We start from the raw sequence: 72,089 nt of genomic DNA on the forward strand, positions 1-72,089 counted from the left end.
AACGGTCTCTAAAATGTGCAAATATGGAGGATTTCTTACGACCCACTAAGGATGGAAGCCCAAGATATTTGCTGGTATCCAAAGAGTTATTAACCCCAACAATTTGCGACATAGCTGAAGCCAAAAGTGGATTCACATTATTACTGCACATGATTCCGAACTTAGAGAAATTGACATCTTGGCCTGATGCTTTTTCATAAATGGTTTGAATATGCTTCATCTCTCTAGCTTCAACAATCGACGCCCTAAAGAACAAGAAAGCATTATCTGCAAAAAGAAAGTGAGAGACCGGGGGAGCTCCATTCACTACTCGATTGCCATGAAGCCTTCCTTCAGATTCGACATGGTTCAATAAAGCAGATATCCCTTCACCTCAGATTAGGAAGAGGTAGGGGGACAATGGATCGCCTTGTCTAATTCCCCGCTCCGGAACAAAAGGTCCAACCACTTTATCATTAACTTTTATTGAATACCGAACTGAAGTAACATAAAGCATAATTAAGTTCACCTAGGACTCAGTGAAACCCAATTTTAGCATAATAGACCTGAGGAAATTTCAATCCACCCTGTCATATGATTTGCTTATGTCAATTTTAAGAGCCACATCACCTTGTTTCTTAGCCACATTACATCGCATACTATGTATGGTTTCAAAGGCAATCATAATGTTGTCAAGAATGGATCGACCTTTGAGAAAGGCCGACTAGTTTTCGAACATAATATCAGACAATACTACTTTCAATCTGTTAGCAAGCACCTTTGAAACAAATTTATAAAGCACATTGCACAGTGCGATAGGGCGGAGATCCTCCATGGTGGTAGGCGCATCATATTTGGGGATGGGAGCTACAATTGAATCATTAAGATTAGGGGGAAATGTACCTTGATCAAGCCAATGGCAACCAGCATTAAATATGTCTGGACCAAGAATGCTCCAAAACTTCTGGTAAAAGCGAGGGTTAAATCCTTCAGGACCCGGAGCTTTGTTGGGAACCAAGCCAATGGTCTCCTAAACTTTTATAGTGCTTTATTAGCCCCTTGAACTTATTTAAAATAACTTATTAGCTATCTAAATTTGTTTAAAATAATTGATAACATCCTGATATTATCTACGGGACTAAAAGGGAAATTGACCAAACGACCGCGTATCACGATGATCGAGAAAAACTATGGCGTATCATGCAAGTCATCAGGATGGCGGATCACATAGATTCCTCCATACGATATCCGTAGTCAAACACTCGGGAGACCCGCCATCATGATAGGGGTCAAAACCCTATCTTTGGGTACGGTTTTAGGACGGTTTTTAGCGTTATTTTATGAATAAGCGAGCAATTTTCGCATTTATATGCTTTTGTGTGAGTTAGTTAGAAATTGTATATGTTCTATTTACTTTTCGTTGTTTAGGCTCGTTTTCTTATTATTTTAGGCAAATATGACCAAATTAGCATGTATGTTAAATTTCCATTACCTTTTATAGCTAATTGATCCGCCAAAAGTCGCACCAAATGGAGCGATTGGCGGGTCAATTTAGCCTCGGAACTAATGTTATTTGGAGTTTATGTGCATGTGCAGGTTAAAACAGGAACGAGTTCGGGTGAAAGTTGCGTTTCGGGACATCCAGCAGTCGCGCAAGGCGTTCTGGGCATTCCCGCTCGTCGAAATGGCCTTTTGGGGGCCAGATCGGTGAGTTGGCACTGCCAGCCCATCGAGCAGGCCCTCAAGGGCCAGCTCGGGCGAGCTCGAGGCCAGCTCGCCGAGCTGGCTCGCCAAGCTCGGCAAGCTGCCCTGCGGGAATCAGTCAAAAGACTGATTCCCGATCCCACGATGCCACGGTCGACCCCACGTCTTCCCACGTACAAAAGGATACGAATTAGGTCAGAAAGAGGGCCCGAACCGTGTCTATAAATAGGATTTTCCAATTGTAAAATATATATCTTTCATTCTTGTAATTATTTTAGCTTTCACCCTTGAAGAAGCCTCTCCACCTCCTCTGTCTCCTTCAACCTCCATTGAAGCACCTTCGAAGCTCCATTCACCGAGGATTATTCAAGGTCCATCCTTAAGTTCTAGAAAGCCGGCTGTAGGGTAGACAGGTTCCCTGAAAGGGATTTTCTTATCTTCTTTCATCTAATTATGTTTTTATCCCTTGATACAGTCTATGAATCCTATGCTAATTATATCCCGTGACAATGTTCTTCATCTTTAATAATATTTTAGCTCTTATTTTGTTCAATGATTTATTTATTTAATCTTTGTCTTACGCTTTATTCAATTGCTTTAACTCATTCAAAAGCCCTAAAATCTAGTTGGCACATATTGTGAGCTGAATCTGACCTAGTTAGAGCCTAGGAGATTGACGACCTCTTAGTTGATTAAGCCCAAATTGTTGAGCCTTAGACCTAGTTTCGGCCTTACAAGGGAATCACGCACTAGGGACTTCAGGAGGGTAAGTAGGGTTAATCGCCTTGAATACAAGTGACTTAGATTAGATTTTTAATCAATTGACCTAATAACATATCTTCATTATTATCGTTCATACCATGTTCCTTCAGGTAATTTCATTAGTGAAAGATCACCTAGGAGTAGTTTAACTTAATTAGGAGTAGAATAACTTATAATTAGGCGTAGAATAACTTATCTAGGAGTAGAGTAATTCAACTAGGAGTAGATTAACTTAATTAAAACCAACTCAAAACCCCCCAAAGCCTAGATAACACCTGAGACTCAGTAGCTCGATACTTGCAGGAATAAATCATGTGGATTCGATACCTGGACTTGTCCAGATTATTACTTGATAACGATGGGGTACACTTATCCCTTAGTAAGCCTTGTGGTACCGTACGCCGTGAGGCACATCAAGTTTTTGGCGCCGTTGTCGGGGATTTATTTCTTCTGCAATATCGAACCAAAGGTCGATTTGTTAGTTTAGGCATTCGTTTGTGAATATCCTTTGTCTATATCGTTTATACTTGTTTATATATATAATTCTCTATACTTGTTTGTATATTATCGTTTACTTGTTCATATGTTGAATAAATTAGGTTATACATTTTTAGTTTTTGTATATATGTCATACGAATATGGCATGTTGTCGTGTAAAAATTTGTATTACTTGTTTCGCCAAGAACAAATTAAAATATTCATGTAGAACTATGTAATACTGTATGATAAACTTGTATATTAGATAGTTATACTTTCCTTCTTTAAGGAAAACATTTTTATTTTTATTTATCTTTTCTTTTCAGCATATGCATACTCGATCAGCGGAAATACTGTGTGTCCCTCTTAACCTTGAACTTGAACGCACTCTTCGCAGGAGCAAGCAAAACAGTACTATCAAGCCAGAAGAAATCACTAAGCCTATCAAGATGGCTGAGACCAACCCTCCCAACGATAAGAGGAACAATGAGACGCTGAAACAAGAGTTGACACTCACTCGATGAGCGAAATCTTAGCACCACACCGACACCAGCACCTGTCTGGGATCGCTGCCCTAAACATTTCAGCTAACACCTATGAAATCAAATCGGGCATAATTCACTTGATTCAACAAACGGGACTGTTTGGAGGAGAAGCACATGAGAGCCCGAATGATCATCTGGATCGCTTTCTGATGTGCGCAGACACTGCGAGAAAAAATGGGGTTCCCCAAGATACTGCCAGGCTGAAGCTATTTCCATTTTCACTAACTGGGCAAGCTCTGGAATGGCTGAGAACACTAGAGCCCGGGTCAATCACCATATGGGCAGGATTGGAGAAAGAGTTCTTATCCTACTACTTTCCTCCCTCGAAGACAGTGATGCTGATGGGTGAAATCAATTCATTCCACCAACCCGAGCACGAAGCGCTCCACACATCTTGGACCCGTTTCAGGAAAATGCTATGCATGTGCCCTCATCATGATATACCTAAACATCAGTTGGTGAGCATCTTCTATCATGGTTTGACGCCCACTAACCGAGCTACTGTGGACTCCGCCGCTGGTGGAGATTTGTTTAGAAAGACCGCAACAGAAGCGTATGACATGATCAATAAGCTGGCAAGGAAGAGTGTGCAGTGGTAAGAGGAGAAACTCGCTGGCACCACAAGGGAGCGGGTATTTACTGTGGAAGATCAGGAATAGAGCCCATCTGTTGCGGAGCTGAGTAGGAAGATGGATGTCCTATTGGCTAGGTTCAGCCAACCTCCCACCTGTGTGCATTGTGGCAGCGACCACCATTGAAAGGATTGTCAAGCAGGTAGCCCTTTCGCTAGACATGGGGTGGAGATGGTCAATTACGTTGGGGGACAACCGAGGTAAAACCAGAACTATAACAACTACAACCCCAACAACAACTACAACTCCTACAACAATAACAACAACTACAGGAGGCCTCAGCACCCGAACTTATCCTACGGGAACTCAAATCAGAATGTGTTTAGACCTCCCAATGGCTTTGTTCAAGAGCACAGAGAGCAGGGGCTTGGCATGCCCCCATATCAGCAGCAGAACCAAGGGCCTATGCCACCTTCCAAGGAATCTGACGAAGTGGTGACTCTCCTAAAAGAGATTTCAGCTAGGCTTGCTAATAATGAAGCCTTCTGCAAGGATCTGAGCAATCAGGTAGCTCAGATCAATAGGGATAGACAGGAAAGGCCACAGGGTTCTCTCCCAAGCACAACGTAGAAGAATCCAAAGATCCTGAGAAAGGATTGAGTAAGGGGGAAAAATCGGATTTTCCCCGGTTTAAATTCAAAAGTTGAACAATCATTTAAGTTTTCAGTTTTTCTTTCTCTTTTTATGAATTTTGTTGATTGTTTTCATCTTTTCCATTTTTGTTCTTTTAGATTGTCAATTTTTGAACCCCCGTATATGCTTCCCGTTTCCTTACTGTTCTATAAAAAAAAGGCAAAATTTCACCCCGGGAGGCCCAGCTCACCGAGCTGCTCGGTCGAGCTGGCCAGCTCGGTCGAGACGAGCAGCTGTTCGGGATTTTTAAATCCAGAACGAATTAAAATATATATATATATATATATATATATATATATATATATATATATATATATATATATATATATATATATATAAGGGGGATGAACATTCATCCCCCTTCTTCATCTTCTTCCTTTCCTTCTTTCCCTTTTCTCTTTTTTTTCCTTTTCACAACCCTAACCCCCAAATCTTCATTTCTAACCCGAAATCAACAAACAAGGTATGGATTCTTACCTATTTTTTATTTCATGCATGATTCTAAGGTTAAATTTCAGTTTAGAACATTGATTTTTGATTATTAGGTAAACCTAGGTTTTGGGATTTTTACCTCCTTTTCAAATTTTCACTTGTTTGCTTGTTTCTCTTGGTTTTCTTGCAAATTTATGACTTCATTATGATCAATATGTGCTTTGGGTATGATTTGAGTTCTTAATTTGTGATTTTTGGAGAAATTGCTCAAATTGGGTAAAATCTCCATTTTAACTTGAAATTCAACTATGCAGTTTATAGCTGAAAACTTGTCAATAGGACCCATTTTCACATTCTTAACACATTTTGGTCACTGGGCCTCGTTAATTTTGCACGGATTGAGAGTTACGAGTCAATTACTCTATTTTAGGGACCGAAACCTTACATTTTGGTCCCTAAGTTTCTAATCTTGTCTTTAATCATGTTTATGGGTTTATTATTTGGGTGGTTTGGTATAATTATGTATATAGCCGTGTTCTGACTAGTCCGTTTTGGTTTTCCTTCTGATTCTCAAGAGCTATGGGCAGAAAAAGGCAAGGCTAAGGTTGTCGTAGAAAATGAGGCCGATTCTGGCGTCAAATTCATTGACGCCTTACAAGATAAGTATGGTTCTCATTTCGGGTTGATTAGTGAGGAAGAGGGGGAAAAATATGATTGTTTTTCCAAGAAAGAACATTACCCCCAAATTGTCATTGACCAAAATTACTTGGCATCTATAGGGTTGGACAAGGATTTCAAAGAAATCCTAAAGTTCTAAGGCTGGTACCAGTTAGCCACAAAAAAGACTGTCGCTTACGACAACTATATCGTAGAGTTTCTAAGTACCCTGAAGAAAGAACTACTCATAGGTATTGATAAATACTCCTTCCAATTGAACGGTAAACCTTATCACCTCGGTGAGGCACAGATAGCGGCTTGCATGGGGGTTTATAGCCCAAGTGATGCAGTCTCGGGTTTTAAAAAACCCATGACTACGAAAGATGCCTGGTACGAATTGACCGGAACGTCAGATTATGATCCCAGCACTGCTAGCCTAAGATCTCTGCAAGACCCGCTCTTAAATCTTGCCCACAAATTTATAGCACATAACCTATTAGGCAAGCACGAGAGTAACAAGGTCTCTAGCACCGAAGTGCTTATATTATGGTGTGTGGCAAATAATAAACATGCTGAAGATTGTCTAATGCCCCGAACCACAAGCAAAATTAGGACCCGTTCCGAGCATGTTGTTGCTATTATTACGCCTTACAAGATAAGTGTGGTTCTCATTTTGGGTAGATCAAGATCAGACATGCTAGTCCGATGCCCCGAACCATAAGAAAAATTAGGACCCGTTCCGAGCATGTTGTTGCTATTAATACTCATAGTTCCTAGTCCCACATTATTTTTCGTTGCTGAATTAGCATAATATCCGGATTGGGGACTGCCAAAATTCGATCCTAGTAGTTGATTCTGTTGCTGATACACATGTAAAAAAACCATCAATCAATAGACGAATAACGGACTAAATAAACACTTAAATTCTCATGAAATGATAAACTTAAATGAAACGTGTGCACATAATTTCACCTGAGTAGGAGTTGTAGATTTGGTAGAGCCAAAGACTAGACCATCAAGATCAGACATGCTAGTCTGATGCCCCGAACCATAAGCAAAATTAGGACCTGTTCCGAGCATGCTGTTGCTATTAATACTCATAGTTCCTAGTCCCACATTATTTGTCGTTGCTGAATTAGCATAATATCCGGATTGGGGACTGCCAAAATTCGATCCCAGTAGTTGCTTCTGTTGCTGATACACATGTAAAAAAACCCATCAATCAATAGACAAATAACGGACTAAATAAACACTTAAATTCTCATGAAATGATAAACTTAAATGAAACGTGTACACATAATTTCACCTGAGTAGGAGTTGTAGATTTAGTAGAGCCAAAGCCTAGACCATCAAGATCAGACATGCTAGTCCGATGCCCCGAACCATAAGCAAAATTAGGACCCGTTCCGAGCATGCTGTTGCTATTAGTACTCATAGTTCCTAGTCCCACAATGTTTACCGTTGCTCAATTAGCATAATATCCGGATTGGGGACTGCCAAAATTCGATCCCAGTAGTTGCTTCTGTTGCTGATACACATGTAAAAAAACCATCAATCAATAGACGAATAACGGACTAAATAAACACTTAAATTCTCATGAAATGATAAACTTAAATGAAACGTGTACACATAATTTCACCTGAGTAGGAGTTGTAGATTTAGTAGAGCCAAAGCCTAGACCATCAAGATCAGACATGCTAGTCCGATGCCCCGAACCATAAGCAAAATTAGGACCCGTTCCGAGCATGATGTTGCTATTAGTACTCATAGTTCCTAGTCCCACAATGTTTGCCGTTGCTGAATTAGCATAATATCCGGATTGGCGACTGCCAAAATTCGATCCCAATAGTTGCTTCTGTTGCTGATACATAGGCATTAGAGGAGTTGTAGGAGCTGTGAACCCATTCATAGCATTGTTCGGTTGCATTTGAATCCCGGACCTATCATAGATAATAATAAAAAAGTTACCAATGAATACGGAAAAATTGATTGATAAAAACATTATGATGACAGAATACTAGATTTTTAGATTAATTAAACAGTAAAAAAAACTATTACTAGACAAGTACCTTGACTGATTTGGTCGCTGAAAAATATTTGTGTCGCCCAATGTTGGTCTCTGAAAATTGCCGAGACCACTTAATAAACCGGCTTGTCCATAGGAGACCTGTGGTGCCGAACTGCTAGAGGAAGCTTCATGACAAGGATAGCTAAGGAAGCTTTTTGCAGTGGAGAAATTTGCTACTTTCTTGAGATACATTTTGTATTTCTGGAAAAAAAAAACTGATTAATTTTTTTTTTCCAGAACAATTATACAATGCAAAGAAAAATAAATTTGCTTACCCATAATTAATCATAATATTTTATTTTTCAGTAACTTGTCACAGAAATTAATAGTATTTTTAATATTTAACTAGTAATATCTAGGGTTAAGGTGCAAAAATACCCCTAACGTTTTGGGTCAGGAGCAATTTTACCCCTAACGTCTAAAATGGTGCAATTTTACCCCTAACGTTGATAAATTGGGTCAATTTGAGAAATATTTCATCAAACTGTTTTCTCGGTCATGAAACTTGTCATCTACACCTCACACATGCGTCATTTTATTAGTAACAAATTACAAACATATGTTAGGATGTGAAAAAAATAAAAAATAATATATATATATATATATATATATATATATATATATATAGAGAGAGAGAGAGAGAGAGAGAAGGGCTCTTGTGAGAACCCTTTATTAGGTGAGGACACTTCTTAGGTGAGAACCAGTTAAAACTACGTAGTTTTGGGGTATTTTTTTGACAAAAACGGTGAGTTTCATGTGAGAAGTCGCGCGTTTTTGAAGTTGAAAAGATCTGTCTCTTCGTTCTTCGACTTCTTCCTCGACTCCTTCGTTGTTTCCATCTTCTCTCATTTCTACAGTCGATCAACTTTGGTTTTGATAGAAGATTTGCTTTCTGTGTTTCATCAATTATACCGTGTATTTGTTCCTTTGAACTTTGGTTAGTTGTTTATCGTCTTCGTTTTTTCTGTTCATTGTTTTTGTTTGCATTTTTTTGCTTTTTCGTTTTTTTCCATGAATTTGTTCATCTGAACGAGGTTTGTTGCTTTATGTTTTTCGTTTATTTTGTTGTTTTATGTTCTTCGTTGATTTTGATAGCGATTTTATGTAGTTTTTTTATTTTCTAGGGTTTCGTTTGTTTGAACTTTATGAAGAAGTTTCTGTATGTGTTTTCTATGTTTTTTGTATTCAAATGTATTTAGTTTGAGAATGTTTTTATGTTGTTTTATTATTGTTTTATATTTTGTGTTTGTTGTTCTAAAATTATGAACGTATGTTCTATTAATGGTATATTGTTTTGTTTTATGTTTGTTCTCTATTTTTTAGTTTTGATAACTTTTTTTTTTGTTGCTTTTTGATTTGTAGGTTTTTCATTTGTTTGAAATCTGTAAGTTTGTTGTGGTTTGATTTTGAAATTTAGTGAGTTTTAAAATGATTTTATTTTTTTTCAAAGTTTGTTCTATATTTGCATGTGTTTGTTCTAAAATTTTGAACAATTGTTCTGTTAATGAGATATTGGTTTTGTTTGGGGGTTTTGCTTGTTTGAACTTTCAAAGTTTGTTGTGGTATTATTTTGTATGGTTTTTGTTCTAAAATATTGAACATATGTTCTGTTGATGAGTTATTGCTTTGTTAAATTAGTTTATGTTTTGTTGATGAGTTATTGCATTTGTTTTATGTTTTGTTCTATATTTGCATTTGTTTGTTCTAAAATGTTGATTATATGTTCTGTTTTTTTGTAGAAAATGCGCGGAAATGGAGAAGAGAGTTTCCCAAGTAATGTGATTGATAAGAATTTGCTGGATGAAATTATTGAACAATATTGTTCTGATGAAGATATGAAAAATGAGAAGAAAGGTGAGAGTGTTGTTCCTGCTGAAGCTATAAGTAAAAAGACAGACATCTAGAAGATTTAAGAGGACTTCTAAAAGACCTTCCATTTCTAAAAGACCTTCAATGTCAGCCATTCCTGCTGACAATGATTTGCTCTCTAGTTATGTTGTTCCGTCTAATAATTTGTTGAGGCGGTAAACAAGGAGTCAATCTATCAAAGGTGCGTTGAAGCAGGAAACAAGTAGTCAATCTAGTAAAGGTATTTTTAGACGACAAACAAGGAGTCTATGTAGCAAAGGTTTTGATTCTTCTCAAGTTTCTGAACCTTCTGTTGATGGTTTAAAGGAAGACGTTGATGCTAGGAAGCTAAAGAAAGTTAAGTTTGCAAGAAACATAAATGTTGCTTCTAGGTTTTTAAAGAAGCGGAAGAAGGTTGTTAGTGCAGGTGATGATGAAAATATTTCTAAAAGGAATAAGACTGCTCTTGGTCAAAGAATACCACCTAAACAGTTTATTGGTATTCTTAATGATATTCCAGAGACTCATAAGAATGCAATTAGACGGATTGGATTTGGTGGCTTTTTGGATTTAAGTTTAGATGTTCATAATGCTTCTTTTTGTGAAAGACTTATCAATAGTTTTAATGTAGATATGTGTAGCCTTATATTGGGTAATAGTGAATAGTTGAAGTTTGTTAAGGAAGATTTTCAAGCTGTTTATGGCTTGCCTTGTGGAGGTGTAGAGATTGAGGAGCCTCAAGATGTTGGGGAAGATGATTGTTCAGATTTTTTTTGCTGAATGGAGGTCTTATTTTGGGCTTGTGAGTGGAAGTCCAATTAATAGTACTGTGATTGCTAAGCTGAATGATCTGAAGATGAAACCATTGTGTGATGAGTTTTTGTTGCATTTCGTATTCTGTGCGGTGAATTATTGTATTCGTTCAACCAAGAACCAGGCTATGAACTATAAATTTCTTTATAGTTGTAGGAATGTTAATGAGATTGTAAATTTGGACTGGTGTTCTTTTGCATATAAGCATTTGTTGGATTCTGTCAGTGATTGGAAGAGGAGTCCTACTTTTTTCACAGGTCCCCTTCCTTTCTTGTTGGTAAGTATATTTTTTTTTTTGATTATGTGTTTGACAATATTTGTTGGTTGTTTATTTTTTAATTTGTGTTTAACTTGTTCATTTTTGTTATTTTTTTCTAGATAAGTTATTTTGATAGGCTTCAACGAGCTAATGTTGTTAATCCAAGAGATTATCCATTGATATCTGTTTGGAATAAAGAACGAATTCAAAAGAGGATGGCTTTGGAGAAATTGAGGGGATTTGGAAGTGGGATTGTGTTAAATAGAATATTGGTAGGAGAAAACTTGGTAAGAGAAGGTATGTATGGGGATGAAGGAAATTTGGAAAGAGAAGCAGTGAATAGGAATGAAGATAAACAAGATGCTGAAGTTGGCAATAAGAAGGAATGTGGAGAAGCTTCTTCTAGTGGACCAGCAGAAATTTTTGTACGTTATTATAGCTTTACCTTTGTTTTTAAATTTTAGAACATTCTTATTAAATTTTAGAACATGTTTATTAAATTTTAGAACATGCTTACTATTATTTATAACTTGCCCGGTTTTTTAATTATGGTTTTGTATATGCAGGAATTTCTTTCTAAGTTCCAATCATTAGCTAAAGAACTGGGTTCTAAAGTTAATGAAATGTATGTTATGTTGAAAGAAGCTAATGTTGTTTTTGGTGAAGATGGTACAAGCGTTGAGATGGGTAATGTGATAAAGAGTTTATGGAGTAAATATACTCGAGGCAATGAAGATCGAGTTAGTCAAAGTGAAGGAGGGAAAGAAGAAGTTGTTAATGAGAACAAAGCTGAAAGTAAAAAAGATACAGGAATGACTGAAGATTTTGAATGTGATTTGTCTAGTCAAGATAGTCATACTTATCTTAATTCTGAATTTTTTGATGAGATAGATGCTTTAGTTGAAAGAATAAAAAGAGAGAAGAAAGATCAGAGAGAAAGTGAAACTCCAATGAAGAAATCTGAAGAAAAATATTCTTGTCCAAATTTTAATTTGTTGAGTCAAGAGTTGCATGATTTTGTTGGAGCTGAAGGTGGATCTACACAAACAAAAAATTTTGTTGAGAAAGTGGATGTTGCAGATGTGAAGAATAATTCTGATCCTGAAGTAATGTATGTGATAAGAATTATTTTATATTTTGTTTATTTTTTTTAATGTTTGTTATATTTTAGAACATATGCCTTATTGTTTAGGACATAGGTTTTATGTTTCTGATTATCTTATTGCTTTTTTATGTTTTAAGGTGGTTTGTTTTGTCAACAGGTTTGTTGTTGATGATGAAGTTGATAACATGATGATAGAAGATGTTGTGGATGTAGATTTACAAGCTTTGCCTAGAAATATTCCAGATAAGTTACAGAGTTTGTGCAAATGGGCTAATTCCGAGTTGGTGAAAGGCAATTTTGTTAGCTATGTTGTTGGTGAAGAATTGTTTGGACATGCTGCTAAAGCATTATTGTTGAGGCAGGATATATATTCTTTGGTTCATATGGGAGAGATAACTTGCAACGTTATAATTTTCTATATGAGGTATTTTATTTTTGAAATATTATAGTTTTATTTATATTAGTTGTAGTTGATTCTTACTATGTACTTTTGTGTTTTTATGTAGCTACTTGTTTAATTTGTTGAAGAAAAGAGGAATGGACAAATTGTTTTATTTTGTCGATCCTTATTACACTTATTCAATTGGAAGTACTAAAACAGTAAGCCGGCGCTCATATGAGTTGATGAATCGATTGAAGATGTCCACGATGGATAAGTCTATCTTTTTGTGTCCATATAATACAGGGTATGAAATTTTAGTTATTTTATTTAATATTTTTGTAAGTAATTTTCTTTATTTTTAAATAATAATAGTATTATTTTCAGTGGACACTGGACGTTGTCAGTTATCGATTTGATGAATTTTAGAGCTTATTGGTTGGATCCGTTGAGAAGGCGTTTGCCAAGGGCAGATATATGGATGGATGTTGTGAATGAGTATGTTTTTTGTTTATATTTTGTTTTATAGTTTATTTGATATATAATTATGTTTTAAGATTAAGATTATGTACCCGATTTTAATGAATTTCATTTTAACAGCGCTATTCTATTATACTCTGGGAATGATCAAATTAAAGTCAAATGGACTGCACTTTTGGTAACTCTTAATTTGTATATTGGTTTTGTACATGTGTGAAATTGTTTAGAACGTAAAGTTTAGATTGATGTACATGATTTTAATGTTGTGCTTGTTGTGTTGTAGGGTGTGCCAGAGCAGAAAGATCATAAAACATGTGGTTTTTTTGTAATGCGGTACATGAGAGATATTGTGATGGACAATGATTTGAAGTTTGCTGAAAAGGTATAGTCCACTTATAATAAATGTTTTGTTGCATTATTTTGAAATTATAGTTTGTTTTATGGTATTATTTTTTTTATATTTTGTAGTGGAAAAGTAGGTGTGGTATGAAATATAGTCAAATTGATTTGGATGAAGTTCGGAAAGAGTTTGTGGAAGAAGTGGTAAGAGTAGGAGTTACTGGACTTGATGACAGTTTTACTGATGATGTTTCTAATAGTAATGCAATGTAAGTGATATTTAAGAATTTTTGTAATTTAGAATATCTGTATGTGTTTTTTGAACATATGGTTTATATTTTAGAACATGAGAATAGAATTTAAGAGTATGTGTTTTCTGTTTTGGAACATGGTTAATTTTTTTTCCTTTTTGTTATTTTTTTATGTTGTTAATAGGAGAGTAGAGAAAGATGTAGGTGAGAAAGTGCAAGAAGGTGGTGTTGGAAATCGTGCAAAAAGGATTTCAAAGTTGCATGTGTATCTACAGTCTCCATTTTTGGTTGAGTCTGAGCATTTACTAAATAATATGATTGGTTCGAGGAGAATGTTGGTGGAATATGCTTTCTGTAATGGAGACCCACAGTAAGATCTTAATTGAATGTTGTTTGTGTTAATTTGAATTTTCTTTAAGATATACTTATTGTTTTTATTTTATTCTGTTTGCTTTTTTTGAAGTGAGTTGTTGTATAGTGATTCTTTGTCCACAATCAATAGAGAGGAGATTATGACCTTGTCAGGAAAGAATCATTTGGTTTGTAATGTTGTTGATGCGTGGTCTCGAATATTGAATGGTGAAAGGAAGAGCATGGGTCAAATTGCTGCGAACAGATTCTTCTTCTCTATTGTACCATTTGTATGTGTTTTTACTTTTTGATATTTTTTTTGTTAAAAAGAAATTGGATTATATTAATATGAATGTTGTATTTTTGTATAGTTGTTACTATGTACAGATAAGGGAGTTCCTGGATCTACTAAGTACAGCGATAGACACGATGCTTTTTTTGAGAGGATTAGTTATGAACTTCGTGAGGCTAAAGTAGATAGTTTACAAAATTATCAGTTGGTAATTATATTAAAAGTAAATTGTGTTTTACTGTAATTTTTGTTTGAAATTATTATGATTGCTAATGGTTTATCTTTTTAGGTGTTCTTTCCGGTTGTTCATGCTGCACATTTCTATCTTTTTGTTATCAACCATTTTACTGGAAAAATAGACGTTATTGATAACAAGGCTCTTGAGAAAGGTGTTCAACCTTCTAGTAAATATAAGGGTTTTGCAAAGGCTTTGGTAATATTACTCAACTGTTTTTTAGTTTTGTTATTGTGTTCTATATATTTATTATCATGTTCTGAAAAACTAACTGTATGTTCTGAATAGTTTATGATATGTTTTAATATTCATAAGATGTTGTTTTATGTTTTCCAGATGAAAGCATATTCACTTTATATTAAAAGAGAAAGCCCTGAATGTTTGAATGATATCAGTGCTTATAGTGCAAGACATTTGAAGTTGAAGTGGAAAGACACAACCAACAATGATGATTGTGGTGTTTTCCTTATGAAGCATATGGAATTATATTTTGGACAAGATGTTGATAAATGGGATATTGGAGTTGGAGATAACAATGTGAGTTTTTTTTTTAATCTTTTTTATGATAGGTTGATGTTATTATTTTGAGAATATTAGTAATATTGATTTTGTAATATTGCAGGTTGATCCGTTGAAGAATTTTAGAGTTGAGTACTGTTGGAGGATTTTGTCAGATCCTGGAAACAAAGAAGTTGCTGCTGTTAATGGGAAGGCATTAAAATGGAAGAATGAACACTAGTATTATTAGTTTAGTTAGTTATAATTTGTAATATATATGGGATAGTTATTGTAATTTTTGTAAAATATATTGTAGAAGTTTCTGTTGGCAAAGTTTGTGTTTTATTTTTTAACATGTTATATATGTTAGAACATAAGACATATTTGTTGGAACATAAAACATATTTTTTGGAACATACACGATTTTGATAACATCAATGAAGTGTAGATTGGATATATTTGTTTAGAGTGGAAAGGTGTGCAGCTTAGAGACTTGTTTAACAAAATTGTAATCATATGGAAATTCATTAGAATGGAATGAGAAGCTTGAAGTTAAATTTTACTGTTATACATGTTTATATCCACTATAAACATGTTAGATTCATTTTGATACATGTCATAATGATCATATTTGTAATACTTAAAATATGATAATTATGGCACACGTCATAAATTGGATGGAATATAGATAAAAAGATAGAGGAACATGAAATAATTATTATACTTATAATACTTTGAAATATGTTAATTATGTCATTGAATGAAATACGGGTAAAAAGATAGAGAAATAAAAATAACAAATTTTAGAGAAATAAAAATAAGAAATTTTCAGCTTCTTACATAGAAAAAAAATAATTCTGTGACAATAAATTGTATATTGGAAATATTAAATCGTTGTTCTAATACATGTATCATATGTTCTAAAAATTATATCATATGTTCTAAACAATATAAGAGATTATTTGTTCTATTTTTCTGGACAGTTTCTGCTATCATGGTTAGCAAGCTGATTACAGACTCTGCATAACCTCTTTTTTTTCTGGTTTTCCTCAACAGCTTTCTCTCTTTCACTCTTCAATCTTTTATCACCGTTTCCTTTTGGAATATGTATACCTGTACCTTTGTTCTTTGATATTTTTGGTGCTTTGACATTAATTTCAGTTGGTACACTAGTTCCAATCAACATTTCAATGTCTTGATTTTTTGTAAGAGTTCTGTTTTTCTCAGTGTCTTTTTGAGTGATGTTAGCTTCTAAATCCATTCTGATTCCTTGAAACTTCTTCACAAGATCCTTTATATTTTCCTCATTACCTTGAGCTAAATAGACACAAACATTAATCTCTGACCATAGTTGATTCAGCAATGTTTTCTTATCAATTGTAGCAGCACATTCTTCCATAAGATTTCTGTGCAGATTAATGTTTTTTTGACTTGTTGCTAATGTAGTCCATCTGTTAAGAACATACCTATTAGGAATTGATTCAAGCATTTTTGCCTTCCAAACCCACACCATGTGTCTACATGGTAAGCCTTGTCTTTCAAACTTCTTGCACGAACATTTTGTTTCGTCTTCAATGTTGCTGTACATAACCTGAAAGTTATTTGATGTCCTTTGCTCTTTGATAGTGTAAATTTCGAAAGGAGGTTGTTTATAGAATCCGTCTATTCCACAAAAGAAAGAACCATTATAAACCTCTTCCTGAAACTCATAAAAGACAGTAGTTGTATAAACATCAGCTCCATGTCTTTCAATACTCATTGGTGTTTTGCATACAGGTCTTTTATGTTTGGCATCATTGTCATTGTGAGCTTGGTTATGCCTTTGTGCATCCATTGCACTATCAAATCTCAAATAAAATTCTACAAGACTTAAATGAGAATTTGTAAAAGCAGTGAAAAAGTTGTTCTCGCTCTCTGACCTTGATGTAGTTCTCATAATTCCTCCTAGGAATAAGTCCCTGAAGTACGCTGGAATCCACATTTTTCTGATTTCAAATATTTGACCTAGCCATTCATGTTTTTCCAAATTCAACTCTGAAATGACTGCTTTCCATTTTTCATCAAATTCTTCAGGTTCAATTTCAACACTCCAGACAATTGGTTGAATCCTTTTTAAGAAATTGGTTTCTTGCATAATTGCACGACCTATTAAAAAAACCAGTAAGTATCTTCATTATATACAAAAAAATTTAACATGCCAATAATATATTGGAACATACAATTTAATACGTGATCAAAACATATAGTAGAACAATCAAGTAGTAAAATTTTTAATTGTAAACAATGCTTTGGAAGGCTTACCTATTTTATCATTCATCTTTTTCATAATGTGCCACATGCAGAATCTATGTTCTGTTTTTTGGAAAATATTTTTTATTGCAATCTTCATTTGATGGATCTTGATCTGTTATTAAGCATGTAGGTTCATTGCTTCCCATTGCGTTAAGAAACGTTTTGAAAACCCACTCAAATAATGCAATATCTTCTTTAGCATTGAAACAAGCAGCGAACGTAACACATTTTTTGTGGTGGTCTACTCCAGTAAAGGGGCCAAAGATCATGTTATATCTGTGGAAATAATATACAAATATTTGTAAATAAGAAAACTTTTTAAGAATATAAGAATAAGATTTTAGAACATGTCAATAAGATTTTAGAACATGTCAATTAATATTTAGAACATTGCAATAAGAAATTGGTACATTTAATATTATACCTGTTTGTTTGGTATGTTGTGTCAAAAGATACCATATCACCAAATAGAGCATAATTCTTTCTACAAATGGGGTCTGCCCATAAAGCTCTGCAGAGATGATCGTCTTCATCCATATCAAAGTCGAAAAAAAAAGCAGACCATAGAAGTTTTTTCTTGCTGAAAATGTCAATAAACATTTGGGCATCTGACTCATAAATGTAAGCCTTTAAATCTCTGTGGAAGTTTTTGAAATCTTGCTTAGATGCTCCTACATTGTTGTATTCTCCTACATTTTCTTTTATTTGCATGTATGTTCTTACGGGTCCGACATTCATCTACACGAAACACATGAACATATTTTATAAAGAAAGTAAATACAATTTGAAAACATTGTAGATGTTGTTAGGAAAGTAAATTTAGAATATGACTCACCTTAGAATTATCAACAATCAACTTCTTGTGTAGTATTGTTAGTTTTCTTTCCTGTTTTTGAAATTTCATACAGCGTGGACTGTAAAGTGGGTGTGTATGTTCCTCTTTTAAACGAAAGACAATATATTTTCCATCATTGCAGTATTTTAAAACAATTTGTGCTTGGCATCCAACACGTGTGATTAATCTTCTTCTCGGTTTATGTCATTCAGTATCTTCAACATTTTTTTTTGTTTATGGCCTGCTTTATTGCACAAACAGTATTGAAAAATCACAACATTTGTGTTCTTTCTTTTTTTCACTGTAGATTTTCTAATATTAAATCCTGCTTCAGTGGCATATGCTTTGTAAAATTCAATACCCTCATCAATAGTATTAAATTTTGTTCCTACAATAGGTATTTTTTCCGGAGAGCAACATGGCTTCCATTCTTTTGTTCCTCCAGGAGTCAGGACAATTTCTACTTGTGGAGTGTAGGATATAATTGCAGTGGAAGAATCATTTGGCTGCTCTTCATTTGACACTGCATTTAAATGCAATTTTGGAACATATGTGATAATATATAGCACATATGAACAATTGTTTAGAACATGAGGTACAGTTTGAAGAACGTAGTGAACTCTATATTTCAATACACTCAATTTTATTTTTTCAACAATTTTTACAACTAATTATAAATAAAAAATGAATAATATGTACTAATATCTATAGAACACATGAACAATTATTTAGAACAAGATTTTTTAGATTATGAAGAACAGAGAAATTATGAAGAACACATGTACCTCTTTCAATAGTTGAAGACAGAGAAATTTCATGGTTATCATCATTCTCTTGTAGATCATTGTCTATTATATCATGCAATTCCATTGTTTCAGAATAGAATCTGAATGATTTCCAATCTGTTTCAGATTTAAGCAATTTCTGAATAATTATAAACATAAAAAACAGAACACAATTTAATATTAATTTATAATTGTTGGAGATAAAATTACCTGATTGATGCTATTTCTTTGACTGTAGATCGTTTTTTCTTAATCTGATTTGCGATTTCAGATTATTTTTTGAGTGTTTAATGACGGAACGATGATGAAGGAGGTCGATCTAATTGAGGATGATGAAGATCGATGATGGAGAACTATGATGGAGAAGATGATGGAGAACGATGATGGAGATCGCTGATGAAGAACGATGATGGAGAGGATGTGAGGGATTTGAGCGATTTTTGTTCCTGATTTTGCTGTGAGTGAATCACACGATTTTTTCATTAGAGTAGCAGTTGGTTTTGAGATGAGTAAAACGGTGCAGTTTTAGTTGGTTCTCACCTATCAAAGTGTCCTCATCTAAGGGAGGGTTCTCACTTGATCCCTCCCCTATATATATATATATATTGTCTTTTGTACGAATTAGACAAAAAAAAATTCAAAAAATCACTGGTTTTATAAATATTAGTCTCTAATTCTATTATTAAATTATATAAACATGAAATCCTTTTTTTCAGAACGAATTGATATGCAATTGGTGCAAATAAGAAACAAAAATATATGTGTTTTATAATAATGTCTGAAATTGACCCAATTTATCAACGTTATGGATAAAATTGCTCTTGGCTTCTAACGTTAGGGGTAAAATTGCACCATTTTAGACGTTAGGAGTAAAATTGCTCCTGACTCAAAACGTTAGGGGTATTTTTGCACCTTAACCCTAATATCTATTAGGCTATAAAAATATTTTCTTCTCTATTCAAGTAATTTTCTTACAAAACATTAAAAAAAAAAATCTAATAATTATAAAATGTGAAAAACTATTACTACTGAAATTAATATCACATATTATGTAATTATTTGGAATAAAAACCGAAAATTAAATTTATTCATATATAAAATGGATTCGCACCTGGAGATGACTAGCAACATTTTCTCGTTTGAGACCGTGAACATTCATCAATTCCAGAATCTTTTTAGGAACCGCCTCTGCATAAATCCAATAATCAGCTAAGTAAAAGTTCATAAAAAAAATATATAGACAGGGACGGCTAGGCCGAGGTAGATTACAAGAAATCACAAGAGAAGAGCTTACTGTCTAAGCCGAGGTAGTTTACGGCTTGTAAGAAGCGATTATGGAGCGAACGAGTCCACATCACCTTCGACTTCTTGGGTGCAACATCAGACACTTCTTCATCTCTTTGTCTTCCTCTCTTGTTCATCATTTCCCTGCAGATGCTTTCACAAAAGAAAAAAAAGAAAAACATAATTAAGTTAAAAACCACACTTTACAATTTATAAACTCTACATTAAATGACATTCTGTTTTTATCAAATAGCCAGGGCCGGTTCTGAGAATTTATGGACCCTAGGCGGAATAATAAATAAAGGCCCCTATAATATTTATGTCAAAAAATTTAAAATATATTTGAATACATGATAAATAGAAAAGTATTCATTAATTCTTTATTTATCTACATATTAAATCTATTTAGTAAAAAATTAAATCAATTTTCACGTGTGTATATCACGTGTCAAAAATTGTGTCATTTTGCAAAAAAATAATAATTAACCAATCGATTAATTTTTCATCCAAAATGTGTTAAATGACATTTATAAACAATACTTGAAGGAGAAAATATTACCAAATGGTATGATAAAATTTTGCATATCATAGAGTCTGAATAAGAGTTTTAATTCTTAAATTAACCTTCAATCTATATTCAAAAAATCAATTAAACCTATTTCAATTTTAAAATATTAATTATTTTCACTCTTTAAAACCTAAATAGTTTTTAAGGCTTTTTACACGAATAACACAATTGGTTACAAAATTATAATTAAATCATATAATCAAAATTACTTTTCAATATGTTATTATTTTTCGCATATAAGAAAAAAAATGTGGTTTTATACTCTAATTAAAAAAAAATAGACCCTAATTCATAAATTTCAAAACTTAGTAAATATATTCTAGATTAATTTATAAGCCTTAATCTTAAAATATATTGATAATAATAATTTTATTAGTTTGACCTAATTTAAAACATTATTTGATATAATTGTAAATAAGTTTTCAAACGTGGATTTCTTATGTAAATTTTTTAATATTAATATTTTGTATATATTTTTTTTTGTTTTCTAGAAAGCCAAATATTTGTATAATTTCTTTTTTTGGAAAAAAAATTTACCATCAGAGGGAGTCAAACCTAGGTTCCTTCCAATAACAATCACGTTCTAAACCGCTGGGACATCTGCAAACTTTTGTTTATGTTGTGTTTTACATTTTATATATCTATACATGTCTATGTAATAAAAACTTTTTGGGTCCCTAACAGCCATGGGCCCTAGGCCAGCGCACTCCTGGCCTAGGCCAAGACCGGCCCTGCAAATAGCTACTGATTTTGATAACAATAAAAAAACATGACAACAATTATATACGGAAATAACATCAATTCATATATGGAAATGAATTTGCTCACCCATAATTTAGGGTCAGGTGATTTTATAATTTTTTGGACTAAAATTTCAACATTTAATTAACTATTATATAAATTTGATACCATGATATGCTCTCTTTTTTGTTTAAATATTCATTGCCTCAGTTTTTCTTTTTTCTAGAACCAAAATTGTCAGTTTTGATGTGGCAATGAATGAAAAGTGTTAGTTAAAATTTCTTCTCTTGCCAAAGCATGTCGACGAAGTCAAGGATATATGAATAGTTGATTTGAAATTAAAAAGAACTGTTGTTTATGAAAGCATCATGAAAATAATACATAAACAAAAAATAGACCTACCTCCAATCCTTCAGCAAATTTACGAATTGAATCAACAAAAATGATCGCTTTTCCAATCGAGCATTCCACCAGGTCTTAGATTTTCTTCACACGATGGCTCCGCCGATGTATAACAACAGGGTTTATGTCTTGATGAACAAGACAGTTGCCATGAACGAGCAGGGAAAGGTTTTTCAAGCGTTTAGGGTTTTTGTATGTGGCGGTTTTGGAGAAAAATAAATGTTTTGAGGCTTTATATCACAGTGGATGATCTGGGTACTACACTCTGAGATACACGAACTATCAAAAATAAACAATCATATACGGAAATAACATCAATTCATATATGGAAATGAATTTGCTCACCCATAATTTAGGTATATTCAATTATATGCGTAACGAACTATCAAAAATAAACAATCATATACGGAAATAACATCAATTCATATATGGAAATGAATTTGCTCACCCATAATTTAGGTATATTCAATTATATGCGTAACGAACTATCAAAAAAAAATTTGTAACATTTTATAGAATGCAATTAATTTTCCTTTTTTATCTTATTCTAATTTAATTTGAAAAATTTAAGTGAATAAGTTGGTTAAATTTCACAGAAATTAATCATAATATTTTATTTTTCAGTAACTTGTCACAGAAATTAATAGTATTTTTAATATTGAACCAGTAATATCTATTAGGCTATAAAAATATTTTCTTCTCTATTCAAGTAATTTTCTTACAAAACATTAAAAAACAATTCTAATAATTATAAAATGTAAAAAACTATCTTACTACTAAAATTAATATCACATATTATGTAATTATTTGGAATAAAACCGAAAATTAAATTTATTCATATATAAAATGGATTCGCACCTGGAGTTCGTCCAATGGTTTATTCCAATGCCTCATAAGTTGTAAAAAAGGGTTTTGAGAAGTTAAATGACTCTGCCATGTGCTAGAAATTCAATCCCCTAGTTTTTTGGGAATCTCTTTTGATCACCGGGACTCTTCAGTCAAGCGCATCCGATCAACCCTCGTTCGGTTACAAATCCGAGATTCCGTTTTTTACTTCTATTATAACAACTTTGTACAAAATCAAAAGGAAATCATTTATTAACATACATAGGTGGGAGTTTATACAATTTATATCATATTTTCAAATTTGAAAAAGGATTCTTAAGCTATTTTGAAGGGATTTAGTTCCTTACATTTAGGAACCGTGATAGATTTAAGGACGGCAGATTTTCCAAGTCCGGAGATCAGTTTTTACATTTTATTTTTCCAGCAGAAAAACACCTACGTTCCATGGCTATTGATAGCTAATTTCTTAATTTCGGTTAAGGGTTAATTCAAGGGATTTTTCTCCGTTATCGTGAGATCGTTGTATTTCACTTTTCTCAATTTATTAAACCGTTTATTTGTTCATCGTGTTTAGAGAATTATTCTCAATTGATTGTTTGTTCTATGAATGATAACTGCAGGTTGTTTGTCGAATCGAATAATCATAAGGCTGATTTGGTTTATTAGAGTTTCACCTAAGATAGCCAAACAAAGTAGCTATTGACTATTTAAATCAAGCTAGCTTCGTATTTGGAAGAACGGACTCGAGTCGGACAAACCTGAGTTCGTCTTCCACGTGACATTAATACGAATCTAGTTGGGTTTATCTGAGCCAAATGAACAGATAAGTTAGTCCAAAATCGTCGACGCTGAGAGACGATTAACTAAGATCAGGTTCTTCTAATTCTTAAGCTGTCAATAAATTAAATCTTAGGCGCTGAGATAGGATTGTTTATTGATTAGGAACAAGTTATTTGTCGTGCTTAACTAGTTCACTATTAAGGAAGAACACGCCAAATTGACCCGGTGAATACATGAGAATACAATTTTATCTGTCAATGATCGTTAACGTATGAATTATCCTGTGATTCCCCTTGACCGAATTCATCAAAATATTATTCACAAACCTTCTTTAATTTCTGTTTTGTTCTTCTTATGATTTTTGACTTGTTACATTTAAATTTAATAAACTTTACAATTCCAAACCCCCCATTTAATTATTTTGTTAGGTCATTAGAAGTTTTAAATCAATATTATTCCTTTGGGTTCGACCTCTACTTGCTCTATTACAAATTATTCGTTTAGGGAAAGTTGAGATTATTTTTGGTGGAATCGGCACCCATCAAATTTTGGCGCCGTTGCCGGGGAATAATCTAATTTGATTTGATTTCTTTTATGACCAGGTCCAACAATTCAGAACAATTGCTCTTTGAATCAGAAATTGAATTACTTGCTCGGAAGTTCCGCAAAGAAGTAAGGTTACAGAAGTTACAAAGTGCCAGGAATTCGAGTTCTAGTGACGAAGAAGAAATATCCAGCGAAGAAAGCGAACAATCAGAAGAGGAAACAATGGCAGACAGAACTCTAAGACAGCTCCAAGCGCAGGAAGTCAATAATCAGCCCCTATGCATCACTTATCCCAACTTGGATGTGTCATTTGAGCTGAAATCCGGGTTGATCCACTTGCTGCCCAAGTTTCACGGCATGGAGAGTGAAAGTCCTCATAAGCATCTCAAGCAATTCCATGTGGTGTGCTCCAGCATGAGACCGCAAGGAGTAACGGAAGAACAAGTAAAGTTAAGAGCGTTCCCATTCTCGTTAGAAGACGCGGCCAAGGATTGGCTTTTAAATTTGCCATCAGGAACCATTACTACATGGAATCAGATGGTACAATCTTTCCTGGACAAATATTTTCCAGCCTCCCGAGCAGCGTTAATTCGGAGAGAAATCAGTGGAATCAAGCAAAAAGATGTGGAATTGCTCCATGAGTATTGGGAGAGGTTCAAAAAGCTATGTGAAAATTGCCCTCAACACGGGATAGCTGAAAATTCTCTGATCCAATATTTCTATGAAGGGATGCTTAGCATGGAAAGAAAAATGGTGGACGCGGCAAGCGGAGGATGTTTCCTTGACAAAACACCAACCGCGGCTAAGGAATTGATCAGAGTAATTGCAGCAACTTCTCAACAGTTTGGGAAAGTTCAGGAAGGTCCCAAGAAGGCGTATGAGGCAAGCAGTTCTAACATTGAAGAGAAATTGAATAAACTGACTAGTCTTGTGCAGAAATTAGCTCTCGGAAAGGCGGCTCAGGTGAAGAAGTGTGGGATTTGTACTGCCACTGAACATGCCACTGATGAATGCCCTGTTCTGTATGAAGAAAATTCGGAACAAGCCAATGCACTTAATGGGTACCAAGGGCAAAATCAAAGAACGTACGATCCGTACTCTAATACGTACAACCCAGGGTGGCGTGATAATCCAAACCTTAGCTACGGACCAAGGCAGCAAAATTATCAATCATGGCCTCACCAATCTACCCAAAACTCAGGTATGCCTTTAACTGATGTTGTCCATAATCTTGCAACTAATGTGCAGGAACTCCAGAAACAGATGACTCAAATAGCTACTGCTCTGAGTGAGATTCAATCTCAAGGAAAGATGCCCTCTCAACCGGTGGACAATCCAAAGCCAAACGTGAGCGCAATCACCCTTCGTAACGGAAGAGAAATAGAGCAGCCCGTTTTAAACAAGCCGGTCAGCAAGAAGAACATCGTCAAGGAAGATAAAATTCTTGAAGAAGAAGTGCAAAAGCAAGACAGACCTCCTCCTTTAGTTACCCAAGCACCTTACCCGAATCGGTTCGACAAATCGAAGAAGGAAAAGGAAGAGAAGGACATCTTTGAGGTATTTCGCAATGTCGAGGTAAATATTCCATTAATTAATATCGTTAGACAAGTTCCTCGATATGCTAAGTTCCTTAAAGATTTGTGCACTAATAAAACTAAGAGAGTTGGGTATGAAAAGATTTCCATGGGTGAGAATGTGTCTGCTGTAATCCAAGGGAAAATGCCCCAAAAAAGTAAGGATAGAGGTATGTTTGCTGTTCCATGTCAGATTGGGAATACTAGTATTAAAAGGGCGATGTGTGATTTAGGAGCGTCTATAAATGTCATGCCTAAGTCAGTTTATTCCTCTTTAAATGCTGGTCCTCTTGAGGAAACTGGCGTCGTTATTCAGCTTGCTAACAGATCTATTGTTTACCCCGAAGGGGTGTTGGAAGATGTTTTGGTGCAGGTTGATGGATTAATTTTTCCAGCTGACTTCTTTGTTATTGACATGGAAGATGATGATCATTCCTCGGAGGCATCAGAAATCTTGTTAGGAAGACCATTCCTAACGATCGCCCGGACCAAGATAGATGTTCACAAAGGAACACTGACTATGGAATTCGATGGTAAAACAGTTCAATTTAATGTTTATGATGCCATGGAATTTCCTAACGAAGTGCATTCCGTTTGTGGTATAGATGTTATCAAACCAATAACAGAACATGCTTTTAAGTCATATAGGGAAGATGAATTACAGGTGGTTGTTGAAGGAGGCACTGAAATCGAAAGTGTCAGGAAGCTGCAAATACAGGAGCTTGAAGAGCTACAGAATGAAGCTAATGAGAGCTCAATGATTTACAAATTGAAGACCAAGAAATTCCATGACGACAAAATGATAGTTCAGAAACAATTTCAAATAGGACAGAAAGTGCTCCTATTCCATTCACGTTTGAAATTATTTCCAGTGGAAATTCAGCTTTTGGAGAACGGGAAAGTGCAGAAAGTAAATGGCCATCGTCTCACGCCGTTTTATGAGAATATCCCGATTGAAAGTGGTGAAGTGATGGAGCTACAAGTTCCAGGAGACTAGCCTTAGTGCTCGGACGTGTCTAGCCGAAGACGTTAACTAAAGGCGCTACTGGGAGGCAGCCCAGAGTTAGTCTTGCTCAAGACTAACACGTATCCTTTGTTCTTGTCTCTTTTGTTACTTTTATTTTTATTTTTATTAATTTTGGACTAACTAACTTAACTGTTATCTTCTTCTTCAGTGGGCTGTCTTTCCTTTGATAATTTCTTTTTGCAGGTTAAAAATGGTGATTTAAGATACATGGGCTAAGAGGTGGCTTGAAATTTAATAAAGAAAAGGAGGCCCAACATTGAGAAACTAAAGGTTAAAAAGGTCAATGGCTCATTTTACCCTTATGACCTATCCAAATTAAAAGAGGATATTTCTTAATCACCGCCACCTTCCTTCACCCCCTTCATCTCCCACTCACGCCATCATCTTCCAACTCCTTACTCCCACTTTCTGATTCCATTTAACATCACCACCTCCACTTTCCATTTCTTTGATTTTTTCAAATTTAATATCCTACAAGCCTACCTACACCAACCCTTTGATTTAATTTAATTTCTTTTTGATTCTTCACCACCAAAACTCACCACCCACTCTCCATTTCTTTAATTTTCCAATTTAATTTTTTCAATCCTTTGATTTCTTTGATTTCCCACTTTCTGATTTCATTTAATTCCACCACTCACCAATTCGACCTCGCCATCACTACATCCTTCAAATTCTAATTTTCTCCTTTCATCTCCCACTCTCATTCAACTCACACCACCGTCGTCGCCTCAAACGATGGAACACCCGTCGCCGGTGAATCTGCTCTGACCATTAGCGATTTTTTCTCCAACACCGGCCACTCTAGTAACTGAAACAGAGATGGCGAGGGAGCAAAGAGCACCCCCTACGTGAGCTGCAACAACGTCTCGAAAGCGGAAGCCGAACTCCATCCCTTCCACAACCACTCGGGGGCCTCTCCCCTAAAAAGGGCAGTAAGCTTCTTGATCACTCGTTTATTTATTTATTTATCTTTTCATTGGTTGTTGAGGTTGCTGCCCTTGCCCCTAATTGATTAAATTCCGCACCGAGGACGGTGCGAGGAGAAAAGCGAGGGAGGGATGATGTATTAGAAGTGCTTTTATGTGAATATGGTTGTTGCATTTTGTTGCCTTTTGATAGACGTTTTGCTGTCCATTCTGTTAGTTTAATACACTCTTTAGGCTAGAAATCTGTGAAACTATTGGCATAATTTTAGAATAGTGTGAGGTAGTCGTCTCGAAAAAAAAATGTGTTTGAACTAGTGTGAGGTGGCTGCCCTTTATTTTGTTTCATTGAGATTTTACCATTGCTAGCTCATTATCTTCCAAATAGTTGATAAAGTTGCTTGTTGTTGTAGTACTGAGTCCCCTAAGTGTTATCGAGTCTTGCGAGTACCTTTCTGAACAGTCGGAGTCAAGTAAATGCTTTGCCTACACGTTGACGGACTAAATTGTTTCCAACATTGCATGAAAACTCGTTTTAATAAGTTGACTTAGAAGCAGCAGCACCACTTTACACCCCATTTCTGGTAAGCATTTGAGCCTAATGGAAAGAGCAAACACATTACGCATTTGCTCTATTTTCTTTTCTGAGTGCGTCCGCATAGTATGTTAGTTCTAGAACTTGCCATGACATACGTTTCAAGACCCGATTGATGAATTCGAACTGTTAAAATGATAAGGGCATTAGGTTTCTTTTGCTGTTAACCTTTCCACACTTTTGAACCCTGAAAAAGAAAAAAATTTACCAAAATTTAACCAGCCTTTAGACTGCCAATTTGAGCCTTTTTCTCCATTTTTGATACCTTGTTTATTCCTTTGGCCAAGGATAAGTTTTAAGCCTTCAGAGTCCAATTGAAGTTTGTACAAAATGTTGGGTCGTTTGATTTTGTGTTTCGTGTCATATTTTGAACCACAAGCTCTTTAAAGAAGAGACAACAAACTGTTGTGCTCTGTAATTACTTATTGTGGTTATGAAAAAAAAAGAAAAAATAGAAAAAAAAGAGAAAATAGAGGCAGAAAAAAAAATAAAAAAAAAACAGAAAAGAAAAAGCCTCAAAGAAAAAAAAAGAAAAAGAAAAAAAGAGAAGAAAAGAAAAGAATAAATAGGTTACAGACATTTGTCTGTCCTAGTTCGTTTAATGTCTTAGTTTATTTTGTTTATGTTCTCATTTAGTTTTCATGAATATCTCGGATTGTTTTCTAGATATTCATGTGAGATTATGAGTTTGTCGTCTTATGTGTTAACCTCGTACTTGTAAATATGCAGTTTTACTTTCGTTTTGGCCAAGTTTGGAGTAGTTTGCACTATTTTACTACTCTCGGATCCCCTAAAGTTTTTTTTTTCCTCTCTCTCCTTTCCAACCCATGAGCCTAACCTACGTTACACCCCTGTTAAGTCCCTTTGATTTTCTGTTTGAATTCATACTATGTGGTGGAGGTTCGATTGATTGGCAAGCCTATGGTAACTACATTCTATGATTGTGACTTGAGTGAATCCTCTAAAATGAATTATAAGCCTAAACACAAGAGTGCATAGAGTGATCACGTGAGGGTGTTGTTGCTTCTAGTTTCTTGTTTTACACATTACGTGCGGTGTTGTTGAGACGTTTTTGGGAGTTAGAAGTATTCTAAAGTTCGAAAGATTCTTGACTTGGATGATTGGTAGTCAATGTCTTTATAACGCTAAGGGGAATTAGGAACGAATGAAAAAACTACCTAAGAGTATGCGGAGCTAATGCCATGATCTGGTATGCTTGAGGACAAGCATTGGGCAAGTGTGAGGTGTTTGATAAGTGCATAATTCGACAATAAATAACCCCGCTTTTGTACTTTATAATTGTCATGTTTTGTTATTTTTGCGGGTTTTATTGTTTGTTTTCGGTATTTTCACCTCTACAGGCCAATGATGACAAAAGGGAGATGAATTGGGCTTAATTTGGGCCGAGCTGGTGTCGGGTCGTGATCCGGAGCTGATTGGGCGAAAATTGGTCTGAGTCGGAGTTAGTCTTGCACAAGATTAAGGCATTTACGGGCTGACAGTTTCCTGGTTCGAATAGGATTGCTTTCCTGATCCAGATTGGACGATTTGAGAACAAGACTTTCAGCTAAAGCACAAAATTGTAGGAGACAAATGAGGGGGCAATTAATTTCAAATTTGAAGAAGGATTCTTAAGCTATTTTGAAGGGATTTAGTTCCTTACATTTAGGAACCGTGATAGATTTAAGGACGGCAGATTTTCCAAGTCCGGAGATCAGTTTTTACATTTTATTTTTCCAGCAGAAAAACACCTATGTTCCATGGCTATTGATAGCTAATTTCTTAATTTCGGTTAAGGGTTAATTCAAGGGATTTTTCTCCGTTATCGTGAGATCGTTGTATTTCACTTTTCTCAATTTATTAAACCGTTTATTTGTTCATCGTGTTTAGAGAATTATTCTCAATTGATTGTTTGTTCTATGAATGATAACTGCAGGTTGTTTGTCGAATCGAATAATCATAAGGCTGATTTGGTTTATTAGAGTTTCACCTAAGATAGCCAAACAAAGTAGCTATTGACTATTTAAATCAAGCTAGCTTCGTATTTGGAAGAACAGACTCGAGTCGGACAAACCTGAGTTCGTCTTCCACGTGACATTAATACGAATCTAGTTGGGTTTATCTGAGCCAAATGAACAGATAAGTTAGTCCAAAATCGTCGACGCTGAGAGACGATTAACTAAGATCAGGTTCTTCTAATTCTTAAGCTGTCAATAAATTAAATCTTAGGCGCTGAGATAGGATTGTTTATTGATTAGGAACAAGTTATTTGCCGTGCTTAACTAGTTCACTATTAAGGAAGAACACGCCAAACTGACCCGGTGAATACATGAGAATACAATTTTATCTGTCAATGATCGTTAACGTATGAATTATCCTGTGATTCCCCTTGACCGAATTCATCAAAATATTATTCACAAACCTTCTTTAATTTCTGTTTTGTTCTTCTTATGATTTTTGACTTGTTACATTTAAATTTAATAAACTTCACAATTCCAAACCCCCCATTTAATTATTTTGTTAGGTCATTAGAAGTTTTAAATCAATATTATTCCTTTGGGTTCGACCTCTACTTGCTCTATTACAAATTATTCGTTTAGGGAAAGTTGGGATTATTTTTGGTGGAATCGGCACCCAGCAAGACCCATGGCATGACTACCCAAAATCATATTGATGGCCTCCAAGTTATCTGACTCCACAGAAAGCCTCTTAACACCCAGCCTAATCGCCAGCTGGATCCCAGAGAGAATGCCCCAGAGCTCCGCAAAGAAGGAAGAACCCAAACCCAAATTCTGGGTAAACCCAGAAAGCCAGGCGCCTCCCGCATCCCGAAGAATACCTCCGGCAGCAATCTTACCATTACTGAGGCAGGAACCATCAGTATTCAGCTTCACAACCCCCTCTCTCGGCCTGCTCCAGCTCACGAGGTGGACATCACTACTCGGGGAAGATCTAGCAAGGGACTCACCTTTGAAACTATCAATAATAGAGGAGAGTTTTTTCAAGAAGAACTCAGCTAAGTTAGGCAAAAGCACAGCTTTATTATCAAAAATCTCCTCGTTCCTCCATTTCCACACTTGATGACAGATAATGGCAAAGAAAATGTCCCCATGCTCCATATAAGACAATAACTTTCCCCTAATACCATCTGAGAACTAGTCATTCACAGAATGGGACATGAAGGAATAGAAAGTATGATGAGGGAGAATTTTCTTCCAAACCTCTTCACTCTTAGGGCAATCCCTAAGAGCGTGGCACAACGATTCAACATGGCCTCTACATCTACCGCAAGCTCCAGAGGTCGCCAAATGCCTTCTGTATCTATCTGAGTTAGTAAGTAATCTGTCTTTAACGCCCAGCCACAGGAAGCTCCTCATGCGGTAGGGGATTTTAAGGGACCAAATGGTCTTCCAAATATCCGAGGGATTATCAGTCCTGTTAAGGGAAAAAGCTTCAAAGGCAGATTTGCAAGAATAGACTCCATTGTTAGTCAGCGCCCAGCAATGCTTATCCATGTCTTCCTCTTGATTACTCACCTTCACTCCTCTAATTCTAAGGAGAGTCTCAAGGCTAAAGAAAGAATCAAATTTAGGCCAAACCCAGTCCCCTTCAGAGTCCACCACATCGGCTAACCTCCAGTTTTGGATATCACTAGGCGGGGGGGAAGTGCACACATCCACTAAAGGTTTATCCCCAATCCAGGTATCAAACCAGAAGCTTATGGACTTACCATTACCCACATCCAGACCAACCCCCAAGCAAAACTCAGCAAAAACGGCGCTAAGCCCTTTCTAGAGGAAGGAACAATTGATAACTCTCTCTTTCGGGCCCCCAAAGATCTTATCTTTTCGATACTAACCACAAAGAAGGCGAACCCAGAGAGAGGAGGGGCATTGCCACATACGCCAAAGGAGTTTCATTAATAAAACTTTATTATTATCCTTAGCTCTCCTAATGCCCAAACCCCCTGAATCTTTGGGCTGACAAACCTCACTCCAAAGCACCAGGTGGATCTTTCTTCCCTCCGCAGCTTCCCCCCACAGGAACCTTCGGTTAATCTTATCAAGATCATTAAGCACAGGATTCGGAAGCTGACAAGATTGCATGATGTGGTTGGGAGAAGCGGAATTCACAGATTGAATTAAAGTCAGACGACCAGCGAGGGAGAGAGTCTTGGCTTTCCACGTGGCACACCTCGTATTGGCTTTGTCCAAAGTATCTTTAAAAGAAACTTTAGACACTCTCTCACTATGGAGAGGAATCCCCAGATACTTCCCAAGAGAAATAGTAAGAGGAATACCAGACAAATCACTTAATCTTTTACAAATTCTCGGATTCAAATTCTTAGAGCACATCATCCTAGATTTCTGGATATTAAGTCTCTGACCAGAGGCCGAACAAAAACAATCCATAATATCCATAATGACACTCAACTGCTCCTCATTACCTTCAAGAAAGATAAAGACATCGTCCGCAAAGAATAAGTGGGTCACCTGGGGACAGAAATTGTTGATGGCCACCGGGTGGAAACTCCCAATATCAATGGCATCTTGAATAAGGTGGGACAGCCTCTCCATAGCAATAACGAAAAGGAATGGACTCATAGGATCACCCTGACGGATGCCCCGACCCGGAGAGAACTCCTCCGACATATCCCCATTCACCATAACCTGAAACACAGGAGAAGTAATACAAACCTTAATAAGATTTCTCCAACTGTCCGGGATCCTAGCTCTCTCCAGACTCTCCATCAGGAAGTTCCAGTTGATGCGATCATAGGCCTTCTCCAAATCCAGCTTAAGAGCCACAATGCCTTTCTTCCCTTTCCTAATCTTCATAGTGTGCACCATTTCTTGGGCAATCACCACATTATCCATCATTTGTCTACCGGGTACAAAACTACCCTGATTCTGACAAATGATCTCCGGAAGAATGCCACGGATTCTATTAGCCACAATTTTTGTAATCGTCTTGTAAAGAACATTACAAAGACTGATGGGTCTCATATGCAAAAAGGAAGAAGGCTTATCAATTTTAGGAATAAGGACCAGGAGAGTTCTATTAACCAGCTCAATATCCTTAGACCCATTGAACACACCTATGATAAACTCATAGATACCCTCCTTCACAACACCCCAGTGCTTGTGGTAGAAGCCAGCTGGAAGACCATCAATACCAGGCGCTTTAGACGTCCCAATGCTGAAGATGGCATGATCAATCTCTTTTCGGGAAATAGGAAGAAAGGCACTCTGACTGATATCCTCACTGATCAAAGGAAAGGTAGCAATAGAGTGAGCCCTCTCCAGCTGAACAGGATCCTCTTTGAAAAGCTCCTTATAGAACTCCAGAGCCAAATTCCGAATCACCTCATCTTCATACACCCACTCCCCATCAGAATCTTTGATAGCCTCAATTCTATTCCTCTGCCGCCTGATCATAGTAGACAAATGGAAGTACCTGGTATTACGATCCCCATCCCTAATCCAGGATTTCCTAGACTTCTGGAACCAGAGAAGCTCCTCCTGCCTAAGCACAGCTTCCAGCTCCTTCTGAAGGGTTCTAAGGAGGCCATCTAAACTGTGATCAAACCTCACATCCAACCTATGCTGAACGCCCTCCATCCTTTTTAACAACTTATTCTTTCTTCTAATAATGTGCCCAAAGATATTATTATTCCAACCAAGCACCTTCTTCCTGAACCCTTCAGAAGCTTGCAGGACATTCGAATGAGGTTTCCAATTATCTTGGACGAACTCCTTAAACTTAGGATGGGACTCCCACGCCAGCTGGTACCGGAACGGTCTCTTCCCCCTAGGCCGGTTGCCTCTCAAAAGTCTAAACAAAATAGGGCAATGGTCCGAATGACGGAACGGAAGATTTAAAATAGAACACTCAGGGAAAGAAGTCAGGGCAGCCACATTAGCATAGACCTTGTCCAAACGAACAAAGGTACTATTGCGTTTCCAAGTGAATCTATGACCCGAAGCCCCCAAGTCGGAAAGCCCACATAAATCCATATTATTTTTATGGTGAAGACAGCGATTAACATAATGATTGGAACCTCCTCTCTGGTCACTCATAAGGCCGATATCATTAAAGTCTCCCGCAATAAACCAGGGCTCAGAGATGCTGCCACTCATCGAAAAGAGGATCTCCCACAGCCGTTTGCGATTAACTAAGATCGGATCAGCATACACAAGGGTAGTCAAGAAGGGAGTAATACCAGAAATGCTCACTTTACAGTGAATGAACTGCTTATCGATACTAATAACATCAAAATGAATCCGATCTGGCCTCCAGAAAAGCCAGATCCCACCAGCTCGGCCAGTAGCCTCCGATCTAACACACCTCCAGTTCTTAAACTTATTAACCACCTCATCTGCTTTCTCTCCACTAATCTTAGTTTCCAGTAAAGCAAAACACGAGGGGTTAAACTGTTTAATTAGGTCATTAATATGGATACGGGTAGCCTTGCTAGCCGCACCCCTAACATTCCAGCACAACAAGTCCATAGAAAGGAGGAGACTGACCGCACCAACCTACCTAAGCCAGGTATTTACTAGGGGCTCCTGAGAGCCTCACCGAGGTACCCGCAGGTCCCCTCTTCTCTGAAAAATCCAAGGAATTCTGGATGCTTTTTTGTTTGCCCTTTGGCTTTTTCAAGCCAGGTTTAATAACCCCCATTGGATTCCCAATTCCAGGTCCACCAGTAAGAATAGAAGAACTACCCTCATTAGTTTCCTTCATCTTTCGGGCCGCCTGAACCAGGGGGCCCCCCTGAGCTTCATTCTTGGAAGCAAAGAGGGGATTAACAGAATCAACCACTAGCTCAGAAGACACAACAGACTCCAGACCCGGCAAACAGTGTTCCATAAGCTCATCTCCCTGGACAGGCTCATGAACGTCTTCAATAGATAGGGCACCAAACCTAGAGCCAGACCTAAGAGCTAAGCTGGTACCAGCCTCCTCCCTAGCCTTGGGGATAGGCTTCTCCTTCACACTAGGGGCAGCCATAGGCTTAGAAGGAGCGGAAATCCCCTTCTTGATAATATCAGGAGGAAGATTCTGCATAATAGGAGGCTGAGTTCTACGACGAGTAGTCCGTTTAGCTACCATCCAAGGACCGAAGTTTCCTTCATTCCCTTGGTTACCTGCAGAAATACTCCCACTCTCCATAACAGTCTCCTTCAAAACACTCTCCCTTTTGGGGCAACCTCCCTGAGAATGACCATAAATGCCACAATCATAACAAATGTTATGTAAGCCTTCATATTCGATAAAGAACACCTTGTTCTGAACACAGAACTTAGATAATAAGGGTTTCGCAAGATCCACATCCACACAAACCCTAGCAAACTTGCCCCTAATGGCACCAATAGTAGTCTTATCCACATGGTGGACCTTCCCAACCATGCCTCCTATTTTGCTTAGGAATTTCTCACTGTAATACTCAATGGGAAGGCCCGGAAACCTAACCCAAGTCAAAATCCTATTAACAGTAGAATCATGGGGATTAAAATTAGGAACCCAAGGCCGTAAAGCCAGAACGTGGTTGGAAATAATATATGGGCCCCCCTTGATCACAGTATTGTAATCCTCAACTCTAGTAAACTTGATGACATAGAAGTCATTTTCAAGGTCAGTAATACTGACTTTCCCTTTCCTAGCCCACTGGGCTTGAATCCTTTGGGCAAAATAATTAAAGCTGATCCTCTTCCCCAACACCTTAATTATCAAAGACACCTTCCACTTCTCTCTGAGTTCCCTCTTCTCTTCCGAAGACAGTCTAATAACCGGACAAAGAGGATCATCCTGGACACCATCCTCCTCGTCCGAATCAGAGAAAAGATCTGCAGAATCCCCTACCATCTCCACTTCCTCAAAGCAGAGCTCCTCCTCAACCACTCCCATAACAGTGTCTTTCCAAGACCCTTTACCTATCCCGTTATTTCCAACTGCAGTCCTGGGGGAGGCCATGTTCCCATGTCCCTGAATATCATGCCCAGCCTCAAAAGGGCTCTGACTCAAGGCAACCTGCCCCCCAAATGCAGCCTCAGCCTGCCCAGCACTGACCGGAATAGGACAATCAATGCCAGGCACAATGCCGGAAAAACCAGGCCAACGCCCAGCCCCAGCATCGGCAGGCCCCCTGCGGTGCCCGGCGCCATCGGCAGGGAGGACAGGCGCCGCACAGTCCGCAGGCGGCAACTTGCCCACCCGTCCATCCGGGATCGCGGGGAGCAAGGGGCGGGCAACCGCGTCACCCGATCCCATGCGCCCACCCCCCAAACATCCTGCAACCACTGCCCCAGGCACAGGGCACCGCTCGTCCAACCTCCCAGCCGATGAATCCCCCTCCAGCGGCGCCGCCTGCGTCCCAGCCGAATCCGCAAGCAAGGAAACCGATCCAGGCGCCACGCCCCTGTCCCCACGATCCCAGGCCCCTCCAGCCCCCCAATCCCCTAAACCGGCACCGCATCCTGCCGGATCTAACCCATCGGACCCTTGCCAAGCCCCCCGACCCCGCTCCCGGGAGCGGTCCCTCACCCGCTCGTCATGCCCCCTCTTCTTCCTTACATCCCCTGCCGAAGCCACAACGCCGCCAGCCGACACTCCATCCTGCACCAGATCCGACGCCCGCCCTACCCCAGCCGCCCGATCCGCCTCACCAAGATCGGAATTGCCGCCATCACCGCCCCCCTCCAAGGTCCGCCTAACCCTAGGTCTCTCTCTCTCTGTCTTTCGCCATCAGATCTGCGAGAGAGAAGACAGATCTGAGAGAGATAAGATAGATCTCAAAATAACCAAACCACAAGCCGTAGCTCCCGAAAAGATGTGATTTTTTATATTAAACTTACTTGATTTATTTGATTTATTTCTCTTTATTTTATGTATTTTTTATAATAAATTGGACCATGTAATTTAACCGAATTCATACTCCTATAGCATAGGCGTATGAATTGAGCCATTTTATTTTAATTAACTTTATTTCGACCGTTTTCCATACTCCAACGACATAGGTGTAGGAATTGAGTCGTTTTATTTAAATTAATTTGATTTTGACCGTTTTCATACCCCTATAGCATAGACGTATGAATTGAGCCGTTTTCGCTAAAATTAACTTGATTTTGACCGCTTTCATACCCCTAAAGCATAGACATATAAATTGGACCGTTTTAAACCTTTTTTTTTATTTCCGTTTTAACTATTAAATAATGAATTTTGAATTATTACATTTGATGTATAAATATATTAATATAGTTGACATCAAACCAGAATTAATATTATCAAATTCTCCACTTAATATATTTACATTATAGTATTTTTTTTTTTTTTTGAAGTAACATTATAGTATTTTAACTAGTTTTTGACCCGTGCGATGCACGGATTCATCTTAACATATAAATATTAACAAAAATATAATCTAATAATTACAATTAATGATATAAAGGTGCTATATAACTTAAATATTATTATTTTATTTTCAAATTTACCTTAAATAATGTTTTTTAATAGATAAATCTAATAATTTAATTAAAATTAATATATTATATATTATATTATGTTCTTTATCAGTAAAAAGGGAAGAAGTGACACATCAGCTCCATCGTTACTATTTTATATTTTATATATATATATATATATATATATGGAGAGAATTAGAGAGATTTTAGGGATTAATTTAAATTATGTAGAACTCTTAGATATAGATATGCAGAGAATTATAGAGATTTTAGGGATTAATTTAAATTCTGTAGAAGTCTTAGATATAGTACGGATAAAATAATCTTTTTTATAAATAAATATAATAATATAACTAAAGTTAATATATTATATTTTTTATTATATTTTTTATCAGTAAAAAATGAGAAAGTGACACCTCAGCTCCATCGTTACTGTTTTATATTATATATAGATATGTAGAGAATTAGAGAGATTTTAGGGATTAATTTAAATTATGTAGAACTTTTAGATATAGATATGTAGGGAATTAGAGAGATTTTAGGGATTAATTTAAGTTCTGTAGAACTCTTAGATATAATACGGATAAAATACACTTTTTATAAATAAATATAATAATATAACTAAAGTTAATATATTATATTTTTTATCAGTAAAAAAGGAGGAAGTGACACATCAGCTCCATCGTTACTGTTTTATATTATATATAGATATAGATATGCAAAGAATTAGAGAGATTTTAGGGATTAATTTAAATTCTGTAGAAGTCTTAGATATAGTACGGATAAAATAATCTTTTTTATAAATAAATATAATAATATAACTAAAGTTAATATATTATATTTTTTATTATATTTTTTATCAGTAAAAAAGGAGGAAGTGACACCTCAGCTCCATCGTTACTGTTTTATATTATATATATATATATAGATATGTAGAGAATTAGAGAGATTTTAGGGATTAATTTAAATTATGTAGAACTTTTAGATATAGATATGTAGAGAATTAGAGAGATTTTAGGGATTAATTTAAATTCTGTAGAACTCTTAGATATAATACGGATAAAATACTCTTTTTATAAATAAATATAATAATATAACTAAAGTTAATATATTATATTTTATATTATATTTTTTATCAGTAAAAAAGGAGGAAGTGACACCTCAGCTCCATCGTTACTGTTTTATATTATATATAGATATGTAGAGAATTAGAGAGATTTTAGGGATTAATTTAAATTATGTAGAACTTTTAGATATAGATATGTAGAGAATTAGAGAGATTTTAGGGATTAATTTAAATTCTGTAGAACTCTTAGATATAAGACGGATAAAATACTCTTTTTATAAATAAATATAATAATATAACTAAAATTAATATATTATATTTTATATTATATTTTTTATCAGTAAAAAAGGAGGAAGTGACACCTCAGCTCCATCGTTACTGTTTTATATTATATATAGATATGTAGAGAATTAGAGAGATTTTAGGGATTAATTTAAATTATGTAGAACTTTTAGATATAGATATGTAGAGAATTAGAGAGATTTTAGGGATTAATTTAAATTCTGTAGAACTCTTAGATATAATACGGATAAAATACTCTTTTTATAAATAAATATAATAATATAACTAAAGTTAATATATTATATTTTATATAATATTTTTTATCAGTAAAAAAGGAGGAAGTGACACATCAGCTCCATCCTTACTGTTTTATATTATATATAGATAGATATGCAGAGAATTAGAGAGATTTTAGGGATTAATTTAAATTCTGTAGAAGTCTTAGATATAGTACGGATAAAATAATTTTTTTTATAAATAAATATAATAATATAACTAAAGTTAATATATTATATTTTTTATCAGTAAAAAAGGAGGAAGTAACACCCGAGCTCCATCGTTACTGTTTTATATTATATGTAGAGAATTAGAGAGATTTTAGGGATTAATTTAAATTCTGTAGAACTCTTAGATATAATACGGATAAAATACTCTTTAGATAAATAAATATAATAATATAACCAAAGTTAATATATTATATTTTATATTATATTTTTTATCAGTAAAAAAGGAGGAAGTGACACATCAGCTCCATCGTTACTGTTTTATATTATATATAGATATGCAGAGAATTAGAGAGATTTTAGGGATTAATTTAAATTCTGTAGAAGTCTTAGATATAGTACGGATAAAATAATCTTTTTTATAAATAAATATAATAATATAACCAAAGTTAATATATTATATTTTTTATCAGTAAAAAAGGAGGAAGTGACACCTCAGCTCCATCGTTACTGTTTTATATTATATATAGATATGTAGAGAATTAGAGAGATTTTAGGGATTAATTTAAATTATGTAGAACTTTTAGATATAGATATGTAGAGAATTAGAGAGATTTTAGGGATTAATTTAAGTTCTGTAGAACTCTTAGATATAATACGGATAAAATACTCTTTTTATAAATAAATATAATAATATAATTAGAGTTAATATATTATATTTTTTTATTATATTTTTTATCAGTAAAAAAGGAGGAAGTGACACATCAGCTCCACCGTTACTGTTTTATATTATATATAGATAGATATGCAGAGAATTAGAGAGATTTAAGAGATTAATTTAAATTCTGTAGAACTTTTAGATATAGATATGTAGAGAATTAGAGAGATTTTAGGGATTAATTTAAATTCTATAGAACTCTTAGATATAATACGGATAAAATACTCTTTTTATAAATAAATATAATAATATAACTAAAGTTAATATATTATATTTTATATTATATTTTTTATCAGTAAAAAAGGAGGAAGTGACAGCTCAGCTCCATCGTTACTGTTTTATATTATATATAGATATGTAGAGAATTAGAGAGATTTTAGGGATTAATTTAAATTATGTAGAACTTTTAGATATAGATATGTAGAGAATTAGAGAGATTTTAGGGATTAATTTAAATTCTGTAGAACTCTTAGATATAATACGGATAAAATACTCTTTTTATAAATAAATATAATAATATAACTAAAGTTAATATATTATATTTTATATAATATTTTTTATCAGTAAAAAAGGAGGAAGTGACACATCAGCTCCATCCTTACTGTTTTATATTATATATAGATAGATATGCAGAGAATTAGAGAGATTTTAGGGATTAATTTAAATTCTGTAGAAGTCTTAGATATAGTACGGATAAAATAATTTTTTTTATAAATAAATATAATAATATAACTAAAGTTAATATATTATATTTTTTATCAGTAAAAAAGGAGGAAGTAACACCCGAGCTCCATCGTTACTGTTTTATATTATATGTAGAGAATTAGAGAGATTTTAGGGATTAATTTAAATTCTGTAGAACTCTTAGATATAATACGGATAAAATACTCTTTAGATAAATAAATATAATAATATAACCAAAGTTAATATATTATATTTTATATTATATTTTTTATCAGTAAAAAAGGAGGAAGTGACACATCAGCTCCATCGTTACTGTTTTATATTATATATAGATATGCAGAGAATTAGAGAGATTTTAGGGATTAATTTAAATTCTGTAGAAGTCTTAGATATAGTACGGATAAAATAATCTTTTTTATAAATAAATATAATAATATAACCAAAGTTAATATATTATATTTTTTATCAGTAAAAAAGGAGGAAGTGACACCTCAGCTCCATCGTTACTGTTTTATATTATATATAGATATGTAGAGAATTAGAGAGATTTTAGGGATTAATTTAAATTATGTAGAACTTTTAGATATAGATATGTAGAGAATTAGAGAGATTTTAGGGATTAATTTAAGTTCTGTAGAACTCTTAGATATAATACGGATAAAATACTCTTTTTATAAATAAATATAATAATATAATTAGAGTTAATATATTATATTTTTTTATTATATTTTTTATCAGTAAAAAAGGAGGAAGTGACACATCAGCTCCACCGTTACTGTTTTATATTATATATAGATAGATATGCAGAGAATTAGAGAGATTTAAGAGATTAATTTAAATTCTGTAGAACTTTTAGATATAGATATGTAGAGAATTAGAGAGATTTTAGGGATTAATTTAAATTCTATAGAACTCTTAGATATAATACGGATAAAATACTCTTTTTATAAATAAATATAATAATATAACTAAAGTTAATATATTATATTTTATATTATATTTTTTATCAGTAAAAAAGGAGGAAGTGACAGCTCAGCTCCATCGTTACTGTTTTATATTATATATAGATATGTAGAGAATTAGAGAGATTTTAGGGATTAATTTAAATTATGTAGAACTTTTAGATATAGATATGTAGAGAATTAGAGAGATTTTAGGGATTAATTTAAATTCTGTAGAACTCTTAGATATAATACGGATAAAATACTCTTTTTATAAATAAATATAATAATATAACTAAAGTTAATATATTATATTATATATTATATTTTTTATCAGTAAAAAATGAGGAAGTGACACATCAGCTCCATCGTTACTGTTTTATATTATATATATATAGATATGTAGAGAATTAGAGAGATTTTAGGGATTAATTTAAATTATGTAGAACTTTTAGATATAGATATGTAGAGAATTAGAGAGATTTTAGGGATTAATTTAAATTCTGTAGAACTCTTAAATATAATACGGATAAAATACTCTTTTTATAAATAAATATAATAATATAACTAAAGTTAATATATTATATTTTATATTATATTTTTTATCAGTAAAAAATGAGGAAGTGAAACCTTAGCTCCATCGTTACTGTTTTATATTATATATAGATTAATTAGAAAAATGAGAAAGGATAAAAAATGACAAGCAAATTCTAATTCGGATTGGGCTTAAGCCTAAGTAAAAGCCTTTTTCCTAACCAATTTCGACCCTATTTCCAATCTAAGTTATCAAAAGAATTCATCCTAATCTACTTTCTAACCCTAACCTTCCTTTCATTGTTTCAGCAGCCCTTTTCTATCTCCGGGAAACAAGAACTCTAGGGTTCTCCCATGGCGGACGATTTCCTCTCTACGATGGCCTCTCAAGACACCCGATTCTCTCACGATGGTGGTTCGTCCATTTTCTCTCGTCAACTCACTACTAGCAGGCCCCTATCCCGATGACCCCTCTCTCTCTAGTCTAGCGGTTCGGCTATATCTATAACCAAACGACGACCTTGAATCTGGAATGAGTAAAGGAGACAGCAGCGCCGGACCTCAAAAGGAATCGTAAGAGGGAAAGGATGGGCAGGGTGACGGTTAGACGGAGTTCCGGAAACAAGTGCGGGATTTTCTTTAGGTATATTTCGATCTGTTCGTATGATTTTCCTCTGTTTTTCTAATTCTCCAGTTTTTGTTTGATAAGTCAATTGCATTTTCTGATTTGTGGTAAAGGCTTCTATTGGAGTTTCTTTGGTTTTACTTTTGGGTTTGCTGTTTGGGTTGATTTTTGTTAGTTTAGTTTGAACAATGCTAACGAGGTTAATATGGTTCGCTGTTTGATTGGGTTTTATGTCAGGTTTATGAAATTTGGGAAATTCCCTGAAGCTATATTAATGTTCTATTTCTTGTGCGAAATGGTGTCATTCAATATATAACACATGGTTTGCCCTTGTTGTCAAATATATGATCTCTAGATATGGAGTTTTTAAAAAATAATGAGTACTCAACATTAAGGTGCTTGCTGAATCGACTAACAAATGCACTTTCAAGTTATTGTTTCTTTTCTAATTTTATTTCTGAAACAATCATGAAAACAGAGCTTTTAGATTACTGTTAAATGCGCTGATGTCTACATTAAACACCAATCAAACATATTCTATGGAGAGAATTCCAGCCGAGTTATTCTGAATTGTTAACAGGATTCGGGTTAAGAATTATATCTTTGATTGCCTGAGAGTTTAGGAATCAGCCAAATGTGTCCATGTATTCATGCTTACATTACAAATGCTTGGAAGGCACAGTTGGAGGACTTTAAATGATGTGAAAGAATATAGCATATCCTTCCATTCATTTACGGTCCTCGTAAAAGAGAAAATTCAGTTTGTCCCTAATAGCATAGGAACTCCCCAAAAGTCCCCTACACTGTGTCTCTTAATGCTCAATACAGATGATTTAAAGACCTTCTGAGATGATTTGGTTTGTCCCTATAGCATAGGAACTCCCCAAAATTTCTCATTAACGACGACAATACAAATGATAGAAAAGTCAGTTCGTCCCTATAGCATAGGCACTCCCCAAAGCTCCTCTACCATGTGTTTTCTTAGAAATAGGTGATGAACAAATGTTACAGAGACTTAGAGTTGTATATAAAAGAAGAAAATTTACCTGAAAAAGAAGAACGATGAATTGTTGCTTTAGGTCTGTTTGATGTTACGGTCATTCTCTTTGTTGTTCCTTTCGTCTGTACCTTTCCTTCCTTTGTTTGATTGTATTTCCTGGACTGGTTCTTTCGCTTCCATTGTTACTGAATGATATTGGCTTTATTTTGATAGGGTTGTAGTGTCTGATGAGGAGAAAAAAAAAGGGTGTAATAGAGAAAATCTACGAATGGAGAAAAAGGGAGGCACTGCACTATCTTCCTCTCAAAACCAGCCAGAACCTGAAGTTTAGCTGGAGAAGTCTGATGAAGGCCAAAAGTGCTTGAAAGAGAGCAGACAGAGGAGTCATCAGACACCCCCCATCCTCTCTTCTCTTTTTTTCAGATTAAGCCGTCAATAAGGTGAAGATGATGAAGAAAAAAATAAGAAGGTCCACCTTGGACAAGTGTGTTCAGAAAAAACCCCCCTTTGCTCTTTTAGAAAGAAGTCAAGAGGGAAAGAACCTGAAGTTCCCCACTAGAAGTCCCCCCTCCTCCTGTCTGTTTTTGGCTCTCCCAAAAATAGAGAGCCCAAGCATTGTGGCGTGGCTCCCTAAATGGAAAGCCAACAAATGAGTTTGTTGGTAGCCAAACAATGTGGCGTGGACACTGCTTAGGCCACCAGAAGGATTGTATATTTTATATTTATATTCTGTATTTTTTATAAAAATTTTATTCTGTATTTTGTTGTATTTTTCGGTTGTTTGTATTCGGCACAGAAATGGGCTTATCATGTTGGGACTCTTATACTGGGTCCTTTGGCCATTTAAAATAAAAACTTATTAATAAAATTCCTTTTTTTATTTTTTCTTTTTCAGCTTAATCCTATGAACAAGTTAATTACGTTCTTTCAAACGTACACCTCAATTAGCATGGAGGTTTATTGTTTGTAATTACTTAATATAGCTCTATAAAATAAAATACAATATTATTTCAAACATATTTAATTAAAGGCATAAGTAATATATCTTTTAAACTAATAACTAATATTCTAAACGATTGATTGAATCTTTACCATATGAATATTTAACTGATTTTACGAACTATATGAATATATTTGATCTTTTTTTTTTTTTGTAAAAATGTAATTAAGAACAACATAAGTACTAAATATAGCAAAACATCGGTATATCTAGTAAACAAATGCAATGTAAATATTTATAAAACAAATTGGCTAAAATGATAAATTTATAAAAAAATGAAAATTTACCCCGGACAAAATGGGTATCTACATCATTCATCAAACCAGAGGCAGCCTCCCCCATGCTGATTCCAGATCTCCATATCTCTGCTCCTTGAGGGCCAGAGAGCACTAGCCCCCGGTCTGAAGTTAGCTCTAGTTTTGATCTTGTTGGCGCCGGATCATCTCCATTTGCGTACCACACAATATTTTGGTCTGGGATTTTGTTGTACCAAATTGCAAGCAAGTAAAGATCCTTCTTTTCAAGCTGCTGAAACCCAAAAGCAAAATCCCCAGAAGGAGAAATCCATGGTTCTTTTGCCTCATCTCCTGCAATGAGAGAGCTACCTACGTTTACGCCCTCTGTTTTGAGCAAACAATTGAAATGGAAGCAAAAGTAAGCAAAGGACAAGAAAATAAACAACAACTGAAGCCATTTATGTATTACAATTTCTAACATCATTGAAGAAAGAATGGAAAATTAGTCAATTATATACAGATAGAGGAAAAAGCAAATACCTAGTAGTTGAGTCAAAGTTGCTGAACATTTCTATACCAGGTCAAGTGATTTTATAATTTTTTGGACTAAAATTTCAACATTTAATTAACTATTATATAAATTTGATACCATGATATGTTCTTTTTTTGTTTAAATATTCATTGCCTCAGTTTTTCTTTTTTCTAGAACCAAAATTGTCAGTTTTGATGTGGCAATGAATGAAAAGTTTTAGTTAAAATTTCTTCTCTTGCCAAAGCATGTCGACGAAGTCAAGGATATATGAATAGTTGATTTGAAATTAAAAAGAACTGTTGTTTATGAAAGCATCATGAAAATAATACATAAAGAAAAAAATAGACCTACCTCCAATCCTTCAGCAAATTTACGAATTGAATCAACAAAAATGATCGCTTTTCCAGTCAAACGTTCCACCAGGTCTTAGATTTTCTTCACACGGTGGCTCCGCCGATGGGTATTGAATGAAGTGGTGCGGATAAATGCTAGACGGAAGACAAGATCCTCTGCCCCTTCGACAAGAAAGGGAACTGCTTTAGATAATAGCAAAATACGGTAAATAATTAATAATTATTTTATTACCCAAGGAAAAATCGGGACTAAGAAGATTGTAGTGAGAAGTTGAAGAAAATTCAAAGAAACTAAGGTTAGTTGTTCATATTAGATGAAATCGGACTCCATTAAGAGACGGATTACATGTAGTTGAGGCAGAATAGATTAATTCGTGGTGAAATAAACGAATTTAACCTAAAAATATAGAAAATCCAGAAAAACACTAACCTAATCGAGGCTGGAAGACTCTGTTGAGGAGATTAGAGGTCGGATGGAACAGAGAGAAAGACACAGAGATCAACCGGAGACAATAAACCAAGAGAGATAGAGAACGAGCATTGATGCTCTCCGGGTGGGTAGAGAGTAGTTCGCCGGAGTGACTTCACACCGCCGTCCGAGGAAAATATCTGAGGAAAGTTGAAAGGACCATCGGCAAAAGCGACGGAATTGGACTGGGACAGAGAAGCAGAAGCTGATGCAGCTATGGCTGAGATTACTCCAATTGCATATGATTTCACCATTTTCGTTTTCTTCTCTGCTAGCTCTAACAATTAAACAAATAAAAAGGAAAAATAAAAGTATAACAACAGGGTTTATGTCTTGATGAACAAGACAGTTGCCATGAACGAGCAGGGAAAGGTTTTTCAAGCGTTTAGGGTTTTTGTATGTGGCGGTTTTGGGGAAAAATAAATGTTTTGAGGCTTTATATCACAGTGGATGATCTGGGTACTATACTACACTCTTCGGCTTTGGGTATCCATATACCGGGTCATATTTGAATCCGATATCCACTGGTTCAACCGGCTCTTAATGATTATGGGCCTGTTTCAAAAAATAGATTATGGGCCTGATCATAGGCCTACATTTCATATCACTATGGGCTTAATTAAATCCTGTATTTTAAGAAACAACTTTATTAATAAATATTAGAAGCAGTGACATCGATTAGAAACGAAGGCGGATAATCTCACTCTCCATGAATAGACTTTGAAATGATAGCTTTAGCAAAAGCATGAATAGCCATGTTCGTTAAATATTTTACAAATTGAATTATATTAATTTAAAGGTTAAAATGGTCTCTAAAGTTAGCAGTCATGATTAATTTAGTTCAAATCAAAATTTATATATCAACTCAACATTCAAGTTGTTAAATTTTGACAAATTAACTCAGTTTAAATACCAAAATTTATGAAATTGAGTCAATTTGTCAACTTAAGGACTAAGTTGATATGTAAACTTTAATTTGATCTAAATTAATCGTGACTGCCAAGCTTGAGGGTCATTTTGACTGTTAATTACATCCTAACTTGGTATTTCACCACTTTAACAGTATTATATATAAAATATGGGTCATAATATTACTAACACTATAGTTTAAGGGTTATAAATGTATTTTATCTCTTTATTTACATTTTGTTTATATTAGGAGTAAATTACACTCATGACCCTTCAATTTTTTTTTAAGGTCTTTGAACTTCAAAGCCGAACATATAATTTATGGGCTTTTACTAATATACAAGTTATTTAAGCTTTTGTCACTTCGATAACAGGTAACTTTTGATTGTAGAACTGATAAAAATAATATTTTAAACAATTTTAATTTTAAACTTTTTAGTTTTAAAGTTATGTAACTGTAGTTTAGATTAGGAGAGTAAAATTTATTTTTTAGATTGAAAAAAAAGGTCTAAAAACAATGATTCTGCAAAAATGTGATTCTAAACAACTTTAATTTCTATATTTTTTTATCTTAACGTCATCGTATATAAGTATTTTGAGGTAGTTTACTTTCATTAAAATACTTGGAAAATTTTCATAGACTTTTATGTTTAGTTGTTATAGTGATATTATATTTACTTATCATATATAACTTTATTATATGTTTTTTTGAAATTTCAAATTTTTTTTTTTTTGTCATTCTTAAAATTTTATTAAGCTTTTATATAAAAAATGAAGGTAGATCCGTCTTGAAGAGCCAAGTCTTGACAGACTTTATAAACGAATTTACTTAGGAGGATATTAATCCCCCTAAACCGAAGCTGGAGGAATGGACGATGTACACCGATGGAGCCTCATCGGCGGAAGGAGCAGGGATAAGAGTGGTAATCAAGGGACCATATTACATTAAGTTACATTATGCAGCAAAGCTAGAGTTCCCCGCAACAAACAATGTTGCAGAATACGAGGCCTTGATACTAGGGCTAGGCCTTTTGAAGGAGATTACACCGGAACGGGTTGTGATCTACAGTGACTCCAAACTAATGGTCAACCAGGTAATCAAAAACTTTGATGTAAAAGATGAAACCCTGGTCAAATATGTAGAAGAGGCTAAGAAGATATTGAACCACTTGGAAACCAAAGAAACGAAATGGGAGTTGGTCCATGTGCTTCAAGGATCAAACACATAAGCGGATCACCTGGCTAAGCTGGCTTCTAGCAAAGATAAGTGGGCGGATCTACAATGACCATTCGAAGTGAAAACCAGACCGGCATTCGCCCCAGAAGTCATAGCTCTTATTACATCCGCCGTTGGAGACTGGAGATCGCCGATCTAGTAGTAACTTGCGAACGGAATTTTGCCTCAAGACAAAGAAGAAGCCAGGCGGACGGTAAGAAATGCAGCATACTTCTCCATAATAAACGATCACCTGTACAGAAAATCTTTTAGTCAGCCTTGGTTGAAGTGTGTTACGACAGAAGAGGGACAGGAGATCATTAAAGAGCTGCATGAAGGTGCTTGTGGAGCCCATGAACCATCCGCCTCCATTCGCAAGAAGTCCAGGCTGTTTGGATTCTATTGGCCAACTACGGAACTTGATGCTCAGAAGTTGCTGGAGTCCTGTCATAACTGCCAGGTCCATGCAAATGAATCTCACACGACTAAGCATCTACAAAAGCCCATCATCGAAGGAAGACCTTTCGCCACATGGGGTATCGACATTGTCGGTCCTTTTCCCCCCACCAAGAGACAAAGGAAATATGTGGTGGTAGCCGTTGATCACTTTACAAAGTGGGTAGAAGCTGAAGCTGTTTCCTCCATAAGTGCAGAGCAAATGGTCGAGTTCGTAAGGGACAATATTATTGGAAGATTTGGAGTTCCCCACACAATTATCACCGATAATGGAACGCAGTTCAACTGCGGGGAGTTCAGGTCCTTTTGCGAAAATCAAGGTATTTAGAATAGATTCGCCTCAGTATATTACCCTCAATCCAACGGAATGACCGAAGTCACCAACCGAACAATCGTGAAAGGCATAAAAAAGAGATTGGGTGAGCATAACAAAAAGTGGGCGGATTAGTTGATGAATGTTCTATGGGCATACATAACAACTCCCCGAACTGCAATAGGTGAAACGCCATTCGCCCTCACCTATGGAGTAGAAGCTGTCATTCCTATAGAAGTTCAGATCCCAAGTGACAGAGTTCTATTTTATTGTGAGGACAAGAACGATAAAAAGTTAAGGGAAAGTCTCGATCAACTAGAGGCAAAAAGGGAGAAGGCGTATGTCTGAATCATCGCCTACAAGCAAAGAATTGCAGCCTACCATGATAGACACGCCAAGCTCGTGGATCTGAATCAAGGAGATTTGGTGCTCCGGAAAGCTGACAAAATTCAATCCATGGAGGGCAAAGGAAAGTTGGGAGTCACATGGACGGGGCCATACAGGATAGTCACTAAGATTTGATCCGCCACTTTCAAGATTCAAGACATAAAGGGGAACACACTACCATGGACGTGGAATATCCAGAACCTCCGCAAGTACTTCACTAGAGAGTAAAATGTAATCAAGGTCTTGAGTACTCTTTTTCCTTTAGTAAGGTTTTATCCCATGTGATTTTTCTTATTAAAGGTTTTAGAGGCTCACATAAAAGACCAAGTTGATGTAATAAGGCGTATCGCCATTCAATAAAGAGAAATTTTCATTTGCAAATTCTTTCTTAAGTATTTTCTTGCAGAAATATAAATATTCCAGATTCAAAAGGGGAGGCAACAAAAGCATTCCCATGGTAGAACAATACCGTCATGGCATATCTACCTTCTCCTCAAAGATAGGAGAACAATAATCTCAGTGGCGGATCAATCTACTTCAAAGATAGGAAACAATTGATCGCCGTCAGAGACGGGTTAAAAATTTCTCAGACGTGAGATCTTTACACCCTCAAATATTCTTCTCAAAGGAGAGTATTAAGACCCGCTGGCGGATCGATTTACCTCAAAGATAGGAAGAAATCGATCGCCCAGTCCAGCTTAACTTCCTCAGATGGAATAAAAGCTTCTAGCCTTCAAAAAGGCTCACACCTCGAGGTATGGCTGGCCACCTACCTTGAACAATCAAAGCAAGTCCTAAGAAACCTAGAAATTTACTTGCTAAAAGATATAAAGCATAAAGTAAAATTAATGGTTAAAAGAATTCATCGAAAAAATAAATTGTACTTAGTTACAATAAAGCTAAACGTTTACAATGGCATCCCCCTTGGCATCTTTCTCTAGAGATGCATCCTTCGGAGGAGCCTCATTCTCTGTATCAACAATTCCCGCCTGAGGAGACGTGCTATCAATCTCCGCAGCGTTAGCTTTGTCACCAGCTTCTTTCGATGCCTCGCTAAGATCATCCGCTTCAAGGTTGACGACAAGCTTACTTTCCTCGTTCAATCCTTTCAGCTCGTTCCGGACTTGACCACAGATAAAGTCACGAGCATTCTTCATTCTATCATATCTGATAGCATCTTCAACCTCAGGGACCACATACTCTGGATCAACAAAATCAATCTCCGGGTAGGCGAGTCTAACATAGGCCATGATCCGCTCACCATAGTAGTAAGCACGGCTACCACCCATAATCTCCGTGTTCAACAAAGCAACTTTGTGGTTCTTGGCATCTTCCACCATCTTCTTCTTCAGCTCGAGGATCTCAGCATCCTTACTTTCATTGAGAGCAATGGCGGTTGTAGTGTTAGCACTGACCACAGCCACTTCATTCTCCAGCCTTTTGATGGTAGCTTTATCGGCAACCCCCTGGAGAAGATCCGCCTCCATAGCGCGCATATGAGCATATGCTTGACAAAGCAAAGGGATCATTTAGAAACAAAGTCTCCCTCGTAGAGATCACTCTTTCATCCAAAAATCTAAAGATAAAGAGAAAAACTTACCGAAAGGAGATCCCTCTTTCCCATCTTAGCATGGGCGGATCCCGATAACTTGTTTTGGCTCTCCTACACTTCTCCTAATTGGCCAATGGCTTCATCCAGGTCATTTACGACCGATTCATTCCCAAGAGATCCCTTGTTACCATACTTAGTGGACCAATACTTCCCTAAGTCTGGTTTGACCACCTACACGGAAAAGGCAGAGATCAAGATCCATAGCAAAAAACAGAGAAAGGTAAAGAAACAGTACCTGTTCTTGGTTAAGACCAAACCAGTCCATTCTGGGTTTTCCAGCTCTCGAGGCCTCCACCAGCAACTTTCCTCCACCCGCGGCTGTCACACCCGACCCTAGACGACCTCAATCGGCATCGGGCGTGAAATAGAAAGATCTTAATATTTACCAAGGACCTCAACATATATTTACCAACTCCTATATATGACAATTGAAATACCAAAGTTCTAACCATAATTCTAACAATAAGCAGCCAACTTCCAAACCTCGCCTAATCGGTTGGTAACCTTCTCTATATCCTGTACTTTATCACCTAAAAACATTAAAACATTTAAAAACGTGAGACAAAAATCTCAGTAAGAAACTATCAGCTATAAAAACCAACTTTACTTAACATAGCTACATATATACATTTATAAAGGGATTTAATCCAAACCTTATAAAATATATTCAAAACGTAAGTTCCTAATATAGTCAAAGTCGTAAACCAAAACCATAAAAATATATAATCTTGTATCCATTCTTGAGTTCAAAACCTTATAAAATATTGTAATCATATAAGTGTTTTATCAAACCAACTCGTATTTAATCAAACGTAAAACCTTATATCAAAATCAATCATAACCGAAAACATAATCCAAATGAACTTAAAACATTGTATCCATCCTCGAGTTTCTCCCCTTAAGTATCAATCCATAACCACATATATAGTCGAGACGTCTCTTAACATTGCCTATCCCATATGGTCTTACCTGACACTTCTTTGCCATACCCAATAGGTCTTTAGACTGTGTACACAGGCCATGTCCCTCACTGAACATGGTCTTCAAATATAAAACCACCGATCCGGATAACTCTCGATGGATATAAAATCATAAAATCATAACGTGCTCAAATTTCCTTTGACAATCAAATCCCAAACTATTTCATAACCATAAATCATTTGGCTTCAATTAGCCCTTTTGTATCATAAAAATCACATTGGACTTCAATCCAAAATAATAACAACAATAACCGCAACAGATTTCTCAATCCAAAAACAATTCGTAAGAAATCATCAAATTCATTTTGTTCAATATAGATATATATTGAAACCAAAAACATATATGTATATATGTAAATCAATCAAATTAAGCCTTAAATGAACATAATCAAGTAAAATCTGAAATTCACATAGAAGCATAATCAATAGCTTCATTTGAACCGTAATTTTACAATAAAAAGCAAACTCATGAAAAACCCTAATTTTACAAAATTCCTGCCTAACCTTAAAATATCAATTTCTGAAAATTCTTTGATTATATATATCTATATATATATAAAACTCAAAATATAGTTGATAGTTACTTACCTTGACTACTAATTGAAGAAAATACACCCGATCGATTCTCCTCTAAATACTGTCTAACACGTTTCCCCTCCAAACACTTCCAAAACTCAAAAACTCTTCGGTTAGGACTTAGAACTATGCATAAGGATGCTATGTTTTCAATTTCGAGTGATTCGGGCGGTCGAATATCCGTAAATCAAAGAAACGGTGGAGAAACGGTTCAGAGAAAATTGATGAATGTATCAGGAATAGAAAAAGGAAAAAAAGAAAAAAGAAAAGAAACAGATAATGATCATCCGATAGGTTCCAGATGATTTGAGATATATATATCTCAAAAGTTTGGAAAATATCCAGTTTGATCCTCCATCTTTATAGAATCTTTTAAAATTATCCTAACTTTTAATTTACACTTAAAACCATCGAGTTAACTCCAAACTTTTCCTATACCACCGAATGAACTTCACGCACCCAATAATTATAATATATACTAATATCAAAATATAAATTTTAGAAATTTAGACACGGACGTGACAGCGGCAGCCGCCCTAGTCTTCTTATTTGGGGGGATCACAACACCTTCTAAGGGGCGTTTCCCATCCAGCTTGCCAGGATTCGCCGCTTGCACACCCTCCTGGGCATCTATCTCCTTCATCTTCTTACGCCTCTCTATAAGGGCGCGACTGGCTTCAGATAATTCCCTGGCAAGGGGACAACAAAATAATCAAGGTTCAAGGAAAGAATAAAGGTATCTTCATCAAGTTGAGTAAACTTCACGTAAGTGATCTCAGTCCCCACTCGATGGACCAAGGGAATATCGCTCACCATAAATTCTAGAGCATCGGCGCATGTCCAAAAGTCCGTCTTAATGCTCTTCATGAGATTCGCCACCTTTTCCTCCATATCGGTCAACAGAAGCAAATCACCAGCCATATCCAGTTCATTGGGAAGCCCAGAGATTCGCCCTCCTTCACTTTGACGAAGAAGAACTTTTCATCCCAGAGATGAACGTTTGACATTTTATCACTAAAAGGCGAATAACCTCTAAACTTAACGAAGGTTATGAAAGACTCGTTTTGACGCCTTGAAGGTTTATGGAGAGATCGGAAGACCCGGGGAGCAAGGGTTACCCCGAGATTAGAAGCTAAAAGGCAATCTAACACCACGTCTAACCAGCCGTTTGGATGCAGCTGACAGACCGCGATCCCAAAGAAATCGAGGATGTCTCCTATCACTCGAGGAAGAGGAAGGCGAAAGCCCCTTTCAACATGGCTTCTATACACAGAAATAAATCCCCTAGGGGGACATGTGGGTCGCTGGTGGGCATCCGCCAAGATGATCTCATAGTTCTTTATCCACGGATAACGATCCGCCAAATTGGCAAGATCCGTAGGACTCATACGAGACGAAGTAATCTCAGCACGAGGCCCCTTTTTTCTAGTTGGAGTTGAAAAAGAAGCTTCCATCCCGGAAATAATCCTAAAATTTACCACCGGAGCAGCAGGGGCCACAGTGACGGAAGAATTCAGGGTTTCTGCAAACCCAAAATAAAGATTCCTACGCTCTCTCACTACACTATGCAATTCCGACAAATCGCAGCTCAGAGTACTCTCGGAAGAGTTCGTACTCTCAGAGGAAGTTAAACTGAGCGAATACTCAGAGGAGGTAGTTAAATTGAAAAGCTCGGTAGTGGAGCCGGAGGAAGAACTCATAAAATCAAGATGACAGCAAAAACGAACGGAATGAAAATATCAACTTACATGAAAAGTCGAAAGCTTCAGATACTCGGAGTTCTTGACACATGGAGAGCTCTGAAAAAACGCAGGTAAAATCGAAAAACTTAGCAAATGATAAAGTAAAATGGAAGAGAGAGAAAGAAGGTGTTTTGAAAAAAGACGCCACTTACCTCGAGCGGTGTGTCCTAGACACCTGTCACTCGGTGGATAGCCTAGGACAGAGCAAACATCAATAAGATGCCTCTTGACAGCACGCCAGGAAGACCAAAAGCCCTAAAGGACTTCCGTGTCACTTAGGGGGGGCTTCTGATAACATCCTGATATTATCTACGGGACTAAAAGGGAAATTGACCAAACGACCGCATATCGCGATGATTGGGAAAAACTATGGCGTATCAAGCAAGTCATCAGGATGGCGGATCACATAGATTCCTCCCTACGCTATCCGTAGTCAAACACTCGGGAGACCCGCCATAACACCTCGATCCGCCCATAAAATGGTTGAGCCGGGCAACTAATAACCCATTAATGAGCTAACAGTCATACTTGAATGAGATCAGTAACCGTCATTAATGAGGCATTAATGGAGACTTTCTAGTTACCAAGAGTTACAACTACATAACTATAAATAGCTTGCATCCCAAGCTATCGAGGTACACATTCACGCTCTCCTTAACCCTACTTTGTGCTTACAGTTTATTCTACTACTTTATACTGACTTTGGCATCGGAGCTTCCCCCCGTTGATTCCAACGGCACCCCCCACAGGGAAGGACACCGATCAAGAATTCACCACCAGTCATCAATAACCTATTGGCATCTTGAACTTGTTTACAGTGATCCATTTGCCCCGTGAACTTGTTAAATATACATTTCAATTTGTCTAAATCTATAAAAAAACTCAAAATTTAAAAAATAAAGGTCTAATTCGTGATACTAAGTTTTTAAAACAAATTCGTGATTTTATATCATAGTTTAAAAATTATAGACTCTATTTCATAAATCATAAACCCTAAAAAAAAAATATTCGTAAAAGATGAATTTATGTGTAATTTTCCCAGGTGGCCCACTTAAAGATGGCTCTTCGTGACCGTGATTTCTCACCCTCACCACCGCAAACAGCCAAAGTGTCAAACGCCACTTCAAACTGCTTTGTTTCTGTGCTTCTACTGAACTTACTCTTCCACTCCACGTGCATTTATGTGGTCCGTATTGCTCTAGGGTCATTCTCGTCATTTCCTTTCCCTTAACTAACTAGCCTCAGTTTTCCCAGCTTTCCTGTCCATCATTTTCCAAGTCTCACTTCTCTGGTCGCTCACCTTACAATTTACATCTAGATTTCCTCACGTCATACACATTGCAATTATTATCCACTCCCAATTATCCACGTGGCATTACTCATTCATCTGTACATTGTTCATGTCCACGTCACCAGAATATTACAGGTGTCACATTCCTGGTGCCCCACGTTGGTTTGTCTTCGCACACTTTAGCTATATATCCTAACTAATCTTCCATGCAATCAAATGAAAGAGAGAACTTAAAGAAAATAAAAATACCATAAGGTCATAAATAAATTTAATTGACTATCTTTTTTTTTTTGGTAAGAATTTAATTGACTATCTAATATTAATAAGTTAACTTGAAATATTGTGCACCTTCATTTTAGAAGAAAATATTTCAAAGTTTTTTGTTTTTTTATATTTTCAGAACATCCACGAAATATTTAAAATTTTATTTTTTTTATCTAATATATGCACAGCAGAAAATAATATATATTTTTCAAATATGTATATTTGATCCTTTAGTATTAAAGGATAGTATGTGCAATAAAAATAATAAGATTAATAATCAAGCATAAATTTTTTATAATGATGTGTGAAATTGAATCAATTTAATAATATTAGACTTTAATTATTATCCGCATTAGGAATATAATTGATCTTGAATGATAAAACTAAGAGTAGTTTTTTTTTTTAAAAAAAAAAAATTTAATAACAGGGAGAATTGCTCTGAGAATGATTTTGCGGCTGAAGGAAGTGACTGGATAACGACCCGCAAGAAAGCTAAGGGAAAGAAAGGTGAGTCGCGTCTGTTAGGGCGCGGTGGTTTTACTGTTTAATTCTGATGAAGATTCTGTTCTGGAATTGCAGGGGAATTCTGAACGAGGGAACTCAGAGGGCTCTTAAACAGCTCTGCATATCTAATCGGATTGATTTATTGTGCTTAGCCGAGCCTATGGTTGAATTTGACAGAATCTCTCCCATCTTCTGGAACTCTATTGGTATGCAACGCATTGAATACAATCTAAATAATTCAGTTTGGGTCTTCTGCAAGGTTGGTTACAGTGGGCTGTGCTCAACTGTTATCAGTCACGATCAATATATCTCTCTAAAATACAGTCTGAACCAGGAGAGTTATCAGATATCCTTTGTTTATGGCAGTAACACGGCTTCTAGAAGAAGAATGCTCTGGAGCTCACTCCTATCTAATCAAGTCTGCAACAAAAGACTTGTTTTGGGAGATTTCAATGCTCTTATGGGTGCCCATGAAAAAACCGGAATTAGCCCCTCTGAAGGCAGCTGTCGGGAATTCAGAGAATTCATTAGAAATGGAGAATTGACAGAAATTGATAGCTCTGGTCTTCAATTCACCTGGTCGAATGGGAGAAGAGGGGTGGCTCATGTAGAATGCAAATTGGACAGGGCTCTGGTGAATGATGATTTCATTGATAGCTGGGACAGTATAAGTTGCTCCATTCTTCCGCGAAGTAAGTCAGATCACTCCCCGATCTTTTTTTCCTGTGCCTCTGGAGCTGTCAGAAGAAGCAGGTTTCGTTTTCTCTCTATGTGGACCACGCATGACTCGCTGAGAAATTTGGTGTCTGATCATTGGTCCTCTTGCAATATCTCTCTCCCGCCGGCGCAGCTGCTATGTCACAAGCTAAAGGCCCTAAGACCGAAACTACGGGCTTGGAACAAAGAGATTTTTGGGCTGGTTGATAACAACATAAAGGATGCTCAGTCAAAACTTGAAGAGATTCAGAAAAGCATTTCGAGAGAGGGTTGTAACGACACCCGGTTTGCACAAGAATTAGAAGCTCAACAAGAGCTTGATATGCATCTCTACAGACAAGAATTGTTTCTCAGGGACAAAAGCAGAGAAAAATGGCTAAAGGCTGGAGATCGTAATTCTGCTTTTTTCCACAGGTCTGCCCAAATTAGAAAGGTCCAATCCTCTCTAGAAAGCCTCCTAATTAACAACAATCTTGTCAATGATGAAAACACAATTGCTCAGCACGTTGTGAGCTACTATGAGGATCTTTTCACTGGCAGAGTGAGGCATGTCAATTACGAAGATGTTAGATCAGTTATTCCGCATTGTGTCACTGAGCTGGACGATGAAATTCTTACGCAGCGACCCTCTGCAGACGAGATTCGCAAAGCCGTATTCAGCATGAGTACAGACAGCTCGCCTGGACCTGACGGATTCAGAGGTATTTTCTATCAGCACTTTTGGGATATTATTGGCCATGATGTTTGTCAAATGGTTTTCAGTTTCTTTGATTCTGGTATCATGCTTCCTGGCTTGAACGCGAGCATTATGGCTCTCATCCTGAAGGTGGAAGGGGCTAATGAAATTCATCAGTTCAGGCCCGTAGCTATGGGGAATTTCAATTACAAGATCATTTCAAAAATTATTGCTGACAGAATTGGGCCTATCGCCTCCAGAATAATTTCTGACAACCAGTTTGGCTTCATAGCAGGCAGAAGCATTCACCACTGTATAACTGCGGCTTCTGAGGGTATCAACATGCTTAAAAAGAAATGTTTTGGAGGTAACATGGCACTCAAGATCGATATCAGAAAAGCCTTTGACACCCTTGACTGGAATTTTCTGCTGGCCATTCTTGAATCGTTTGGTTTCTCTCTGAAATTTAGAAACTGGATCTTGGAGATTCTGAGATCGGCTAGAATCTCAATTTCTCTTCAGGGCGGAATTAAAGGCTTCTTTGCCTGTTCTTGTGGGGTTAGGCAGGGTGATCCGCTTTCCTCCATTCTGTTTGGAATCGCTGAAGATTTTCTGAGGAGATGGATATCTAAGCTGATTGCTGAGGGCAAGTTTGATCCCATATTGTATACCAACAATGTTGTTTTCCCTTCTCATCTTCTGTATGCAGATGATATGATAATCTTTGCTAAAGCTTCGACGAAAAACATGAAGTGCATCAGGGATTTCTTCAAGTTATATGAGGATTTCTCAGGACAAGCTGTTAATTGGAGCAAATCACAGGCTCTTTTTGGCAATTTTATCTCTCCTTCGCGAAGAGCCAGACTTTCTGATATCCTGGGAATTCGACATGCTGACCTTCCTTTTACTTATCTGAGGGTGCCGCTATTCCAAGGAGCTCCCAGATCTCAGTATCTGAACCCTTTGACTGATAAATTCCTCTCTAAATTCAGTCTCTGGAAGGGTCACTCTCTCTCTTTTGCTGGCAGGCTTACGCTGATCAAATCTGCTCTGACAGGAGCGCTTGTGCACTCTTTTCTTCTGTATCGTTGGCCTAGTGCTCTTTTAAAAAGACTCAATAGAGCTATGCGTAATTTTCTTTGGTCTGGTGACAGGGATCAAAGGAAGAATATAGTGGTTCCTTGGAAAATTTGTTGCCAACAAATTGCTCATGGCGGATTAGGTATAAAAGACTTGAAATTTTTTAACTCTGCCTTGCTTGCGAAGTTCAGTTGGGATCTCCTTCAGGGACAAGGATTCATCATCAGTTTGGTCCGTCACAGATTCCTGGAGCCCTCTGGTATGGCTAAGCGATACATCTCAAACTCCTCCATTTGGTCCTCGATTAGAGTCAATTTTGAAGTAATAAAAGATGATGTTGTCTGGTGGTTTGGGGAGAATTCGGGGTTGAATTTTTGGACTGACAAATGGATTGTGCCGTCAATTGCAGATCAAATCAACATTCCCATAAAACTGCAAGCTAAGTTGGTTGAACCTATTCAGAATTACAGACTCAATGGGGCTTGAGTCAATCTTCAGGAACTACCTGTTCAAGTTCAGTCTAATATCCATCAAGTGGTGGCATTTGATGAGTCTGACATGTGCGTCTGGCTGCCGTCGGACTCCGGAAAGGTTACGGCAAGGGATGTTTACTCGAATCTTGTTCAAGGGGATAAGGTGAGTTGGAGCAGGTTCATATGGAATCCCTTCGTTCCTCCTAAGCGTGCTGCTACTTGTTGGAAGCTTCTGCACGGTCGGCTCGCAATTCAACCTCTGCTGCAAGCTCGTGGAATTGCGCTTGCCCAACGATGCGAACTGTGCAGAGCCCATGAAGAATCGGCTTACCATCTTTTTGTGAACTGTACTGTTTCGAAAGAGCTATGGAACAGCATATTCGGTATATTTGATTTTACTACCAGGTACTCGACTTGCTTTGAGGATTTTTTCAATATGTTGCGTGAACATAGGATAAGGCGTAGTAGAAGAAAGTCTTGGACTTTTGCTGTGATTTTCTGTATCTGGTTCATTTGGCATGTAAGGAACCAAGCTATTTTTGAGAATGAGCTTCCTTCAATCCAAACCCTCAAGCACAGACTGCGTCATTTGATACACGAGTTCAGAGGAATGGAGGTTATTGCTGTCCGACCGCCTCCAGAGCCTGACTTTGTGACTGTTCGCTGGATTGCCCCACCGACTCATTGGCTGAAAGTAAACACTGATGGTGCGTCTGGTATTACTGATGAAGCAGGAGCTGGTGGTCTGTTTCGAAATTCAAGAGGATTCGTAGTCGGATGCTTCGCTTTTCCGATTCCGAATGCGCAGGCTCACATCGCTGAACTCAAGGCAATTGTGTATGCCGTCAAAGCTGCGTGGGACAGAAATTGGCATAATATCTGGATTGAATCCGACTCGATGTATGCAGTACAACTTCTGAATAACAGACAAGTTGTGGTTCCCTGGAAAATCAAAAGAGAATGGCAGAACTGCAGAAGACTTCTGTCAGCTATGAATTGGAGAGCTTCTCATATCTTTAGGGAAGGAAATCAGGCCGCTGATCGGCTCGCGAATCATGGGCAGCTGGCATCTTCCCCTTGCTGGTGGCACTCGGCTCCCTACTTCTGTCAGGCTCTCGTGTTTGATGACTTATGCAATGTAGCGCATATTAGAGTTATGTAATCCTTTTATTTTTCTTTCTTTCTTTTTTTTTCCTTTTCTCCCTCTCCTCTCTGTATTTTTTTTTCTTTATTAATAAACGGGTTGTTGGTTGTGCTGGGGGTGCCAACCTAGTTGGGATGCCCGACCTTCCTTCGCGTCCCAACCTTCATTCAAAAAAAAAAAAATTAAGAATAGTTTTACACATTATTTTAAAATAACATTTTATTATACATTTTACATACCACATCATATATTGGATGAGTTACAACTTAATACCACATAATCAATAATATAATAAATATATCAATTAAGTTAGTGATTTTGGGTTCGAATCCTAGTATATATAGAAAAATTAATTAAGAGAAAATTTATTTAAATGGTGTCTGACAAACCTCGAACCAAGTAATCTAAAAATTTGTAATTAAGATATTACTGTTTATTAAGATGCAATGTTATATTAAATTATTGGTTTGATACGGAGGATATAGTGGGTTTAATATGTTGTAAAATGATTTGTACATTATAGAAATTTTAATCTGCATCATCGTAGATTCGTAATATTATAGATTATGATAGAGCAATAATAGTAGATAGTGTTTGAAACTGTTTTTGGTACAACGATGAGAAACATATTCCATCCAAAATCAATTTTATAGTATTTTTCTTGAGGAATGACTTCACAGTCTTTCAATGAACCATATTTATGTGATGATAGACACAACTCTTCTGTTTTTCTTCTTCTCTCTAGTTCCAACTTTTTATCACGTCTTATTCTCAAACCATGCCTAAAACTAGGCAAGCATGCATTTCACGTGTAAAATGTATAATCAGATAAGCTCCTCTAAGATGTTTTGAAAAGCTAGATATTTTTAAAATTGATGATTTGACATTTTTATTTTCTATACAAATTAATTTGAATGAGCTTAGGATAAAATTCTCAATATTCTCATTAAAAATAAACTTTGCTAACTATTACATTTATATTGTTTCTAGGTGTATTGAACAAGTAATCTTGGTGGCTAAGTAAGAAAGGACAAGCCAAGTGGCTGAATCATCACCATTGATCAAGTCTGGATATGATGAATGGTGATGATCTTCTTAAGAGCTGATTGGGTAAGGTGGTGATCATTATAAGCTGGTGGACTGCTTCTAGAATGCCCTAATTATGAGTGAAAGACCAAAATGTCCTCCACCCCTGTGTAAGGACCAAACTGCCCCTGGTCAGGTGAAGAGTCACCAGTTTTACTTATTATGTATTGAGTCAGATAGATTAACTCAATCTTCAATACGTAACCTTTTGGACTTCCAAGACTTTCTCTTCTTCTTCTTGCTATGGATCTTTTCTGTAAATGAAGAACAAATACTTTCTTCTTCACCTTCATTATTTCAACACCCTTCCTCAAACTAAGCTTGATACAAACTCTTCAAGCCTAGTTTGCTTACTAGAAATCTCAATTGCGGAGAATGTTGGACCTTCGTAAACAGATCTGCTAACTGTAACGCAGAAGGAATTGGCATCAACCTGATGAGTCCCGTTTGAACACGTTCACGGATCACATGACAATCTATGTCTATGTGTTTCGTTCGTTCGTGAAAAACCGGATTTTGTGCTATGTGCATCACCGATGTGTTGTCACAAAAGAGAAGGGATGCCATGGACGGCGGTGCACCCAGATCTCGTAAGAGATTAGTGAGCCAGTGGAGCTCGCATGATGTCGAAGCCATTGCTCTATATTCGGCTTCCGAGGAAGATCTGGAGATGGTGTTCTGTTTTTTCGACTTCCAGGAGATTACGGCCGATCCGAGAAACACCACATAGCCGGTAACTGATCTTCGGGTCTCTGGGCAAGTGGCCCAGTCTGAATCGGTAAAAGCTTGCAGCTGCTAGTTGTTGCATGCAGGAAAAAACAACCCAAGACCTATGGTCCCCTTCAGGTAACGTAACACTCGTTCAGATAACTGATTTACTATATGTGTGATGTCTGGTCTTGTATGGGTTAAATACAGTAGCTTTCCTATGAGTTGTCTATATGGTGTATCTGATGGAAGTGGCTTTTCATTTTTGTTGGGCTTGTGGTTTGGTAAGGCTAGGGATGAGGCTGGTTTACAGTCGATGAACCCCATGTCCTGTAACAATTCTAATGTGTATTTTCTTTGTGACATGTGGAGCCCCTGCTAGTTGCGAGAAAATTCGAAGCCAAGAAAATAGTGTATGGCCCCCAAGTCCTTGATGCTAAAAGCCTCATCCAGGTGTTTTTTGACCGAAGCGATGGCTTGCATGTCGTTTCCTGCGAGAATAACATCATCCACATATATTAATAATGTGGTCATACTACCACCTTCGCTTTTGGTAAACACGGATGGATCCGCTACAGATTGAGCAAAACCCAGTGCTTTGATGGTGGCTGATAATTTTGCATTCCATTGCCTCCCTGCTTGACGAAGCCCGTAAAGGGCTTTATTGAGCTTGCATACTCGTTGAGTGTCACCCATCCCAGGCGGCATCACCATGTACACATCCTCACATAACTCTTCGTGTAAGTATGCATTATCAATATCCAGTTGATGAATGTGCCATTTTTGTGCAATAGCAAGTGTCAAAAGAGTTCTAATCGTTGTAAATTTTGCTACAGGTGCAAAGGTGGCTGTGAAGTCCACGCCTTCCTGCTGGGTGTACCCTTTTGCCACCAGCCTAGCTTTGAATCGAGCCACACTTCCATCTGCATTGTGCTTGATTTTGTAAACCCATCTGTAGCCTATGGGTCTTTTACCAGCAGGTAATGGCACTATGTCCCATGTGTGATTATTTTTCAAGGCTGTTAACTCTGTTTGCATGGCTTCTACCCAATTTTTATCTGACTGTGCCTCCTGATATGTTGTAGGTTCCCTGTGACAAGTGAGGTTGATCGTGAATGACCTTTTTGCCGGAGAGAGCTTGTCATAGGAGAGGTGTTTGGATAATGAATGCGGAGAGTTTGTGAGGCAAGGCAAAGTGGAGCTTTGTGCTAGTGCAAGGTGATAGTCCCTGAGATAGGTTGGAACTTTCCTTGTCCTTTGAGGTCTTGTGGTATTTGGCTGATTGTGTTGTACTATTGTTTCGATTTGTTCCGGGATTTCATGGCTTTCATCATTTGTCTGAATTGCATCAACATGCTGTGTTGTTTCTGATAATGTGTTTTGCTCTCCTGTGTTGTCATGTTCATCATCTTCTTCATTGATAGATGCCATATGTAGGGAGTCTAGTTCCTCTTCGCCGCAATATGGTGTTTCTGTCGTTTGATCCTTTTCTGAGAAAGGAAAGTATTGTTCGAAAAATCTCACATTCCTGGAAAAGAAAAACACATTATCTGTTAGATTTAAAAGCCTGAATCCCTTTGTGCCATGTTTGTAGCCCATGAATGCACACTTGATTGCTCTTTCGATGACTTTGCTCTTATGCCTGTCCAGAGTGGAGGCATATGCCAAACATCCAAACACCCTTAATTCCTCGAGATCTGCTACTGTGCCATATACACGCTCATATGGCGTTTGCCCTTGAATAGGCTGTGATGGCAGCCTGTTTATGAGGTAGACAGCATGGCTGACTGCCTCTGGCCAATACTCCTTTGGTAACGAGCTTTGAAAAATGAGTGCCTTGGTAGTGTTCATAATGTCTTGATGTTTCCTCTCAACTCTGCCGTTCTGTTGTGGTGTTTCTGGACATGAAGTTTGGTGTGTAATTCCATTTCTCGAAAAAAAATCCTTCATGATGAACTCAGGGCCATTATCTGTCCGTATTACCTTGACATTTTTGTTAAATTGTCTGTTAACATAGTTGCAGAATTGTTGTACTGCTGTGCTTGCTTCACCTTTTGTTTGCATTAACGTGATCCATGTATACCTGCTGTGGTCGTCAAGAATGGTTAAAAAATAACGTTTGTTAGAATGTGATTCCTGTGCCGGACCCCATATGTCCATGTGTACAAGGTCAAAACATTCTTTGGCTAGGCTATGACTTAGTGAAAAAGGAATTTTCTTTTGCTTAGCTTTCTGGCAAACATCACATGGTATTGCTTTATGGGAATCAAAATCATTACATGATATGCTTAGGCCTTTCAATCTCTCATAAGAGGGATGGCCGAAGAGCAAATGCCATACATTTGTTTTAATTGAAAAAACAGAAATTCCATTTGGTAATGGGTACTCCAAATAATAAAGACCTTCATGCTCTTTAGCCAAGCCAATCCTCTTCCAACTTGTGGTGTCCTGTATCACACACATTGATCCTGTTATTACGACGCACAGTCTGCTAGCACTTAACAGTTTACTAGTAGAAATAAGGTTGTAATCAAAAGCAGGTATACACAACACGTTATGCAAGATAAACTGTGGACTTAGTATCACAGTGCCAATGTACTCTGCCTTAACCTTTTCCCCATTTGGCAAATTTACCCAGCACTTGTCTATCTTGACATATGAGCTGTATATTCGCACATCACAAATGATGTGATCCGTTGCCCCTGTATCAATTATCCAGCATGATGAGATAGGGTTAGGTTTTAGGCTGTTACCAGAACTGTCTCCCTTGACAAATGTGTTGACACTGTTGCTCGAGGCTGGAACCTTCCCCGGATGGTTCAGTGGCAATAGGGCAACAAGTGTCTGATACTGCTCCTTGGTTAGAGAAAACGGTTCTGTGTTGGCTTGCCTATTGTCTTCCTCCCCAGAGTCTCCACCTTCTCTGCCCTGATTCACTGCTGAGTTGGCCTTGGGCTAATTGGTTCTGAAAGGATTTCCTCTATTTTTGTTGCCATAGTTGGGTGGATAACCATGTTTTTTGAAGCAAATGTCCTCTGTATGTCATGTGTAGCCACAAAAATTGCACAATGCTGAGCTTTTACCTTTGCGTGTATTATATTTTGTGTTGTTGTTTTGCCTGTTCTGTTGCTTGTTCTGCTTGTTGTTTGTGTTTGTGTTTGTGAAACCTGCAAACATGTTGCTGTCACCTCCTTCGTTTCCTTTGATAGGGGCAAGGCCTATCTGTCTCTCGTGTTGGATGGCTAAGGCGTAAGTTTTGTTCAAGGATGGCAAGGGCTCAATCAACAGGATCTGTGAGCAAACAGTCGAATAAGAGTCGTTTAGCCCTTGAATGAAAGTAATAACCTGATCCGCATCCTGCTGATCTCGAAATACTTTGAAAGCATCGCAGCTGCATGGTGTCCTGCATACACATTTTGGCATAGGTCTGAGGTTAGAAAGTTCATCATAGAGTATTTTCAAACTTATGTAATACTCTGTGACATTTCCATTTCCCTGTTTCAGGCCATGAATCTCCCTTCGTAGCTCCAGTATGCGCAACGAGTCTGTCTGTGCAAAACGTTCCTTCAGATCAGCCCAGATTTGGTCTGCCTTGTCCAACCACATTATGCTTCTCACTATAGAAGGTGATAAAGCATGATGAATCCAAGATATTACCATATTGTTTCATCTCTCCCACTGATTATACATATTATCAGTGATTGCAGGAGCTGTGATGGTGCCATCTACAAAGGCGAACTTATTCTTGGACATTAAAGCTACCTTGACAGCTCTAGATCAGTGGTGATAGTTTGGTCCAGTTAGGACCTGCGAAACCAGGGATAACGCTGGAGTTTCGTTTTGAGGAAGATGAAAGGGGCTGCTCGACGTGATCATCGGAACTACTTGTCCGGCCATGGCTCACCCCGAAAGAAAGGATAGCCTTTTTTAGGGTTAGTTTTGCTCTGATACCAAATTAATTTGAATGAGCTTAGGATAAAATTCTCAATATTCTCATTAAAAATAAACTTTGCTAACTATTACATTTATATTGTTTCTAGGTGTATTGAACAAGTAATCTTGGTGGCTAAGTAAGAAAGGACAAGCCAAGTGGCTGAATCATCACCATTGATCAAGTCTGGATATGATGAATGGTGATGATCTTCTTAAGAGCTGATTGGGTAAGGTGGTGATCATTATAAGCTGGTGGACTGCTTCTAGAATGCTCTAATTATGAGTGAAAGACCAAAATGTCCTCCACCCCTGCGTAAGGACCAAACTGCCCCTGGTCAAGTGAAGAGTCACCAGTTTTACTTATTATGTATTGAGTCAGATAGATTAACTCAATCTTCAATACGTAACCTTTTGGACTTCCAAGGCTTTCTCTTCTTCTTCTTGCTATGGATCTTTTCTGTAAATGAAGAACAAATACTTTCTTCTTCATCTTCATTATTTCAACAATACATATAGCTTTTACTCCACAACGAATACTTATTTGATTTTTTTTGCTAATCCTTTTATCTGTATATTATCGTTAAATTAGTAGAGAAAGATTTAAAGGGGGCGAGCGGATGCTCATATATCCACTAGTCATTGAAAAACGCTAAATCCATGAAATTGTATATGCGATTTTAAGTTTTTATACAAAAACAACTAAAAAAATATCGATTGTTCACTTATAAATTACCAGAAAACACTACAAACCCTCATGCCAATTAATTTTGGATTCATCCCTGAAATTGATATTTATTGATTTTCAATCAAAATATTGAAAGCCTCAAATAACATAATAATAGATAGTATTTTTTTAAGAAAAAAATAGTTAGAAAGCTTGATATTATCATTTTATTTTAAATATGTTTATTCCTTACAAATTAGACTTGATATTATAATTGTTGTGACAAACAATTATTAATAAGAAAGAAATTTCAATCATACTTTATATAAATTATCTCTATTTATTTTCTTTCAATTTTAATTTTTAGTTTTATTTACGTTTTTATATGATGAAAATATAAAATATTATAAATTTTAGTATGATTACTTTTTAATTAAAGAAAAATATAATTATTCATAAAATACTTTTAATTTCACTAAAGTCTACTTAAAAAGTTTTATATTTCATATTTTAAGAATTATTAAATTAATAAACAAGATACTACTTAAAAAGTTTTATATTTCATATTTCATATCTTCAACTAGTTATTTTTTAGAGAATGAAACAAGATACTACTTGCTATGCAATATATGGGTCCAAGTGGGCCGATGAGCAGAAAATCTTAGACGGACATTTCCTGCTCACGGCGGAAATACCAAAGAGGGCCCCCGTACACAAACAAAACAAACTTCTGAAACCAGCCGTCAGATCCTAATCGAACGGCACAAATCAATCCTCCTTCATTTCCAATATAAAACCCCACTTTTACCAACCCTTCATGCAATTTCCTTTCTCACTTTCCTTTCTTCTCCTTCCATTTTTCTACAGATGTTCTTTTCTGAGTTAAACCACTGAGAAAAAGCAGAAACACCCTGTGTGTCAGAGTCGGCGTCGTCGTCTTCTTCTCTCTTCCGATCAAACTGCGCCGTCGATGGCGTCACTAGCTCTCACATCCACCTCTTCCTGCTCCCTCGCCTTCAATTCTATTCCCTCTATCAAATCGCGCTCTCTCACTCACCTCAGATCCACTCCCAATCGATTTCCTTCCCTCTCGAAACTCTCCGTCAATGGTAAATTTTATTCTGCCACTCCTTTCCTTCCGAAGCTCTCCAAATCTAATGTTGCCGGAATTGTTCAGAGACGTAAAAGCTCTGATTTAACGGTCAAAGCATCCGCGGCACCGGCGGCGACACCTGCCTCTTCGACCCCGCAGCCATGGCAGGGAGCTGCAATGAAGCCATTACTAGCTTCAATAGCTACAGGTGTCATTCTATGGTTTGTTCCTGTTCCATCAGGTGTCTCGCGGCCGGCGTGGCAATTACTCGCCATTTTTCTTGCTACAATTGTCGGCATCATCACTCAACCTTTGCCGCTCGGCGCCGTCGCATTGATGGGATTAGGCGCTTCTGTACTCACTAAAACTTTAACATTCTCTGCCGCGTTTTCGGCTTTCGGTGATCCGATCCCGTGGCTAATTGCGCTCGCTTTCTTTTTTGCGCGAGGATTTATTAAGACTGGACTTGGAAACAGGATAGCTTATCATTTCGTTTCATTGTTTGGATCTTCTTCTTTAGGTTTAGGTTACAGTCTTGTATTTAGTGAAGCTTTATTAGCGCCTGCAATTCCTTCAGTTTCTGCTAGAGCTGGAGGGATTTTTTTACCGTTGGTGAAATCTTTATGCGTTGCTTGTGGTAGCAATGTTGGTGATGGTACAGAGCATAAGCTTGGGTCGTGGTTAATGTTAACTTGCTTCCAAACGTCGGTGATTTCTTCTGCCATGTTCTTGACTGCCATGGCGGCCAATCCTTTGAGTGCTAATTTGACATTTAACACGATTAAGCAGACAATTGGCTGGACTGATTGGGCTAAGGCTGCAATTGTTCCGGGATTGGTATCTCTGGTTGTTGTGCCCTTGATTTTGTATATTGTTTATCCTCCTTCTGTAAAAAGCAGCCCGGATGCACCTAAGTTGGCTAAAGAGAGGTTGGATAAGATGGGGCCAATGAGCAATAATGAGATTATTATGGCCGGCACTCTGCTTCTCACGGTAAATATATTGTTTTTTTTTTTTTTTTTTTTTTTTTTTTTTTTCTCTCTCTCTCTCTCTCTCTTTTAAATGTTTGTTGCCTGTTTATTTTGTTTCTAATTCTAACCGTTAAGTCATAATCTGTCACCAGTAAAGTTCTGCAATTTGACTGAATGTTGTTTGAGTGGTAGTTTGATTCACTGAACTGCATTGGCATCCATAATAGAATTCTTGTATGTTGCATTGGGCTTTTCTTGCTCATAAACATTAAGGAATATTTATTATCATTATTATATATTGAGTGAACTCTGTTTTTCAACTCCTAAAATGGCTCCGAGTATTGATTCGCTGCAAATTGAACTCTATGCAGGGAAGTCCATTGTAATGTGTGTCTAAAACGTGTGTTTTACAGGAACAATGATTTCGAAAACAGAACATTTCAGGTCTATTAATATATGCAATCGATTGCATGTTCAGGACATACTGTTTAACTTCGCCTATGTCTATTCTGGTATTGAGGATGGAATTCTATGCTATGTTAAGCTACCCCTGATTTCCTAGTAGATACTTTCCGCTGATATAGGGGAACTATATTCTCAGTGCTAATTCTAATGGCAATCAGTTTTGTTGTTTGTTTCAAACAATGAGACATTTAAATTCTGTTTCTGTCAAAGGCAGGGTTACTTTTGGATTTCAAATGTTTTCAATATATCATTTCCAAGGCAATACATGTCGCTGATTTAAAAGTTCTATATTAACGATCAACTCTTTGATGGTATCTGAATAGACAATTTGGCAGAGGGAGCATTTGCAATAGTGCTAACTATCTTTTTTTGTGATTTATACTTATATTATTATATAAATGTCCAATATTTAGATATAGAGTTGGCAATCATTAGCTTTCTGAGACATGGTTACTGCTACACTAGTTGAGTTACTGTTATAATAATTGAGTTTAAGGAGACACTAAGCCATAGGATTCAGCTGTTTTTGTGCCTTGACAATTTTCAAGTTCGGAAACATATGAGAACACCTATAGACTAAGAATAATGTTCTGTGCAAGCATGCTCATAAAATACAACAACAACAACAAAGCCTTAGTCCCGAAATGATTCGGGGTCGGCTAACATGAACCATCATATAAAACCGTGAAAATCAAGTCGTGTCAGCGACACAGATTCGCTCCCTCCACTCCGTCCTATCCACTACCATATTTTCCTCAATTCCCAATAAACTCATATCACTCTCGATCACCCTCCTCCAAGTTTGCTTAGGTCTTCCCCTACCCCTCACCACTACATCCCTTTGCCACTCTTCGGTTCTCCTAACCGGCGCATCAAGCCCTCTACGTCTCACATGGCCAAACCACCTTAGTCGGTTTTCTCTCATTTTATTCTCAATAGATGTGACCCCTACTTTTGTCCTAATTATTTCATTACGCACCCGGTCCTTTCTCGTGTGACCACACATCCATCTCAACATACGCATCTCCGCCACCGACATCTTATGGATGTGGCAGTGTTTCACTGCCCAACACTCCGTACCATATAACAATGCTGGTCTAATTGCCGTCCGGTAGAATTTACCCTTCAATCTATTAGGCATCCCGGGATCACAAAGGAAACCCGTAGCACTCTTCCACTTCGACCAACCAGCTTTAATCCTATGAGCAACATCTCCATCTACTTCTCCATCCGTTTGGATAATAGATCCTAAATACCGGAAGCAATCCGAGGCCTGAACAACTCTCCCATCTAGGATGATTGTCCCTGCCTCCCTACTCCTACGGCCGCTAAACTTACACTCTAAATATTCTGTCTTACTTCGACTCAACTTAAAGCCTCTAGATTCTAGAGTTTGCCTCCATAGTTCCAACTTCATCTCCACTCCTTCTTTCGTCTCCTCAACCAACACAATATCATCTGCAAACAGCATGCACCATGGTATACCATCTTGAAGTGAACTTGTTAGTTCATCCATAACGATGGCAAAAAGAAATGGGCTTAGTGCGGAACCTTGATGCACTCCAATCGTAATAGGAAACTCTTCAGTCTTCCCAACACTAGTACGTACACTCGTGCATACTCCCTCATACATGTCCTTTATGATGTCAATATATTTCCGCGAAATGCCTTTCCTTATCAAGGCCCACCAAAGTACTTCCCTTGGTACCTTATCATATGCTTTCTCCAAGTCAATGAAAACCATATGCAAGTCTTTCTTCTTATTTCGATAGTGCTCCATTAATTGTCTCATTAGATGGATGGCTTCCATAGTTGATCTTCCCGGCATAAAGCCAAACTGGTTTTCCGAGATCTTCACCGTCCTCCTTAGCCTTTGTTCAATCACTCGCTCCCAAAGTTTCATAGTGTGACTCATTAATTTGATTCCCCGATAGTTGGCACAATCTTGGACATTGCCTTTGTTCTTATACAAAGGGATTAAGGTACTTTTCCTCCATTCTGATGGCATCTTATTGTTTCTCCAAATTTTGTTGAAGAACGTCGTCAACCATTCGATTCCTCTTTCTCCCGAACATCTCCAAATCTCAATAGGGATGCCATCAGGTCCTACTGCCTTCTTCAACTTCATCTTACTTAATGCCATTTTGACTTCACCCTTTTGAATTCTCCGCAGGCATTCATGATTTATCATATCGTGATGGATACTTATATCTCCAACATCTTGTTGGCGATCTCCATTAAATAAGTCATCAAAATAGGACCTCCATCGTTCCTTGATATCCTTATCTCCAACTAGGACTTTCTGGTCCACATCCTTCACACATTTAACTTTTCCGAGATCTCGCGTCTTCCTATCTCTCATCCGAGCAATTCTATATATGTCTCTTTCCCCTTCTTTCGTATCCAATCTTGTATACAGATCCCGATTCACCTTTGCTCTAGCATCTCGTATGACCTTCTTTACTTCCCTTTTAGCCTCTTTGTATTTTTCGTAGTTCTCGTCACTCCTACATTTCCCCAATAGTTTATAGGATTCTCTCTT

The 72,089-nt window shown here is 36.7% G+C and overlaps 2 protein-coding genes and 2 long non-coding RNA genes across 10 annotated transcripts in view; 2 read left to right on the forward strand and 2 right to left on the reverse strand.

Annotated features, from left to right (window-relative positions):
- Positions 1-16,798: 16,798 nt before the first annotated feature.
- On the reverse strand, positions 16,799-43,914 carry LOC136223097 (protein FAR1-RELATED SEQUENCE 5-like). 6 transcript variants are annotated; one of them, XM_066010916.1, is made up of 10 exons: positions 43,744-43,914; positions 22,505-22,714; positions 21,647-21,911; positions 19,946-20,088; positions 19,763-19,839; positions 18,862-19,106; positions 18,652-18,768; positions 17,456-17,769; positions 17,041-17,307; positions 16,814-16,884 (listed from the first exon to the last, which is right to left on the reverse strand). In XM_066010916.1, exons 7-9 carry the CDS (start codon positions 18,709-18,711, stop codon positions 17,085-17,087), a joined length of 597 nt encoding a protein of 198 aa, XP_065866988.1. In that variant the 5' UTR covers positions 18,712-18,768; positions 18,862-19,106; positions 19,763-19,839; positions 19,946-20,088; positions 21,647-21,911; positions 22,505-22,714; positions 43,744-43,914; the 3' UTR covers positions 16,814-16,884; positions 17,041-17,084. The 6 variants fall into 6 exon arrangements, 5 of the variants coding, with proteins under 5 accessions (XP_065866988.1, XP_065867002.1, XP_065866994.1 ...); XM_066010930.1 differs by lacking the exon at positions 22,505-22,714 and having other exon boundaries at positions 21,647-21,904; XM_066010922.1 differs by lacking the exon at positions 22,505-22,714.
- On the forward strand, positions 42,316-44,591 carry LOC136223120 (uncharacterized). The gene is made up of 2 exons (XR_010685849.1): positions 42,316-42,715; positions 43,911-44,591. It is a non-coding gene; the product is annotated as an uncharacterized lncRNA (long non-coding RNA).
- A 271-nt stretch (positions 44,592-44,862) lies between these two features.
- Positions 44,863-46,703, reverse strand: LOC136218456 (uncharacterized). 2 transcript variants are annotated; one of them, XR_010683810.1, is made up of 3 exons: positions 46,249-46,703; positions 45,817-45,974; positions 44,863-45,317 (listed from the first exon to the last, which is right to left on the reverse strand). It is a non-coding gene; the product is annotated as an uncharacterized lncRNA (long non-coding RNA). The 2 variants fall into 2 exon arrangements; XR_010683805.1 differs by having other exon boundaries at positions 45,817-45,998.
- Positions 46,704-67,834: 21,131 nt separating this feature from the next.
- The window catches only part of LOC136223125 (dicarboxylate transporter 1, chloroplastic), a 7,029-nt gene continuing 2,774 nt past the window's right edge, over positions 67,835-72,089 (forward strand). Inside the window, exon 1 of the mRNA XM_066010954.1 lies at positions 67,835-69,104. Within this exon, the coding sequence (XP_065867026.1) occupies positions 67,989-69,104 (1,116 nt within the window). The 5' untranslated portion in view covers positions 67,835-67,988. The remainder of the gene's footprint in view (positions 69,105-72,089) is intronic.

This window comes from Euphorbia lathyris, chromosome 1 (assembly GCF_963576675.1).
Source record: "Euphorbia lathyris chromosome 1, ddEupLath1.1, whole genome shotgun sequence".
NCBI classification, from domain to species: Eukaryota; Viridiplantae; Streptophyta; class Magnoliopsida; order Malpighiales; family Euphorbiaceae; genus Euphorbia; species Euphorbia lathyris.

Bases quoted from the DNA above. Each gene is read 5' to 3' on its own strand.
- LOC136223097 (XM_066010930.1), bottom strand. From the start codon at position 18,711: ATGATCTACAAGAGAATGATGATAACCATGAAATTTCTCTGTCTTCAA. The intron at 17,770-18,651 runs GTACATGTGTTC...TGTTTCGTGTAG, and splicing joins GTCTTCAACTATTGAAAGAG to ATGAATGTCGGACCCGTAAG. The intron at 17,308-17,455 runs GTATAATATTAA...TTATTTCCACAG, and splicing joins ACAACATACCAAACAAACAG to ATATAACATGATCTTTGGCC.